A 72,089-nucleotide genomic window follows, 5' to 3' on the forward strand; every position below is an offset into this window, starting at 1 on the left:
TGCTTTTAAGTTATATTTCAAATTAGGAAGAATTTTTTATTTAAAACTTAAGTGGATAACTATCTTTAAGTTTAAATTTAATTAGATATTTTTCATTAATTTTTTTTTTAAAATCATTTATTTTCATTAGGATAAATAAATTATTTTTAAAAATAGTTTTAAATAAAATCTTGTAACTAAATATATACTTGGTATTAGATTACTTAGGTGTTTTACATACTTGCATGCAAATTTTTCAAAAAACAGAATTTCAGCGAAAGCATAGATTAAGCAATTTAATCTAATGCATCTTAGATCTAATCTAAAGCATAAAACATCTGGATATAGTTCTTATGCATGAAATAAAATCACATATATCAGATCTGAAAAGTAAAAATCAGAAGAAAAAATTGGTTATCTGAACCGCTATCCTTCTCCTTCCTCGGATCGGATCCTGCGGATGTCCGAAGTTTTTGACGTAGCCACGTAAGCATCCGATCATTGCTAGTATCCACATAGAGATGACTTGATTGAAGCATCGAGGTCACTAGAGTGCTATCACCTTACAGATTTCACTCCTTAACTTGAATCTGGATCTATCTCTTCTACATCTCAAAGAACAAAATCTGCAGCACGAACTCTTTATACTGATCTAATGGGATCTGAACTAGACCACCAAGAAAAGAAGAAAATCTTTTTTTCTTTTGTTCCTCTCTCTCTAATTTCTCTCTCTCAAATCCTATCTAGAGGAGAAAGTGGCATGGAGATGTGGAAGGAAAGGACAAACGGCGATGAGAAGAGGTCTTGCAGTAATGAAAAAACCCATGGAACTATTCCCCACCGCATGCCCCCTTTCTTAATATATTTGTCATACAAATATCAGGTCTCACGCCAAATCTAATGCCCTTTCATATAAGGATAATCCAATTTGAATTCAAATTCAAAAAGGAATTGAATTCAACATTTAAATTCAACTTAATGCCACATCACTTCTTCACGCGCACAAGAGAAGAGTCGCATGATTTCTCACACCCCCATTCTCCTCTTTTTGCATGAAAGATGGGAGAGAAGCCCAGGGAGCTTGGGCTCTGGTGGTCTTCTTCAATTGGATCCAATTTTGGTTCAAATCGAATCCAATTCGGATCCGATTCGAATCCAATTCAAAAATATTATCAAACTTAATCCAATCAGAAATGAAATCCAAGTCTAATTTGGATAATTAAACCTAATTAGTCTCAAATTAATTTCAGCCTAATTAAATCAAATCTGATTTAAATTAGTTAGGACTTGATCCATAATTTAATCAGACTCAATTAAATTATAATACTTGCAATTAAGTCCCATATACTAACAATTAGTAATTTTCAAATTTATAACTCTTTACAAATTGATCCAAATTATCAATCCAATTGATCATTCGATCATGATCTAAGCTATTAATCAGAACGAGCTCCTTTTAAGTGTGACCTCTCAAATTCTATTTTGTTTGGTAGTGAGACATACCGTGATTTCTATTACAGTATCATCGAACCTCCTTTCAATGGACTGAAATAATTCCAACTCACCCCAACAATGATTGTTGATCTGAAAACAATCATAGTATTCTCACAATCCACTTGTGATGCCTAGTAGTATGTAGTGACAATCCAGCAGAATAGAAAGATGAACTCCTAGGTATAGTTACCGTGTGATTAAGTTCTTCTATCGAGAATTTCGATAGGATGCAGGTCATGGAATCTCATCAAATTTTAAGCATCCATCATATACCAGACTTAATTAGCTTGAGTCCAATAATAAATCTCATAAATTTTTTTTTCATAATCATACTACTGTAGTCACAGATTTATGGACTCTGCTTCTTAGATCGCATAGGACTACGTCTCAACTACTAAGGATAATAGATCTCCTATAAGTATACTCCTACTCCTACAGCGAACCTATTACAGTCAATATATATTACAAGGATCCAAATGATTAGAAGATCATATTTATGTGCAGTCAAACTATAGCAATCTCACTCTGAGCAATCGAAGCACCGCAGGTCAAAGAACTACTCACCAACTATAGCATCAAAAAATCACTGATGAGTGAGTAGGCATCCATGTGACTTCTTATTTTTGATCACACTCAGTACCATTATTCTCTAACAACCACCTGCACTCTCACTCCATTATCTCCACATTGTAGACTCAAGATCCATCTATCCAAAGAGAAGCGATCCATATACCAGTCTAGTCAGATCAATCACCGTCCCTATGATGATCATTGATTGGGAGTAGTTTAAGAATTAATCTACAATGACATATATCTTAAATTCTTAATTCTGGAGAATATGTATTATTGACTATTAACTCCTTAGATGATTCTAGGACACATTACTCTAGAATAAAAATAATTATCTATAATTTCAATAAATCAAGTATAAACTTATGTCCTGAAAAAATTATAATGTGTCAGCCAATAATTGACTTTTCAGATCACACATCTAACACTTGAAGGGATGGAGACAAAAAGAAATATTTGTTTTTATATTTAGATATCTAAATTTACTTTTGTTGCATAAGATGGTGTACTTTAGAATTTGAATGTAGATATCATTTTATCAAATAAAAGAAAAGATACCTAAAAGACACAAAAAGCCTTCATATTTGCTTAATGATGCACCACCCTTTATTATCGATATGAGACAATATGATATCTTGTAAATAATTACATCATGCAGTACATAACTACACTTTGTCTTCATATTCGATTTATTCGGAACTTGAAAAAAATGAGATGCAATTATGAGTGCAATAATGATGGCATGCAAGTTATTGAGCATTAAAATATTTATTTTAATAAAATAATTCATAAGTTTATACTTTTGATTTTTTTGGATAAAAAAAGAAAGTCCATTATTTATTTAGATATATAGTTTGACATTATTATGCAAGAGATACATATAAATATATCTCCCTTACCTTTGCAACAATTGCTAGGTAGAAAATTTTCTAGTACCACATGTAAATATTGCTATATACAAGAAAAATTTCTTGACAAGACACTAGGAATATTTTTTTTTCTTAACAAATAGGAGGGGATACTAGGTTAATCGCCTACCTTGTGTCATGGAGGACTGACTTCAACTAGAATGAGCTTTCATTTTCTTATCCAAGTAGCAAGGAAGGATAAGCAAATGTTTACTTGAAACATCTAGGAGAGCATATTTAAGAGATATTTTCTATCTATTATGCTATAGAAAAATCATCTTCACCTTACATTAGAACAATGCAAGTTATTTTCAAGTTGAGCCTAATACTATTGAGAGCTCTCTTTTGTGATTCATCTCCAACCAACCACAATTAAGCTAGATCAAATACCCATTTACACACGCAATGGTCTTTCAAGGGTCCTCATATAGGTTAGTTCAATTTATTACCTGGTTGTTATGTGGTTTTTACTAAAATATAGATCTAAGTTAGGGGTGGCAATCGGGTTGAGTCGGTCATAAATGGTTAGGATCAGATGTGGATTGGATCAAAAAATATTAAAACTAAATCTGACTTATTTATTAAACAAGTTAAAATTTACAATTTGAATCAGCTATGTTTAATAAACAGATAATTCAACCCAACCAATTTAACTCATTTAATAAATTAATAGTCTGTTAACCCAATTCAAATTGACCCAACCCGATCTTTTGAGAGTCTTTGAATTACTGTATCTAAAAAATACAAAAGATTTTTTTTTTTTTCTATCGATAGTCTACTATGGCCTATAGGGTGGGGGAGGAAAAGAAGAACATGAAAAGATCTGGCGATCTCCACTTCCACTGATTCTCCTAATCCAAATCTGTCAATATCATTCAATGGCTCTCCTAAAGAAAAAAATTTTCCATCTGATTGGATCATCGGGGTGCATCTAAAAAATTTTTTATTCTAAGGCTTGCATAACATTTATCTTTATCTTGATTTGCAGTGAAATAGAGATCAAAATTTTCAAGAAAACTCGAATATGATATCTCGTGAGGTCTGAACGCATAGACCCTCCACATGCGCACTTCTTAGACAAAAAAAATAGCACCACAATTCCTTCCTATGGTCGGTCAATATGAGAGAGAGTCTCAGGGCTCTGAGACTTTTTGGTTCTAAACCAAATGGGCTCATATTTAACTCATTTTGGATTGATTTGAATCAGATTTGAAGAGCCTGTTAGTCCTAATCTAATTAAGATTCTGATCTAAGTTTAATTTAGATTTTTAACCCAAACAAGCCTTAATTAAATCAAATTTAATCTAAAATTAATTAGGATATAAATTCAATATCTCATAAATTTTTTGGATCACTGATCAGATCATCATCTCCGAAATTAAACTTAAACCTCATGTCTAGTGCTAGCAAGGCATAGTTAACTTATTTAATCATGTATGACCTTTAACTTAATTTTCAATTAAATTAATCTATTCATTTAATCAAGTCACATACTTTTAAATTGAACTCATAAACTTAGGTCAATTCTTTTCTACATTGCTCGACTTTGTGCGTGACTCTATAAGTTCAAACACTAAGTCGGTAGTACAAAAATTATTTTTTGTACTAATAGAAGTTATCATCTAGTAATAGTTTCTGATGTCTGGATAGGTTGAATATATGCAAGGCAATATTCAAGAACCTATGCATATGGTTATCGTATAACTCATCCCTTTGACCTCGAATTCTCGAGGATGACCTAGGGTTTAATTGTCAATCCTGAATGAGTCATCCACATTGTATTTTCAATCTTTCACATTCATCACATGGATTATTTGGGTCCAAATTTTACTAAATTAAAATACAGTAATGCATTAACTCCTGTAATCCGGAGGAGTCAATCCCATTTTGATCCACACACAGACTTCATAAGTACTTGACACCCAATAGTCTTTCGTGACTGCATTAGAAATGCAGGTAGTCTAGTACCAAAGCATAGTGAGTTGGTTGTAAGTTACTATGGTGATCTCAGATTTGAGGGATACTTATACCCATACACTTCACGAGCTACTTTTGACAGTAGAGTACTCCACAAGTGAGTCACTTATTCCGTGACAATGTACTCCTACATCACACCTGTATATCATACCAGTGTCTTCACATTTCTTGGTTAAGAAGACAACCAACCTATATGGTACACAATGACCTACACTCGAAGAATATTATCATCCTTTAATGACGTCTCATTTGATTACAAATATATTTAAGAACTATTCGATAAATCTTCTTTTATCAATTGTCATATATTTTTAAGGACTCATCACAACACAAGAGTTCTAATAAGGAAGATGTATACCTTGTGATGAAAAATATCAAATAATTTTTATTATTTCATAATTTATATACAAATTACAAAGAGCACAATCGTCCAAATGATTGATTTTAGGACATATATCCTAACAACTTTCACTTGGACTAAAGTTAATCGGTACAGTATCTAATACCCATCTTTCATCTGTGTTTATTGAATTTTTTGATTCTGAGGGCTTTAGTAAATGGATCAGTCAAGTTCTTCTTTCCATCAATCTTCTAAAAATCGACGTCATCTTGATCCACGATCTCTCGAAAAAGGTGAAAGCGATGCAGAATATGCTTGATTTTCTGGTGAGACTTCAGTTCTTTCACTTGAGCTATGGCTCTAGTCTGTCACAGTACAGTAGAACATGACCATCAATGAAGGATGTCACTCCAAGCTCGCTGATGAACTTTCACAACTAGATCGCTTTTTTGGCAGCATCGGATATCGTAATGTATTCCACCTAGCATCTAAATCGGTTATGGTATGCTATTTGAAATTTTTCAGCAGATCATTTTTTCATTCAGAATAAATACATAACCCGACACGCTTTTGTTGTCATCATGATCTGACTGAAAGTTGAAGTCAGTATATCCCATAAGTTTCAAGTCAGTACCTCCATAGATAAGCTATTAGTCTTTAGTATTTTTTAAATATCCAAGGATTGTTTTTACAACCTTTCAATAGTTCTCATCCGAATCAGATTGGTATCTACTCACTATCCCTAGTGAGTGTGCCATATTCGGTCTTATACATGTCATGACGTATATGATAGATCCCACTGCCAAAGCATATAACATTCTATTCATACGCTCTCTCTCTTGTAGAGTTGTCAGATAATCTTTCTTAGAGAAAGTAATTTCATGACCTATTGGAAGATAGTCTTTCTTAAAATTTTTCATGCTGAACCATTTCAGTACGATATCTATGTACATAAATTGAAATAATCTAAGCAGCCTCTTAGATCTATCTCTATAGATTTTCATCCATAGGACATAGAATACTTCTTCCAAATCTTTCATGGAGAACTATGAAGATAGCCAAAGCTTTACACTTTGTAAAGTAGAAACATCATTTCTCATTAATAGTATGTTATCCACATACAGTATAAAAAAGATGACTACAGAATCATTAGCTCATTTATAAATATATGATTCTTCTCTATTTCTAACGAAGTCATACATTCGATTACCTTATCAAAATGCATGTTCTAATTTCAAGATGTCTGCTTCAATCCATAAATAGATCTCTAAAGCTTGCACACCTTTGATTCATTTGTGGATATGAACCTTTCAGATTATATTATATACACTTCTTCTTCCAGCTCTTCATTAAGAAAAATAGTTTTGACATCCATTTATTAGATCTCATAATCAAAATGTGCTGCTATTGCAAGCATAATCTGGATGGACTTATATTGCTATAGGAGAAAATATCTTGTCATAATCAATGCCATAACGTTGACGATATCCCTTGACAATCAAATGGGCTTTATAGATCTCCATCTTTTCGTATGCACTCCTTTTCTTTTTGAATATCCATTTATACCCTATAGGTTTAATCTCTTCGGGTGGATCAATAACTGTCCATACACTATTAATCTCCATGGACTCTATCTTGAATTTTATAGCCTCAAGCCATTTCTCAGAGTCGGACCTTTGTATGGCATCTATATGGGTGATCAAATCCTCATCGTTTTCATCGATTCAACAGAATCACCATCTCAGATCAAGAAACCATAGTATATGTTTGGCTGATGCGGTACTCTATCAGATATCCTTAAAGGTGCCTCAACAATGGGCTCTAGATTTGATCTACAAATTCAGTTCTGTAGGTTTATTTGTCTGTATCGATTCTTTTATCTATCGAACTTCATCAAGCTCAACCTTAGTGGTATCAGTTCTTTAACTAAGGAACTCTTTTTTCAAAAAGTATGCCTTCAGACCTATAAACATCTTTTGTTCATTAGGAAGGTAAAAATAATATTTTTTAGTTTTCTTGGGGTATCCTGTAAAATAACACTTATCAGACTAAGGTCTAAGTTTATCAATCTGCAAATGCCTGATATAAGTCAGACAACCCCAATCCTAAGATAAGAGAGTATTGGCCTATGTCCAGTCCATATCTTATATAGAGTCTTTGCAATTGATTTGCTCGAAATTTTGTTCAGAACATAACAAGCATTCTCCAGAGCATAACCCCAAAAAGAGATCGACAAGCTTGCAAACCCCATCATGAATCGAATCATATCTAACAGAGTTTGATTCTTCCTCTCAGACACCTTGTTATGTTATGGTGTTCCAAGAAAAATCTATTATGAGATAATCCCATTCTCTCATAGATATATCAAAAACTCATTGAAAAGGTATTCACTTTCTCGATCAGATCAAAAAATTTTAATACTCTTTTCAGTTTATTTTTCTATCTCATTATGGAATCGTTTGAACATTTTAAATGATTCAGACTTGTACTTCATAAGGTAGATATATCCATATCTCGATAGATCATCAGTAAATATAATAAAGTAGTAATACCCTCCTCTGATACTTATATTCATAGGTCCACATACATCACTATGTACTAGATCTAGAACATCATTGACTCATTCATCCTTTTCAGTAAAGGATGACTTGATCATCTTTTCAAGAAGACAGGACTCACAGATCGATAATGATTCACAATCATTGATATCGAAGATTTTCTCTTTAGTTAACATGTTTATCCTACTCTTATTAATATGACCGAACCTATAATGCCAAAGATAGAAATCTGTGATATTATCTATTCTAGGATGTTTGTTCGATGTGTATATTACACTAATAGGCTATGATAAAATATAAATATCATATTTCAATTATTCACACATAACTGTGACATCATTCATAATGATATCATATAAATGTTCTTTTATTGAGAAACTATAATCCTCTTTAACCAGTAGGTCTAACAGAGATTACATTCATAAGAAAAAATAGATAATAATGATAATCATCTAAAACAATAACATTTGAATTGAGAGCAAGCTAAACTTTTTCTATAATTAGAACTGAAACAGCTCTTCCATCTTCAATATTCAAGAATCATTCGTTCTTCTCAAATTCTCTACTAATCTGAAGTCCCTACAACGAATTACAGATATTAATCGGACTTTCGATATCCAATATCGAGGTAGTAGTACACAGATAGAGAAATTACAAGATGTTATTATATAAGTATTTTATCTAGCAATTCTTTACTGATTTTTTTTTCTAGATCTGTCTATTTCTATCTGACTCTGATCTGCCTTAGACTGCTTAAGATTAGGATGATTTTTCTGCACCTTGCATTTTCTTCCTCTCTTAGAGGATCGATGTCCAGTTGAGGATAAATTCTCAAATATGCCAAAAGACTTGTTCAATATTTGAAGTATCTTCTTTGGCTGAGCATCATCGAATTTACAACTAAATTCGTCACTCAAAGTAGCCCTCATTATGCAATGTACTATCATACAATCATTGAGCTACTTTTGATAAGTATCTCTAATTATTACATCAGCATTGGAAGCTGGTACTTTAGGTGCAGGATCTGTGATCACATATAGGATCCTCTCGTGCTCAAAAACTATTCACAGCTTTCGATATTAATTATCAAAATTTAGTCCTATACGCTTGTCACTGTCCAACGGTGAGCAGAGCAATAAACTACTAGCTATCACTGAAAGAAAAAATAAAAATTAATTAATATATAAATTAATTAATCTTAAAGATTTGGATTTTAGTCTAAAAATTTTCTCATTATTTTATACAAATTGATAGTTCTACCTTCAATTCGAGAAATTACCTTAATTCTTTAGCGGATATTAAAAGTCACATGGACTGCATACGGGTCTGAGGAAAGCTCAGCTAATCTATATGCACCTATAGGTAGGTTCTCAATCAATTATTTCTCTAAATAATTTTTAGTAATTGATTTTACCCCAAGTGCCTTTTCAGTTGGCGAAGGCCTCCATTGAAAGTTCCGATTAGATCCAACCATTAATATGAACATACTTAGTGAATCTAGCTAATGAATGATCAGGTCCAAGAAAATTAAACTCAACCAACTCAATCATTCATCAGATAGTACAGCTGAGTCATCATATAATGAATGATAATTTTAATATCTAAATAAACACCAGATGGAAGGTGACTTCAATATTTACCTAGATTATTGGACCCATTACCATCCACCTTAATGGAAGGCTATAACTTTATTATCTCCATAACATTATCATTTGAAGGACCTAATAATTTGAAGAATTTGATTTTAATGATTTGACAAGCAATTGATCGGCAAATCCTCCCACTGACTTCACCAAATCATAAAGAGGACTACACACAAGTTAGTCCAAGGGCATCCAGTTTAATCAAACTAATTTAATGATTTGAGAATAAGAGAAGAGATTAATCGATAAGTCATAAATCTTCTTACCAACTTCACCAAGTCATAAAGAGGACTATAAATAAGTCAAATCTAGAGACACTTAAATTGATCACATTGATTTATCTTAATGGCATAGGTCAGTTCGAATTAATTTGTGACCTAATCAAAATATAATCTATAGAATTGATTAAATAAGTGAGATCAGTGAGAGGATCTACCTCGGCTTGCCTTAGATACTATCGAAATAGTCAAGTAAGCAAACTGTCAATTAAAAATCATCAGTCATATTGTCAGACAATATTGTCAAACTTATCTCAAACATCAATTGATCGATTAGTTTTGATTCGATCAATCAAAGGACTCGGGCTAAACTATTGAGCCATAATCAGCTTTATTTGGTATGGTCAAAAATATGGACTTGATCAAACATAACTATTGAGATTGATCTTAAAAAAATTCTGATTCAATCTAACTCAACTTTTGATTAGATTTAATTAATTTTTTTAATTTATCCATATTTATTTCTAACCTTAGGTCTAACCTAATTAAAAGATCCGATTCATCCTAACTCATTGCCCATCGATTTATGAAGTATCTTAATATTTTCAATTCTCAAATCTAGTTCACTTAATTCTAAATTAAGTATGTGAAACGTATGTTTCAGTTTGTATAACTATTATACTAGGATTTTAAGTGAAGCATACCATATATTTTAAAAATTTAGATCTTAAAATTTAATTTTTAGATCTTTGTTTAATAATTAAATATGCATAAATCTGATCTAAATATTATATATACATCATATGTATCATGACCACTTTTAAATCATTATCAATTACATCATATATAAAATATAATTTAGATCTTAAAATAATTTTTATATCTAAATTTATTTTATTAAAATTATAATTAATCATAAATCATTTTAAATCTAATCTAAATATATTTATTATCAATATAATTTTAAATTTTTTTTCACTATTCTTTTTTATGAGACTTGATCACATGGCATCCCTACTCATCATAAGAGAATCCATTGAATGGACAAGAGAGGAACTCAATTTCTGCTTCCTCTTATAATTGGACGGCTTGGTGATCATCTCAATTCGAGTATTGAGCTACTAAGATTAAAAATTAAATTTTTAAAATTTAATTACATCTACCCATACAATAAATGAAAGAGGTATGCATTTATATGAACATGATCATATCATTCATATTATGTATATAATCTAATTAGATCAATGCATCAAATTAATTTCAGATAAATTTTAGATCTAAATTTAGTTTTATACAGCATATAAACACTTAAATCAGATTTGAAATCACATAAAAAAATATTCAAATACACACATGAATGCATAGAAAATAAAATTTTGATTAGACATGATTTTATGTTGTGCAGATTTTTGTTTGAAATCAGAACTGAAAATCTATCAAAATAGATTCAATTCAGATCTTGATTATGTCTAACATCTAATCCAAAATATTTCATAAAAAAATTTATTAAAACTAATTTAAATTAGATATGTAATCAGATTGTTAATCCAACAAAAATCTGCATAAAAAAAATTCTGTTATAACAGATTTATAATAAACTTCAATCAACTATTGATTTGATTTCTGAAATCTAGGTCAAAACCAAATTATAAATTTTATATTAATATATCTAAATCAGATTTATTATCTATTATAAGAATTTGATCATATATCTTATATAATTATATCAAAAAAATTAACTATACATTGCATATATCATTCCTGCTCGATACCAGTTAAAGAAAAAAATTTTCGATTTGATTGGATCGTAAGGGTGTATCTGAAAAATTATCTATTCTAAGGCTTGCATAATATTTATCTTTACCTTGATTTGTAGCGGAGTAGAGATCAAAATCTCTAAGAAAACTTAAATCCAATGCCTCGCAAGATCTGAATGCACAGACCCTCCACGCACGCACTTCTTGGGCCAAAAAAATAGCACCATAATTTTTTCCTATGGTCGGCCAATATGAGAGAGAATCTCAGGACTCTGAGACTCTTTGGTTCTAAACCAATGGGCTCAGATTTGAATCATTTTGGATTCGATTCGAATTTGATTTGAATCAGATTTGAAGAGCTTGTCAATCCTAATCTAATTAGGATTCTGATCCAAGTTGTACTTAAATTTTTAACCCAAGCAAATCAATTAAATCAGATCTAATCTAAAATTAATTAAGATATAAATTTAATCTCTCATAAATTTTTTAAATCATTGATCAGATCATCATCATCTCTAAAATTAAATTTGAACCTCATATTTAGTGCTAGCTAGACATAGTCAACTTATTTAATCTCATATGATCTTTAACTTAATTCTCAATTAAGCTAATCTATTCGTTCAATCAAGTCACATACTTTCAACTTGAACTTATAGACTTAGGTCAATTCTTTTCTATGTTGCTCGACTTTATGTGTGACTCCATAGGTTCGAACACTAAATCAGTAGTACAGAAATCATTTTCTGTACTAATCAAAGTTACCATCAAGTAATGATTTTTTATATTCAGATAGATCGAATAAGTACAAAGCAATATTCAAGAATCTATGCATATGGTTATCGTATAATTCATCCCTTTGACTTCGAATGCCCGAAGATGATCTAGAGTTTAACTATCAACCATGGATGAGTCATTCACATTATATTTCAATCTTTCACATCCATCACATGGAATACGTAGACTCAAATTTTACTTAATTGAAATACAATGATGTATTAACTTCTGTAATCTGGAGGGATCAATCTCATCTTGATCCATACATAGACTTCATAAGTACTTGACTGTACTCAGTAGTCTTCCGTGACTGTATTAGAAATATAGGTAGTTCGATACTAAAGTATAGTGAGTTGCTTGTAAGTCACTATAGTGATCTCAGATCTGAGGGACACTTATGTCTATACGCTTCGCGAGCTGTTCTTAACAATAGAGCACTCCGCAGATGAGTCACTTGTTTGGTGACGATATACCCCTACATCTCATATGTATGCCATATCAGTGTCTCCACACTCTTTGGTTAAGAGGACAACTAATCTATATGGAATACAACGACCTACACTTGATGAATGTCATCATCTCTTAATGACGTATCATTTGATCGCGAATATGCTTAAGAACTATTCGATAAATTTTTCTTTATCGAGTGTCATATAGTTCTAAGGACTTCATCATAATACAAGAGTTCTAAAAAGAAAGATGTATACTTTGTGCTGAAAAATATCAAATAATTTTTATTATTTCATAATTCATATACAAATTACAAAGAGCACAATCGTCCAAACGATTGATTTTAGGACATATTTTCTAATAATCCTCTTTCTCCGCCTTCAATCTCTTCATCGCGATTGTCATCCATGACACGAATACTACCTCCTCCAATCAAGATCCACTTTCTCACTATGGATGTTGCAAATCTTAACAATCGGTCCTCCCACTTTGATATCTTCTCCTTTCGTGCCTCATAAAGCCTTCACAAGCACCTTGTTGTCACTGCCGCCACCACCCTTGCCAGCTCCTTCCACCTCCTCTTCATCAACCCCATCAATGGGTCCATCGACTTTAGCCCCTCTTTAGAACAAATCAATGGCAAAAAAATGACAGAGGAAGAAGACTAATAAAGAAAATGATAGAGGATGAAAAAAGATTGGCATGGCGGGCCTTCTATTGGATGAATTGCCGAATGAAATCTTCCACCAGAGTCAGACCACAAGGTTCGATAGATGGTGGTGGCGCTAGAGCAAGAGGAGAGGAAGAAAATCTTGATTTTTTTCTCTCTAAAAAAAGTTCTCATCGCAATGGGGGTGGGATCATGGGATTGGAGGAATTGAGAAATAGGGTGAACAGACAATTTTAATTGTGAATTCATGATGGAGTGAGTGCCTAGAGCATGATCGATCCCGATTTCTGAATAGAAATAGCCCAAGCCCAAGCCCAAGTTGTGTTCAAGTCATTTATCATTTAAATGATATATAGGTGAATCCATTTATTTAAACAGGTTAAATAGGCCGGACTCCTAAAATATGAATCCAAACCAAATGTTAAATAGGTTAAATGAGTCAATCTATTTATAATCTAAATATATTTAATCCAAATCCAAATCTATTTATGCTGGATCGAACATAAACTGAATTGGAGGATCAGGTCATATTTTATCGGCCCTAATCTAAACCCATTTCTGCATATTATCACTGTTAAGTTATTTTTTTCTATCATGCGAATAAATCATATCAAGAACTCAATCCTTTCCTTTCTAGTCACCTCATGTTTAAAAAGTATAGTGCTTTAGAATAATTTTGTACTCGAGATCATGAAGCATCCCTTATATATATATATATATGTGTAATCTTAAATCTACCTCCAAAGTAAGGAGAGCAAGAAGTATTTTTATCAATTATTTTTAAATGTCATGCATTGATTTTTTTTTATTTGGCTGAGAATTAGGAAGGAGGAATTTAGGCTAAAAATAAGATGGGGAAGGATTTAAAAATTCACATTATTAATATGAAGATAGAGCAGCTTTACTGGGAAGGAACCACAGCAAATGGATACTTGATTAATAAATCTTGTGGCCCTTTCGAGACTTATGAAATGTTTTTACCACTAGAAAGCACATTCATGCATGGAATGGGAGACCATATATTTCATATAAATCCACTAAGGATTATTCATTGATCACTTTGAAATTTACGTAAATAGATACATAATAGAATTTAGAGTATTTTGAGATTTATATGTTGGGTTACGGTAGATTTATGCAAATAAAGATGAATCCTTCTATTGAAATATTTATAACCCCATCCTCATAAGTACGGAAACCATTTGATAGGAGACCTACACTAAAGTCAATTTTTTTCAAAAAAATCCACACCTAAGACTAAGGCCCTACTTGATGTTTTTTTAAAAAAAATAAAATTATGAAATTAGATGCAAAAAAATCCAATTATCCTAATTTTATTTTATTAAATGACTTTTATTATTTCTATAAAAAATAAAAATAAAAAAAACTTTCACTCCCATTTTTGTCTAAAAGTGGCTTTATTTCTCTCTGCCCAACCTCCTCATGATCTCTGCATCTTCATGTTGGTGTTCAGCACGTCGGTCGACCTCTTCCAGGTAGTCAGCGGCTGGATTGCGTCCGCCACCCGGACCCACCTCCTCTCCCTCGTTTTGCCGAGAAATTATTGCGTGGACCACGGCTGGGTAGACTACTCAAATCTCACGGTGGATAACACGCCACATTAATTAACCCTTATATGTCTCGAATTTCCAATTGCGCGTTATGCACCGTCCACGTACTCCAAGATTTGCGGAGGCCTACCTGGGCGTGGTCCTGGCAATAATTTCCCCGTTTTGCCGCCTTAGATGCCTTTGACGAGCTCTCAGTGATGTCGCCTATTGACGTTGCAGCCATTCGAGGGATCATGGCTGGACTCACCGCCCGCACGTGCCAGAACATTTCAAAAAATTAATAAAGATAAAAACGAAAACGGTAAATAAGTGGCGACGAGGAGCCAAAAGTGCGGCAGCCCAACGCTCCTCCAAGATCGAAATTTGTGGCCCGACGGAGAGCGACAAAGAAGTAAAAAAACATAAGAAGAAGAAAAGCGAACGCTTGCAGCGGCGGTGGCGAGGGCGAAGGAGTGGAGGAGATCATCCCTTTACCCAATCTCCATGCCCTAACCCTCCACGAGAATTCTCATTCCCTAGAGAGAGCGGAGAGGGGAGGGGGGCGAGGGGTGGAGAGGGAGAGAGAAAGAGAGAGAGAGAGAGGGGGGGGGGATAGGATGAAGGAGGTGGTGGTGCACATCTACGACGTGACGAACAGCGGCTCGGAGAAGACCAACAACACCATCGTCCAGATCAATCGAATCTTCAAGGACGGCATTGGCCTCGGTGGTATCTTCCACAGCGCCGTCCAGGTCTTTCCCCCTTCTTTTTGCGTTTCTTTCCTTAACTTTACCCTCCTTTCATCAGGAGATCATCAATGGGTTGAACTAAGATCTTGCATTTCAGTTTCGATCTTATGCGAAGCAGACAAACGGAAATTTGGGTTTCTTTGCTTGGGAATTTCTTTAATTTTGTATAAAAATCGAATCTTGAATCATTTTACTGCTAGTTGTATTTTACTTATTTGGTTGTTCTGGGAAAAACAATTGGATTTTAGAGGAGGGTTGGAGAGGTGGATGTCAAGTTTGGGAGGTGAAGAGAATTTCGGAAAAAAAAAAATAGTGCATGTATGGACCACATCGCATGCCATTTCAATGCCATGATTTTCTGTTGGCAGAGCAGAACTTGTGCGTGGTTGCATGATTGCTCAACATGAGTTGAGAGAGCTATGGTGGAAATAGAAAACAAGGTAACAGTGCCATTTCTTGGCTCATGGTAGTGTGTGTGATTTAGGTTTTGGTATTGATTGTGTTTCAAACAGGAGTTGAGCCTCTTTGCCACAGTGAGAAACTATTGTTTCGATAGAAAGGAGAAAAGTGTATGCGCCCTAAATTTTGGAGCAACCCATAATCTGAGGAAGTTGAGGAGCCTGATTCTTAGAAGCCCTCAACAGGAGCAAGAATGGTGGCATGGGTAAGTTCTGAAGGGAGGAACAGTAGGTTTTATGATGCTCACAGCCAAAAAAGATGTCACAGGGAATGGAGAAAGGGATGGAATGAGTAATCAGATATTGAGTGGGTTCCATTGCATTGTTTAGTCATCTATTTTTCTAAGGTGCTAATTATTATTTTTTTCACTTCTAGCCTTTGTCAAATTGGACAAGGATTTTGTTAATGTTGTACTGTCGAGGCTACTGAAAGCCCAAGAAACTTTATTCCATGTATTCTTTCTAGGATTTTCATATTGTTGGGAGACAAAATGTTTTTGGAGTTTTGTGGCCATTTCAGGACTCTTGCTAAAAGGATCCTGCCCAAAAGGGAATCAACATTGATTTATGGTCTCGGGGTCTGGTGAACGTTCATGTATTTAACTGCAGTCTATCTTTGCCCCGCTTATGTTTTCTGCTTGTTATTGAACAGTTTTGAACTTTGTTGGCTAGCCCATTATTTTGAGAAAAGAAGTCAAAAAAAATTTCAACCTCTTTTTACATATACTCTGGTCAAATAAATGGAAAAAGAGAAACATAATAGTTTTTTAATGCAGAAGTAGATACAAGAGGTGAATGGGGAATTAGGTCAAATAATTGCCAAAGAGGCTACTCGTTTGTTCAGGGATTGGTATTTTTAAGTGATTTCCTACTTTTCTTTGTATGGATTATCAGTTTTGCTATTTCCTTATTAGCAATTTGGAAGGGACTTGATTCCTTTATCTATACTGTTTGATTTCAATTGAATATTTTTGGTTGCCATTTTTTTAATATTTAGACTTTCATCTGTTATGGCTCAGATGTCTCTCTGATCTTTTGGGGCTGTCGTAAATGAATATATACCCCTTTTCTAATTCTCTCTATCTTCTATATGGTCTACTAAATTATCACTGATTTTTTCATTAATTTGTCACCTATTATTCTAGCAGCTTATTGGTTTCTTTTAATTTTTGATACCAGTCAAGTTGCTTCATTTATGTTACTCTGCACTCTTTACTGTCCAACATATCAACCTGTTCACCACAGTCAGTGTAATTATCAAACTGCTTATCTTTTTGGTAAATTTGTGGTTATTTCTGCATTGGCAGGTTTATGGAGATGAGGAATGGTCATTTGGGTTTTGTGAATACGGCAGTGGAGTTTTTAGCTGTCCACCACGTAGAAATCCTATGTATACCTACCGTGAATCGATTGTCCTTGGAATGACAAACAGTTCTATTTTCACGGTAAATCAGATATTGAGGGAGCTTAGCAGAGCATGGCCTGGAAGATCATATGACCTGCTATCAAGAAACTGCAACCACTTTTGTGATGCTTTCTGTGAATTGCTAGGTGTACCAAAACTTCCAGGTGACTTTGGCATTGCATAAACATCTGAATCTTTTCTAAGTGATTTCCAAAAGTTATATGCTTCTGCATACTTGTTAAAGATGTTTTACCGTTCATGCATTTGTGCAAAATTTCATGTTTTGAAACATTTGCTGAGACCTAATGCATATACATACATATTCCTCTAGTAACGAGATTCTACCACAGTTTGTGGCCTGATTTAGGCCATGAGCTGTTTTATGTATGCACTTCTCCTGTAAAATGTGCGGTTTGGATCAGCAGTTTTGTTCATCTCTCCCTTTCTCTCAAGTAGTTTGCTCACCTTAACAAAATAGGGAGCCATTGTATCTTTTAGTACCTCTGCTTTTCCTTTTTGTTTCAGATAATATATTATTGATCCTTGTGCTACTGTATTGGTGTTTCCCTTCCCTTTGTTACCCCTTACTATGTGGTAGTTGTCAGCTCTACTGTCTATTGGAGCTTCAACTTTCTTCATCTCTCTCTTTATCTCTCTACTAGTTGGCTCACTTTAACTTCGTAAGGAGCAATGATAGCATTCAATGCTTCTGCTTTTCCTTGTTGTTTCAGATAATATATTATTGACCATTGTGCTGCTGGATTATTGTTTTTATTCCCATACCATGTGATAATCATCAATTCCACTGTCTATTGGAGCTTCATCTTTCCCTCCCCTCTCTCTCTCTCTCTCTCTCTCGATTTGCCTTGCAAATATATTCTCACACGGCTCATGCATTTTTTGTAAAAATAGTTTAGAAATAGCTGATAACTGTTTGTTCATCAATATTCGAAATTTTAAAAATTGAAACTAAGTGTCCTTTTATTTTTTTTTTAAAGACATCGCAACTCTGTCTTTCTTGATTTAAGACAATTCTTGCTTCAGAGAGCATATATAGATTTGAAAGTTGGATTGGTAAGTGGCAGTTGCTCCCATCTCCTTGTTGCCTTGCTGCTGGCTTATTTACCTTTAAAGAAGATCTTCTTGCAAAAAGGAAAAAATGAAAGTGGATGACTGAAGTGATGCCTTTTGTGAGTGGGTCATATTTGATTATCCATACAATATGGGAATGTGTATGTCCTTTGCCCACTTCTTCAGCTGTTATTCACAGCACATGTCGCTTTAAGAGGTAAATTCTATGATGGAACAATTGAAAGCCGTGCTTTAATTCAGGGTGTTGATTCACAAACATTATATGATTAGGAACTGATAAGCTGATTGACTTGTTAGATAAATAATTGGAGGTTTAATTTAAAGTTATTTTTTTTCATGGCATCTCAAGCTGTATTGTACTGTAGAATACAATACTTGATGCTTCTAGGACTTATGAGCATCGTTTAGTCCTATTATACTCGGGTTCACTGGTCATATTTTCTGACTTAGGGGCTGTTTGCATGCTGGAAGACATTATCCTGGTGATAAGATAGCATTGGCTGGACTTTCAGTCTAAAAAGATGAAGCAAGTAAGGAGTTTAGGAGGAGCAATCAGCTGGATTAGTCTTCTTCAACCTGATTTTTGAGGGTTAACATATTCCTTTCTTAAGGTGATCTACCTCAGCTCCAAAAAATAGGAATAAGTGTTGAGAGGCTTCCCTGATGACTGAGAAACTCTCCTCCTCCATATTTGCAATCCAAAAATGCTGCTGAGAAGATCTTGCACTGGGTAGCATTAGTTAATAATTACTTGTGCCTCTTCTCTTTCAAAAACCTCTGAAACGAACATATCTACATATTTATCCGGTGAAACAGAACCTGTTATATCTATTTCTTTTTGATTGGGTTATGATAAATTTCATGCACTTATCCCTGGTCGCAGTGACAGAAGCATAATAAAAACCAGAGTGTAGACAGACCTCATTAACGCATCTGTAAGATATTGGAGCTTCAAGTTAACCATCATACTTGCTTGCAATCAGATGTTCACAACTTCTGCATATAAGTAAGCAGCCAAGTTGCTGATTTAGTCTTGCAGAGCCATGGTTAATTCGTGTCAATGACTGAGAGAAGTTCATGGAAGTTAAAATGGGATAAATTTGGAAAGATCCATTTTTCATATTGACGTGTCTCATTCTTTCCATACTTAAGTTGGGCAGGGGGACAAGGTTGTGTTTGATTATAAATAGTTGGCTCAGCATGAACTTCATATCTTGAGAGGTGATTAATGAGTAGGTATTGTCTATTGAGATACATTCATGTCCTGCAACATTAAATAGTAGTGTGACATGATAATCCCCATCATAAGGAAATATTGCTACAAACTGACTGATCCTTGTTAAGATTCCAGCATATTTGATTGATTGTGGCTTTATAAACATGAGCTGAAATACAATAGGGTGGTCTAAACTTCTTAGATCATTATACTATTCACAAGCCTATGTAGGTTGATAGCATTTACAAGAATAATGTACGCTCAAATGTTCTTGCTATACATTCAGTTAAAACTAAGACAAATAAGATAATAATGCAGGTATTTGCCATTTCATCATGAGTTCTGAAGGGTGACTAGTTGTCAGCTTCTATAGCAGGAACAGATATTGGACATACCTATCTAGAAGAAGTAAAGACTTGTATTAGAGGATTAAAATTGGTTAATTGGATAAATAAAATTCAGCTGGAGGTGGATTCTTAACTTTGGGTTATTAGAAATATTTAGAAATTGTTTACTTGTCTGAGTAATGGATCAAAGGGAATTATTTATGTGCTGAGAAAAGGGAATTATTTAGAAATAACTTATATATCCAATTAAATTGGTCCTATGAGATAGTTTTGGCTGAAAATGTGAAACCAATCCGAATTCAGATCATGTTTGGGCTGAGACTGAAACTTTTAACTTTGGTTTATTAGTTTTCTGATGAGTTCTTTGAACATTATCCATTAGTTGGTCTATTTGAAAGTTATAATTGAAAATCTAATGAGAGATCTAAGATACATATTTGCTGGACTTTTATTGGTCATGACTCATGATCTTATACTCTGTAATTTTACAGGTTGGGTCAACCGGTTCGCCAATGCTGGTGATGCTGCAATGGAAGTTGCAGGAAATACAGCAATAAAGGTGGATCTCTTATTTCTCTAGTTGATTTTTGCACTTATATGCACATGCCCTTGTTTGTTTATTTTTACTTTCTTCTGTTGTACTAGTATCATATACTCTTGTCATAACTCACAAGTATGCCTAAATTATCTCAAACCAGTGTTTGCACTTAAAATATTGTTAATGGATGAATTATTGAATATTTTCTTTAAAATGTTCATTACTTTTCCATAGAATAATAAGTGATTTTTTTTCTTTAGTTCTTGGTCGATATCGATGGTATTTATACATGTACCCACTACACAAGTACTTGCAAAATGTTGATATTTGTGCTGGTAAATCTAATATATCTATATCTATATCTATATCTATATATATATATATATATATATATATATATATATATATATATATATATATATATATATATATATAAACAGAGGCTTTCCCATGGAGAAGCCTCCATTTGACAAGTGGGGTATTGAGAAAGGGAGAGAGAGCCACATGATGCATGCCATGCAGGCAATAATTTTTCCTAACCTACGTATGGAAACAAAAGTAAAAAAATCGCGATAGTCCATCCCTATCTCTCCTCACCATCTGAATAAAAAAAATCTTCAAGATCAGAACAAGCTATTGAGGAGCACGTCGTCGGAGGGACGTCGGCAGCAACCGACGAGCATGATGCCTGAGCGTTCATCGGCCTCTTCCTCTGCCAAAAGGCCACTCATGTGGATGGGGTGGTCGGACTGGTGGACGTGCCTTTTCCTTCGCCATGGAAGCCACCCATGCGGATGGGTGGTTGGGCCGGTGAATGTTCTTCCTACAGACGATCTCCAAGAGGGGGATGGGGGAAGGGGAGGCAGTGGAGGGGTCGAGCAAGTTGGTGTTCTCCACCGTCGGAGATTCGCTCAACGGCATCTCGATGTGTCGGCCGTTGTGCGTCATAGGTGGCAGCTGTTGCATGTCATCATCAGCGGCCTCTTCCTCTTTGTCGTCGTAAGTACTCATGAAAGTGGATCGAAAGGAATTGAGCCGTCATGCATCTCCCGGAGCTCCATCCTTTTCTATCATCTGATCGATGGATCTCAAGTTGATGATGGACGGCCCCGATGGTCCCTGGATGGAGGAGAGCCACTCATCCTTCCTTAACTGGATGGGGGGATCCTTCGTCCGTCGAATGCTCGCCGGTGCAGACCTCCAAGCATCGTGCTTTGCCCCCGATAATTGTCGCCACCTCCTGCTCGAATGCTACCTCCCCGACAGTGCCATCGAGTCCACCCGCGACTTCAACGGCCCATGGCGGAGCTCCGACAGTGTTGAGGTTGTAGACAGAGGTGGGTGGTAGAGCGTCCTTCGACGGGAATCGGAGCTTTTTCCTCTGGCGATGTTGGGGAATGTAGTACATCGGATGCTGTTGGAGTAGCTACTCCTCTCCTCCTCCAACGATGGATCGCTCCGGCGATGGAGATGGGTTTTCGAGGTTTCTTTCTCTTTGGGGGCCGTGTGGAAAGGCTGGTACATGTGGGGCTGACGACGTGATTGGGTTTGATTTTTTCTGGCAAAGAGGGCTGCGGGTCTATGTGGGTGTTCGTTGGGGTTGTTTCATGTGGGACCCGATGGAGACAAAAATACAAAAAGGGCGGTACCCAGCTTGGAGCATAGGGGTGTGTAGGGATAGGTTGGGATCGGTCTATTGGCAATATTAATACTAAAAAAGTACAGAAAACTATATTTTTAAAAACCTTTTTATTTATATAAGAAAATTATGTTCTTGAAATCTTGAATTTAGACTTAAAGGCTCAAATGCTACATAATTTGTGTCCTATTTAAATACAAAAGCAGGGATGATTAAAACATGGCACATAGAATACCGCTGTATATATGTGTTTGAACACTTCCAGAGATGCTTATTTTTCGTGTGATTTCCAAATCTCCGAGCTTCGTTTCATCTAACCCAATGCATGTTTATGATGGTCCGCAATCCTCGTTAAAGTAGACAGCAAAGTAGGAACTGATGGAGGAGAATGGCCACAAGTGTAAATCTTTAAAAGATGGACTAGAGGTCAGCGAGGCATGGTATTAGAGATGTTTAGCAGGTGAAAGGAACCATAAGCATCCAAAAAATTCACATGACGCTGACTCCTGTGAAGACGAAAATGGAGAAAGATAAACCTTTGTTGATATGAATATGATATGCAAAATTATTTAAAAAAATATATCTCTTAATATGTAAGATTGATGAGATATTTTTAAAATATATATGGAATAGATATAATAAAATAGATACATAAAATTAAATATTATTTTAAAAAAATGGCAATCGATGCATCGCATGGGGTTTTAAACTAGTTATAAATTGAATTGTAATTGACATCAGCATTGCAAATTTATTAGTTTGCCATCTATATCAGGAGACTGATTGTAGTCCGAGCCTAAGGAAAGATTGATCATTACACTCATACAGTAATGCTATTAACAAAGTTCTTTTATGTCACATAAATTTAGAAGATTTTCTAGCATATGCCATATTTATTTTAAGACGTTAACTAAATTGTTATATTCTGCGTAAGTGAGGCTCTGAGGGTATTAAGAGTATTGTTGGGTATAAAATACCCGCAGCCGAAATCGACAGCAGAACGGCTCCGCCCGGACTCCTACGGGAGCCGGGCTCCTCCATCGACAGCAGAACGGCTCCGCTCGGACTCCTACGGGAGTCGGGCTCCTCCATCGACAGCAGAACGGCTCCGCCCGGACTCCGACGGGAGCCGGGCTCCTCCATCGACAGCAGAACGGCTCCGTCCGGACTCCTACGGGAGCCGGGCTCCTCCATCGACGGCAGAATGGCTCCGCCCGGACTCCTATGGGAGCCGGGCTCCTCCATCGACGGCAGAACGGCTCCGCCCGGACTCCGACGGGAGCCGGGCTCCTCCATCGACGGCAGAACGGCTCCGCCCGGACTCCTACGGGAGCCGGGCTCCTCCATCGACGGCAGAACGGCTCCGCCCGGACTCCTACGGGAGCCGGGCTCCTCCATCGACGGCAGGGCGGCTCCGCCCGGACTCCTACGGGAGCCGGGCTCCGCCATCAGCAGCAGGGCGGCTCCGTCCGGACTCTTACGGGAGCCAAGCTCCGACCTCAGTATCAGCTACTGAAGCCGAACTCCGACCACTGCCGAGCCTCGATCAACAGATTCACGTCCCTTGGCAGATAACAATAACAGCCATGATCCTGTTCCGCTTCCTGTAGCGGATCCCGCGCGGCTCCACCCCCCTGCGGTGGACCCACTACTCTCTGACAGGCTGTACCAACGGCCACGATTCTGCTCCGCTCCCTGCGGCGGGTGCTGCACGATCCCACTATTCGCTGACAACTAGCGGCGACGGACGCCGCCCCGCTACCTGCAACAGGCCCTACGTGGCAGGCTATGGCGATAGCCACGGGTCTACCCCACTATCTTTCGCAATCAATTTCTCTGACCATGGGCGGCCCACTACCAGGCGGTTACAAACGTCGCCATCAATCCCTTGCCTCCTCCGCCTATAAAAAGGAGACCCAGATATGTTATCCTTTAAGCTCCTTTTCCTTATCTCAAAACTCTGCTAAATTCTCCATTCGAGCACTCCATTCTTGTTGAGGCAGAGAACTGACTTGAGCGTCGGAGGGTCTTGCCGGAGCAACCCCACCTCCGGTTTAGACTTCTCTTGCAGGTCCCGGCGGCGACCGCGGCTTCCCCGACTCCAGCTTCTCCGGCGCAAGCGGATTTTTGCACCAACAGGATTGGCGCTAGAGGAAGGGCCTGTGTCTTCGCAGCACCCTTGTTTTTGAAGGAGCGCTCAACGGACCCGCTCCCAGCCGTCTTTTCCGGCATCCAATCCTCTTTTCCCCATCCGATGCCCTCTCACGAGGTTTCTGCACAACTACCTCCGGCTATGGTTGCTGATAAAGGGTGGCCGGACGACCAGTCTTCGTCGGATTCCGTCAACGTCATCTCGGGGGAATCCCGGCCGGAGGCAATCAGCACATCAGCTGCACCCCTCAAGCGGCAAAAAGTTGAAGAGCCCATAGCCTTCACTGAAGAAGACGCCCAGGGAGTCCAATTCCCTCATAACGACGCGGTCGTAGTTTCCTTGAACATAGCAAATTATGACGTCCGTCGCATTCTCGTCGACAACGGAAGTTCGGCCGACATCTTATTCTACAGTGCCTTTTCGAGAATGGCCACTCTTGGCGGTCATCTAAGGCCGATGTACTCCCCCTTGATAGGGTTTACTGGTGACGCCGTTCCGACGGAAGGGATGATAGCTCTAACTGTGACCGCGGGTCAGCATCCAAAACAGTCCAGAGCCCAGGTGAATTTCCTGGTGGTAAAGGCACCATCTGCCTACAATGCAATTCTTGGCCGACCCGGCCTCAATGCCCTCAGAGCCGTTGTTTCAACCTACCATTTGAAATTGAAGTTCCCCACCGACAAGGGGATCGGAGAAGTCCGGGGAGACCAAGCGCTGGTCAGGCACTGCTACAATATTGCCTTGCAAAGAAGCGATCAAGCGGACCTCTGTCCAGTCGACGGGTTGGATGCGCGCGATGACCTCACGGAAGAGAGGGGCGGTCCGATCGAGGACCTAATAGCAATTCCTTTGAACGACGGAAACGCGGAGCATGTGGTGTTAATCAGCTCCAGCCTGGAGGAGGAGGTGCGGACGCATCTCGTGGATTTCCTCCGAAGGAATGCGGACGTTTTCGCATGGGTCCCGGCGGATATGCCGGGGATTGAGACAGAAGTCATGGAACATCATCTGGCGGTCGACCCTAAACATCGGCCAACAAAAGAAAAGATCCGGAGTCATGCCCCGGAGAGGCAGAAGGCGATAGCCGAGGAAGTGGATAAACTTCTCAAGGCCGGATTCATCAAGGAGGTCAATTATTCTGAGTGGATCTCCAATGTAGTCTTGGTCAAGAAAGCAAACGGCAAGTGGAGGATGTGTATCGACTTCAAAAAGCTGAATAAAGCTTGCCCAAAGGACAGCTACCCCCTTCTCAGGATCGACCAACTGGTGGACGCTACCTCGGGCCATGAGCTTCTCACTTTCATGGACGCATTCTCCGGCTATAACCAGATTAGGATGGCATCGGAAGATGAAGAGAAGACTGCTTTTATCACTAATCGCGGCCTTTACTGCTACAGGGTTATGCCGTTCGGCCTCAAGAACGCGGGTGCAACCTATCAACGACTGGTGAACAAGATCTTCAAGGAGCAGATCGGCCGAAACATGGAGGTTTATGTGGACGATATGCTCGTGAAAAGCAGGTCTTCCGGAAATCATGTCGCCGACCTCGAGGAAACCTTTGGCGCTCTTCGGAAGTATAGAATGAAGCTGAATCCGACCAAATACGCCTTTGGGGTAACCTCAGGAAAGTTCCTGGGCTTCATGGTATCGGGGCGCGGGATCGAGGCCAATCCAGAGAAAATTCGCGCCATCCAAAATATGACTGCCCCAAGATCGATCAAGGAAGTTCAGTGCCTCACGGGAAGAGTTGCAGCTCTTAATCGCTTTGTCGCTAGGTCGGCCGAACGATGTCTGCCCTTCTTTCAAACCCTCAAGCAGCCGAAGAACTTCTGTTGGACCTCTGAATGCCAACAGGCATTCGAAGAATTAAAAAGCTACCTTAGCTCGCCCCCGCTGCTGGCGAAGCCCGAGCCCAAGGAGGAATTATTTTTGTACCTGGCAGTCTCTCCCACAGCCCTTGCAGCTGTCCTTGTTAAAGAGGAAACGAAAGTCCAGCGACCGGTCTACTACATTAGTCGCGTATTGAGGGACGCCGAGATCAGGTATACTAAATTAGAAAAACTGACCTACGCCTTGTTGATTGCAGCTCGGAGACTCCGGCCTTACTTTCAAGGGCACACGGTGACGTTACTCACCGACCAACCGATCAAGGCGGTTTTGCACCGAGCTGATATCTCCGGGAGAATGGCGAAATGGGCCATCGAGCTCACAGAATTCGACATCAACTACAAACCTAGACCGGCGATAAAAGCCCAAGTGTTGGCGGATTTCATAGTAGAATGCACCATTCCCGAGGAGGCCGAACCTGAGCAAAACAAAATTGACGACCTGAGGACTCAACCGAACTCCCCCGACGAAGAAGCCAGTTCCTCCGATAGCTTTTGGACCCTCCATGTGGACGGATCGTCCAACATGGCAGGCGCGGGTGCAGGCCTGATCTTGACCAGCCCGGAGGGAGTCGTTGCGGAGTACGCTCTGCGTTTCGAATTCCCCGCAACAAACAATGGAGCGGAGTATGAAGCTCTGATCGCAGGATTGAGGATCGCCAGGGAGCTCGGAATAGGTCAACTCCGGGTGCACAGCGATTCCCAACTTGTGGTGGGGCAAGTCAGCGGGAGCTTTGAAGCGCGGGAGGACAGTATGGCCAAATATCTTGAGAAGATGAAGGAGTTCATCCCTGCCTTTGGCAATTTCGACATCAGGCAAATTCCAAGGTCGGAGAACACCAGAGCCGATCTTCTCTCCAAACTGGCAACATCGGCTCCGGCCGAATTGCCAAAAGGCGTCCTCTTTGAAGTTTTAAAACATCCGAGTACGGAAGAACCGCAACTCGTATTGGAGATCGACCACGAGCCCAGCTGGGTCGACCCGCTAATAACCTATCTTAGAGACGGGATTCTCCCCCAGGACGCGAAAGAAGCCCGGAAACTCCGAAATCAAGCCTCCCGGTACATCCTCTATGAGGGCAAATTGTACAAAAGATCGTACTCCTTGCCTCTCTTGAGATGCCTCCGACCCTCAGAAGCTGACTACGCTTTAGGGGAGGTACACGAGGGAGCTTGCGGAAGCCATTTAGGTGCCAGGTCTCTATCCCACAAGCTACTCCGCCAAGGGTATTACTGGCCAACAATGCATCGTGATTCAATCGAATATGTCAAAAAGTGTGATAGATGCCAGAGATACGCCAACGTCCAGAGACAACCTGCTACCAAGCTTACACCCTTGAGTGCCCCATGGCCTTTTGCGCAGTGGGGGATGGATATTCTTGGCCCCTTTCCCATGGCTTCTGGTCAAAGAAAATTCCTCCTCGTAGCAATCGACTACTTCACCAAATGGGTCGAAGCCGAGCCGCTAGCCAAAATCACAGAAGCGAAAGTGCAGGATTTCGTCTGGAAATCGATCGTGTGCAGGTTCGGTTTGCCTAGAACCCTCATCACTGATAATGGACGGCAATTCGCGGGAGCCAGATTTGCTGAATTCTGTGAAGACCTAAACATCTCCCACAAATTCACATCAGTGGCCCATCCCCAGGCGAACGGCGAAGCCGAGGTAACAAACAGAACCCTTTTGCAGGGGATTAAGACCAGGCTCGAAAAAGCAAAAGGAACTTGGGCGGACGAACTTTATCATGTGCTATGGGCTTATCGGACCACCCAGAGGTTGCCTACAGGAGAGACTCCCTTTGCTTTAGCCTTTGGTACGGAAGCCGTCATCCCGATCGAGCTTAAACTCCCGTCGGCACGAGTCGTGGCATTCGACGAACCCCAAAACGCGCAAAGTCTCAGAGCCAACCTCGACCTACTGGAAGAAAGGCGGGAGATTGCTCAGGTTCGAATGGCAGCCTACAGACAGAAAGTTGCCCGATATTACAACGCCCGAGTCAAGAACAAGGCATTTAAAGCAGGGGATCTAGTGCTCCGGCGAGCTGCTGTCTCACAACCACAGGGCCAGGGGAAGCTCGCCCCAAACTGGGAGGGACCTTATGAGGTCAAAGAAGTAGTCCGACCTGGAACTTATTATCTTAAGGAGCTCGGAGGAGCCGACCTCCCGCGACCTTGGAGCTCAGAAAACTTACGGATGTACTACCAGTAATTTCGTCCTAATCGAAAAATGCGTGCCCATTTGTCTTGGGACAATTCAAGCAGACGGTATCAAAAACGAGAGGGCAACCTTATAAAAGTCGAAGGCCCGGTTCTTTTAGACCGGATGGGGGGAGAGGCCTTGCAACGCCCATATGTGCCCCCACAGCCCTGTTAGGGACAGGAGGAGAACCTCGCCCTAACTTGAGCAAAGTCGAAGGCTCGGTTCTTTTAGACCGGATGGGGGGAGAGGCCTTGCAACGCCCATATGTGCCCCCACAGCCCTGTTAGGGACAGGAGGAGAACCTCGTCCTAACTTGAGCAAAGTCGAAGGCTCGGTTCTTTTAGACCGGATGGGGGGAGAGGCCTTGCAACGCCCATATGTGCCCCCACAGCCCTGTTAGGGACAGGAGGAGAACCTCACCCTAACTTGAGCAAAGTCGAAGGCCCGGTTCTTTTAGACCGGATGGGGGGAGAGGCCTTGCACTGCCCATATGTGCCCCCACAGCCCTGTTAGGGACAGGAGGAGAACCTCGCCTTAACTCGAGCAAAGTCGAAGGCCCGGTTCTTTTAGACTGGATGGGGGGAGAGGCCTCGCAATGCCCTAATGTGCCCCCGTAGCCCTGTCAGGAACAGGAGGAGAACCTCGTCCTGACATGAGCAAGGTGGAAGACCTGGACTCCCACGGGAGCCGGGTCCCTACGCCAAAAAGACTTCGCCCGGACTCCCACGGGAGCCGGGTCCCTACGCCAAAAAGACTTCGCCCGGACTCCCACGGGAGCCGGGTCCCTACGCCAAAAAGACTTCGCCCGGACTCCTACGGGAGCCGGGTCCCTACGCCAAGAAGACTTCGCCCGGACTCCTACGGGAGCCGGGTCCCTACGCCAAGAAGACTTCGCCCGGACTCCTACGGGAGCCGGGTTCCGCCGCAAAAAAGACTTCGCCCGGACTCCTACGGGAGCCGGGCCCCTACGCCAAAGAAGACTTCATCCGGACTCCTACGGGAGCCGGGGTCCGCCGCCAACATCAGCTACAGGACCACTCCGCCCGGACTTCTACGGAAGCCGGACTTTACTTATGACTTTTATTGCAGAAAAATTTTGTCCTGACTCTTACGAGAACCGAGCTACTCCAACTTCCGGAGGGCTTCTCCGTTCGGACTATCAAGGGAGCCGAACTTAGCTCCGACTTCAGCGGAGAAAAATCCAAGTAAACCTGACAAGTGGGTATCTCCGAACGACAGGAAAGCCGAAAAGAAGCTCGACGAATGACGACCCCACATGAACTGAAAAGGTCGCCGACGACCTGGGAACGACGTAACACAGACAAAGAGAAGGAAAGGAAAATGAAGAAGTTCGGCAGACAACTATTTAACACAAGATGCAAACAAGGTACTGAAATCACTTTTTCGTTTAACAGAAGTACACGTTACAGGACCCGGTGGGTCAGGGAAAAAGAAGATGCACGTCATCCCAAATATCGCGAGCACAGTTCGGGCAGGACGAACCGGAGACCGCTCCGAGCTACGAACTCCGTCTCTATCCTTCCCAGTCACATTCTCCAGTGCGTGTAACAGCTCTCGCCCCATCTTGCCTCGTTCTGTCCCCGAAGTCCCAACCTTAGCGGGAAAGGGGTGGGATAGATCTCCGGAGGCGGTGGGGGTAACGGCGGCAGTAGCGAAGACCTGTTTCAAGAAGAACCGTAGCCACTTCAGGAGCGGTTGGGACACCAGAGATATGCCTCATCTTCGAATGCACCACGACGGCCGCCACCCGAGATGCTCCGGCAAGGTCGGCATGCGTTACTTCCACCGTCCCCGCAACAAGTTCTACTGCCCCACCGTCGACGCCGACCGCCTCTGGTCTCTCAGCCCCGACGGCGTCAAGGATCCCGTCATGGCTTATGACGTCTATTCTGCCCTCTTGACCGGTATCACCCCGCCTTTCTGCCCCGAGATTCGCGGGCAGAATAGCTTCACCGACAGCCCCCGTTATTAAACCCCTGTTGTTGAAGGAATTCTTCCTTGAGCTCTCTTTGGCACGACGGAGATTCTCACCGGCCGCCATTCTCCTCCTCACCTTTCTCCAAACCCTAGAGGTTCCCTCAAGAACAGCCCCACGAGTAGAGAACATGGTGAGGGAAGAAGACAGGGACTGGGGCGAGAGAAGCAAGACTCTCAGATGAAAGAACAGCAACAGGATTAAAATCGCGAAGGGACCGAGGGGTTCAAATAGCCGATGGATCCTGGTGCAGTTATGACGGCGGGTATTCCTGGGCCAACTGGTGTGTGCCACGTGGCGCACTTATCCCCTTCACCGCCATCGAGGGTTGACCGCTCACAAATTCCCGCAAAGCGACGCTTGGGATCGCGTTTCAACGGGGGTTCCGAAAAGACTTTTCAAGTCACCTTCACCGAAAAACGGACTCTGACGTGCGCGCATTAAATGGGGGCGGCGGTGCGCAAGGTTCGAAGGGGCAATTCCGGCTGCGCACATCTCTCTGTGTGTACTTCCTTCGCTTGAAATTCAAACTCGGAAGTAGGGGGACTGGTGTTGGGTATAAAATACCCGCAGCCGAAATCGACAGCAGAACGGCTCCGCCCGGACTCCTACGGGAGCCGGGCTCCTCCATCGACAGCAGAACGGCTCCGCCCGGACTCCGACGGGAGCCGGGCTCCTCCATCGACAGCAGAACGGCTCCGCCCGGACTCCTACGGGAGCCGGGCTCCTCCATCGACAGCAGAACGGCTCCGCCCGGACTCCGACGGGAGCCGGGCTCCTCCATCGACGGCAGAACGGCTCCGCCCGGACTCCTACGGGAGCCGGGCTCCTCCATCGACGGCAGAACGGCTCCGCCCGGACTCCTACGGGAGCCGGGCTCCTCCATCGACAGCAGAACGGCTCCGCCCGGACTCCTACGGGAGCCGGGCTCCGCCATCAGCAGCAGGGCGGCTCCGTCCGGACTCTTACGGGAGCCAAGCTCCGACCTCAGTATCAGCTACTGAAGCCGAACTCCGACCACTGTCGAGCCTCGATCAACAGATTCACGTCCCTTGGCAGATAACAATAACAGCCATGATCCTGTTCCGCTTCCTGTAGCGGATCCCGCGCGGCTCCACCCCCCCTGCGGCGGACCCACTACTCTCTGACAGGCTGTACCAATGGCCACGATTCTGCTCCGCTCCCTGCGGCGGGTGCTGCACGATCCCACTATTCGCTGACAACTAGCGGCGACGGACGCCGCCCCGCTACCTGCAACAGGCCCTACGTGGCAGGCTATGGCGATAGCCACGGGTCTACCCCACTATCTTTCGCAATCAATTCCTCTGACCATGGGCGGCCCACTACCAGGCGGTTACAAACGTCGCCATCAATCCCTTGCCTCCTCCGCCTATAAAAAGGAGACCCAGATATGTTATCCTTTAAGCTCCTTTTCCTTATCTCAAAACTCTGCTAAATTCTCCGTTCGAGCACTCCATTCTTGTTGAGGCAGAGAACTGACTTGAGCGTCGGAGGGTCTTGCCGGAGCAACCCCACCTCCGGTTTAGACTTCCCTTGCAGGTCCCGGCGGCGACCGCGGCTTCCCCGACTCCAGCTTCTCCGGCGCAAGCGGATTTTTGCACCAACAAGTATAATAAGACATGATTGAAGATTCATCTTGGGTGGACATTTTGTCAGAAATCATGCTTTTCTTTGGCCCCCTGTTTTACTTCTCTGAAACTAAGATGGTAAGACGTACATGGTACTTTCATTCAAATTCTTCTTGGTTGCCAAGCTAAACTGGTTTTCTTTTTATTGTTATCAAGCATAAGCTTAGAATCATGGCTCTAGAGCCAATTGAATACTACCTTGGTTTGTTAAAGAAGTTTGAGCCAAGCTAGGATGGGGTCTGGTTTGGTTCGTGACAGGAAATATAAAGGTATCAAAATCCAGAGCTATCGTTGTTTTTTATTTATGATATTTAGATATCAGTTTCGGGAATGTAGGTTACAAATCTTTTGGCTTAAGTTAGCCACTGGTGTGCATGTTTGCTTTGGGAACTGAGTCAAGCCAGGATACGGTAGGTTCGGTTCATGTGGCTTGAATAAAACTGTAAATAGTCATTAATTAGTAGTAAACCCTAGATATGGCTTAGCTATAGGGGCATGGCATTTTAAATGTTGTTACACATCATTGGGCTTAACAGAAGCTTAATTTGTTTGAACCTAGCCTATAAAGAGCTCAAGAGACACTGATAGATTTGAGCCAGGCTGAATCATGAAATGTTCAAGCCTGTTCTAATGTACTTATTGATCTGCTATCTTACTTCTGTTTGGTATGCATCTGCCCTTTTGCATGGGAGTTATCATATGCCCTAGTGGCCTTCTACAGGACTTGAACATACTGTTTTGTGACATCAAGGTTAAGGCAAAGCCCAGTATACAAGCTCATTTTGAACAGACTTGGAAAAGGAAAGGAGCTCCTGTTTTTCCTCACCCTGGGGAATTCCAAAGCTTGATTGAGGTGGGTTGCAAATGAGACCGTTACCGTTACTTGTAAACATCTCTTGTGTACAAGAGGGTCTTACATCCAGTGGACATGATGCTTACTTGCAAGTCTCCTTTCTTCGTAGACGTACTATAAAAGCATCTAGAATAAACATCTAGCATGTTGTTGTGTACTGGAGAACTAGATATAATCTCCAAAGGAGTTGTACTCCCATTTGTAATAACTTTTCATTTAAGAGTCCTAATATTTTAGTAAATGCTTTGCTCATAGTAAGATTTGGTGGGAGAAATCATTTGGTGTATGCCTTCTTTACTGAACTTGGCAATCTTGTCCTTGAATAGCCGTAAAGTGTTTCTTCACTCTTATAGCTATGCTTTCTGGAAATTGAGTCCTTTAGATAAAAATATTATGTGTAGGTTGGACTCATCTTCAGCAGGCAAGGTGGTGCATGAGAATCTCCATCAAGGGATTTGCCACCTTTGTCATGGAAAGGCTTTAAGTATCTAGAACACAGCTGTAAGTCACCTTGCATATCTTTTTCTTGGATGTGGTATGTACTTCATACTCGTTTGTCAATCCCTGTGGAGCCTTTCGAACACCATGAACTGTCGGGGCCAAAAATTGAGCATAACCATATCCACCTGCTTGATCTCAAGTGGCATTCACTTATCATTGGCACATTGTTCTTCATCCTTTTTGCAGATCTGTCCAAATATGCCTTGGTATTGGTTGTTTTCCTTTTTCAATCATCTGCAAAGCTGTTGGCTGCGTGGCTCACTAATTCTTTAATCTTTGTGCATTTTGTGGGGTGAGTGGTTGACATTCCATGACAAAGGTGCTAGAATGATAGAACACATTGTTCAAAAAGTTGTAGCAAATTTGGGCACCTCGAGTAAACGTTGCCAAATCCTTTTTGTTGGCACTTACATAGTGCCTCAAGAATTGCTTCCGGAGTGCATTGTGTGTTGTTCTTTTCTTTTATCAGATGATGCTTGCAAAGAGCAGAAGCTAAAACTCTCCAACTAGAACCATGATTCTGCCTGTGGGTTTCACTTATCTTCAAATATTCAATTACTACTCAGATCCAAGCCATTGGTTGCTGATATAAAGAAACTAAAAATCCTGAACCAAGAAACCTTGTTCATCTACATGGGATTGGTTTATGGATTTAATGTATGATCCTTTAAAAGTTGATAGTTGTGATGAGTAGGGAAATCTACATTATGTGGTTACTCAATGTAAGTCCATGCAACCAGGGATTAGATAATCATTAAATTTACATCTCATATTATTTGTTGAAAGTCTATTATCTAATTCAAAATTTCAAAAGGGTTTTTGCATTCAGGTTCTCATTTGTAGAGGTTTTATCTTAGCCTTTTAACCAAGGTTCGCCGTTTTGGTACCGGACCCCGTACTAATGAAATCCCACTATAATATCTGTATGTGGTATGGTATGGTACACCTATATTGGTATGGGCCGGTTTGGCATACCAGTACGGTACCGATACGGTATGGTATGCTTCATATCGGATGGTATAGGGTGGTATAGCAAACACTGCTTCTGGCGATTGGAGCCCATCTGATGGGTTCGACTTAACAATTCCACTACTGACTTTTACTAATGACTAATGAGTAACCTTTTGGATGTACGTGTCCGTTTATGCATCTGCAAGAGTTTTTTGCTCCTCACCTTTTAACATATTTTGACATGTGCAATGTACATGAAAAGAAGGATAAACAATTATGATTTCATTGATGATTCTGTCTGTGCCCTTAAATAGGGAGATATGAAGGGTGATTGGTATGGGAAAACTGAAAGGCCCACCCTCTGTATAAGATCATGTGAGAGCTAGACATCTCTTGTGACTTTGCTTTTGAAATCAGTAATCTTCTGGGACCTCAAGGTTCTGCTTGCCTTTCTCATATGGTGATCAGATGAATAACCATTGAATGGCCAATCAACTTCTTGAAGGGTTTGCTTTTTATGTAGTATAATATATTAATGCATAATGCTCATTGTTGGAGAGGATCCCTAAATGGGTGTTTTTGTGGAAACTCTACAAACGCTAATATCCCTAGGAAACATCACTGCCATTTGATAGTCTTTTCTCGAGGGTGATGAGCCCAATGATTGTTTTATTCTCTTCCCTTCTTTGTCTTGATATTCTATCTGAGATGGAGACAAGAACAAAGACCTTTTGTTCTTTTCTCATCTTCAAAAGCTTTCATGGGTGACTAGTGGCCTCCAGTTCAGTGTTGACCATAATTTGCTTGCGTGTGCATGGCTGGTATGTGGCTGGTGATTGTTGTATCTCTTGAATATGCAAGTCAAGTGACCTTGTGCACCACAAGATGCTTGAACTACTCAAGGGACATGTCAGAGTTATGCCTCCAGTACCCTGGCACATTTAAGTTCTCTTTTAAGCCACCTCAGCTATTTATTTATTTGTTCATTGCTTCATTTGCTGTCCTAGCTCATTTCTGAATAAAACCTACATGATCCCTGAATATATCAGTATACATTATTTGCATAAACATTCTTGTCACATTTTCCATCTCTAGCATTGGTAAATGCCAAAACTTTTTCTAAACTAACCATGGGGTATGTTAATCTCACCATGAATAGAGTGATGATACCTACATTCCTTCATTCTTAGCTTATTCCTCACCGTCAATATATCAGTATACATCATATGCTCTTCTAGCTTATTTCTGAATAAAACCTCCATGATCCCTGAATAAATCAGTATACATTATTTACATGCATTCTTGTCATATTTTCTGTTTCTAGCATTGGTGAATGGCGAAACTTCTCTTTAACTAACCATGAGATGTGTGGAGCTTGCTATGAATAGAGTGCTGATACCATGTTTGAAACTTACCTGATCTAGTAATATATATGAGTAAAGCATAAAATGTTTTTTTTCTTTTTTTTTTGCTCATTCCCTTTTTCCTGGTAGATTGAATTGGATGCTCAACCTTTTCTTCTTTCCCTCTCTTCTTGGATGCAGCTGAGACAAGTGAAAACAGAAATTGTGAATGCTAGCAAATTGGCATGCAGATTCATTTCTGGTGTTGCCTCAAATACACCAGCCACACCTGAGACCCCAAGCAATTCAAGCAATGCAAATCCCCATGTCCAGAGCACATGGTTCACTAATCTGATGAACAATATTGGTGCCAAACCATCTAGTAGTACTTTAGAGTACCCTGAGGACTCCTCGTCCTCTGAATATGAAGAGTCAGAAGAGTCAGAAGATGAACATCCACACCAGCGGGAAGATGAACAAATACAACTCAGCCTGAAGCATGCCATGTGAGAAGAGGGTTTCACTGTGATGTGTATCAGCTATGAAAATTCTTTAGAAGCAAGACATATCTCTTGTTTATCAAGATGAAAACCGTTTTGCCTTTAAATTCATTTACATGACAACTGCAAGCAAAAATACAGTTGTTCCAACAAACTACCTTAACAAAGCAAGTTACATTCAGATACATCATTTCTGATGAGAATGTGACAGCTGTGGCAAGGCCTTCAGAAGCATGGAGGTGATGGAGTGCACTGCTGTGGCAGCTATTCTGGATTTGATCTGCCCCCGCTTTGGTATTGGCCTTTTACTCACTGTCCTCCCATTGCTGAATGCAGTGGCAAGAACAGCAGCAACCTTGGTGCTCATTGTGCTAAATGGAGGTAAGCTGCATCGAGTCTTGCTGTCTTTGGTGGTTTCTTCTACTTGTCTTTGCTGTTGTCTTTGTTATTGGTCTATATATAGAGGTCTTGGAAGCAGGGATGCAAGTTGTAGAAACAGGGGCTTGTTTGTATGAGAAAGGAGTGCTCTGGTAGGTGTTTTCTGGTGGGGAGGCATGCCAGCAAATTTTGTCAGGTTGTCAAGGATAGATTCCATTTTGCTCTGATTAGGATGAATAAAAGAGTGAACCACCCTGATGATTCTACATCCCTCATAAACAATCAAAGGACATGGATGGGTTTAAAATTCAGCTGTGTCTGGTAGGTACAATAGGTGTAATAAATGAACATGTTTTGCTTCTGAATTTTCATAGATTTCACAGTTGGGGTATGGTTCTTGATTACGGAGGATTTTTTTTTTTTTTTTGAATTTTTTATTAGTACAATGGTTTCTGTCTTACTAGGTTCAATTGGGGAAGAAGGTTACATCATTGTCAATTGCTTTTCGTGAACAGCAACCTTCGTTGCTTTGAGAAGCTAGAGGTAGATCTCTAACTTTATTTGCCAGTGAACAAAATTAAGTGTACTCTTTGGATCAAGGTTCTTTTATGATTATAACTCTTTTGCTCTCAAAAAGTTACCCACATCCAAACCACCTTGTAATTTCTAATGGGTAAAAACGGATGGTTGGGATTCAATAAATGGAACAGTTGGTGGATTCAGGTTTAATGTCTCCTGCAAAAAGCATTCCACTTGACATTGAAGTCTTTTTGGGGGAGGGTGGTGCCTTTTTGGATGATGATCTTGGATGCAAGCTTTGCGCACTTACCGTTAGATTTATGTCTAATGGAGCTTGAAGCCGGTACTCCATTGGAGTTTGGTTTTTGAATCACGGTGCTATGATATGTCTTAGTTTGTGCTAAGTAGTGGCAGGTTTAGTGTTGAGGGTGCAATTTTGACATGAAGAGGCTAGTGGTATAATGTGTGGATGCAGCAGAGGTTGATGGTTAGCTTTATTACAGGGAAGATAATTGTGATTTTTGGGGTGATCTTGGCTTACCTCCACATCTATACTTGTTGATTTGTTGAACTGCTACTGTTTCAAGTTGGTTGTACCATATGCAAAGAAATGAGACTTATCTCTTTGCAGAGGAGGATACAGGTGGCTAATTTGGTGAATTTTAAGCAAATTAAATCTTTGATGGGAAACCTTGTTGGTGCTGATTTTCAAATACCTACTTGCAATGTATTTAATTCCAAGAGGTGATTTAGTTAAGAAGGGTGTAGTTTGGGTACTCAGGTGATTTAGTTAAGAAGGGTGTAGTTTGGGTATTGATTGAATCATTTAATTGGTCAATGTGCTGAATCTTAGAATGTCTGGATGCATGGCAAAGTAGGTCTTGCACATAAATTCTACACAGGTTGCTTATCTCTAGCACATGCAATTGGTCTACAAGGAATTAGACAACCAAATGGTCCAACAAGCATCAGACCTGGAAGATCCTAATTATTCTCCCTGATCAAAAACTTGATCAAAATGTTCTTGATGCAATGAACCAAAACAATATCTAAATGACAAAAGATCCAGAAGGACAAGGAAAAAATGGACTTGGTGGGGAGGAAGGTACATACCTTCACGGCTGCTTCCCCACATGTACTGAGAATCTTAAAACCCTGGAGATCTGAAACCCAATGGATCAGATGGAAATATACAAGCAAAAAAAAAAAAAAAATCATTAGGGATTTAATTAGGTTTGGACCCAAACATCTGGAGCCAGAGTCAATGTTTTCATGTGCAAATGGAGACAAAAGCCAACCTGTCATGTCTGCCCAACTGGAACCCACATGCCTTTTGTTCTCAGTTCTGTCCAAACCTCTTCCAACATAAATTTCTAATTTAATTTGCCGAAAAAAAACACAAATCTCTAATTTAAGCTTTCGAGTCTCTACCATATCTCAAACTAAATCTCTCCATTGTTTCATCTAATCCTATAGTATAAGTCTAATTAGGAACCAACCTTGAACTTTCTCTCATCCATCATGCCATGTATACAACAACCACACTTGTACATTATTTCCACATAACTCTCTCTCTCTCTCTCTCTCTCTCTAATGGGAAATTCAAATCCTGACTCAAGTGGGCACTCTCTTTTGAGCAAGGGAGGGAGAAAGGGGACCAATGAGGGGAGGAATCAATACAAGAAATGGAGCTTCTTGGGACCATCATTGATCCGAAGGATGATAGGGATCCTTCCAAGCAGATCAGAAGTTGCAAAGGAGGGAAGGCATGCCCCATCTTTTCATAGACTGGCTTGTTGCTGATACTTTAAGAAAATAGTCTGCTTCCATTGCTTCCAACTGTTTGGTTTTTTGACTTGCTTCACAATAAGGGTGTTCAATATACATTAAGCATCAACTTTATGTCTGTGGATGTAGCTACCAATATTTTTATAACTTAAGAAATGCTTGAAGATCTTTGATTGGTGTCACTATAATTATATCAACAATTTTTCAAATTTTCAAACTGGATGCGCGCACCCATACACACACAAAATGCCTACCCTATTTAGTTTATAATGTAAATTTTTGTTCATAATCTCCACGAACAATGACCGCTGCCACTATTCATAACTATCAATAACTACGGCCACCCATTGTTGCCATGGATCATCATACTACTGTCATGATCTTCATTACCATCTGCTATTATTAACGATTTTCATTGTCGCTCATCGTTATAGACGGTCTCCATCCTAGCTTGCAATTATTGGTGACGGTGGTGGACATTGTTGGCAGATGTTTTAAAAAGATGGTGTATAATTAGGTAGCGACTGATGCACATATTTTAAATTGATGATCAACTCATTTTGAGTAGTGATGCACAGGAATCTGGTGCGCAAATTTTAAAACAATAATGCAAATATTACAAATTACCATTGTATGCATTTGAAATAGGTGATCCACACATGTTTAAAATTGTGCTAAAACTGATGATCCACATAATCTATTTCGCTTGAGCTTTAAACATAAATATTAAAATCAAGTCAATAAACTGATGCCAGCGATGACTGAGTCTTCTCTAGTTCTCCGTCAAGACCGTAACATCTGAAAGAGTTCTCTGAAAGCTCAGTGGAAGATAGCAGGACTACCAATTGTTCCACACTGGAGATCAGCTCAGCTCAGCTCCACAAGTTGCATCCTTAGGTCATTTTATTTTCTTTGGATTTGAAAACACTTCGCGCAGGTCCCCACCGCTTCATAAGCCGTGGAATAAAATGGTCTGCCTCCCTTTCCTTGAGTTATGAACCGGAGAAAAGTAGTAGCGTATCGGTGGACGGATCCATCTGGCAACATTTATGAAAGGAGCCGAGATTCTGACGGCTCTTGCTTTGGTTGATTATTACTTGGACCCCGCCAAATCACACGGTGGGCAACACGCCACGTTGCCCTTTGTTTTTCATCAATTCCTGATTGCGCGTTGTCCACCGTGCATATACTCCGAGATTTGCCCAGTCACTTGGACCCGGTCCATGCAATAATTTTTCTTCTTGACGCTCGCGATGAGCCACCGGTTGATAATCTAGAATTCCATGCAAAAATAATTAGCTCAAATTATTATATAAATATCCATGCCCCTCTCAATGATTAACTGATATAAAATTAAATATATATTAATATTGATCTTCATATATTTTTTTCATATAAATTTTAATATTTTTATTAAATTAAAAAATTTAAATTTATATAAATTTATTTATAAATATTATGATCTTTTTATGATTGGTTATTGAATTCATATAATCGTATCCTTCAGTATGCATGGGCTATAGAGTAGGCTGATATTATAATATCTATAATAATAAAAAATTTCATACAAAAAAATTAATCAAAAATTATTATTTATTTTTTTATTTTTATATAAATATTTATTTTTTTAATAAATAATCGATATGAACTTAAATACGTGTGTATATAGTTATGTCTTGGTTCTGCCTGTTATTCACAGTTCTCTGTTCTCCTAATAATGCAAACTTTGTTCCTGTAGTTTATGAAAAAAATTTTTGTAAATCATTTATTTATTAAAAAAATGCTTAAAAAATTCATCTTATGCGCCTCAAGAGTGGTTTTTCTGTGTACATCACGTATTACCGCTCTTCCTCCCGCAACTTATGTAATTAAGAGGATATTTTGATTTAAGACAAATCATTATATAATAGAGAAAAAATTTAATCGATAAATTTAGCTAAATGACAACTATCTAAATACATTAAACAAATAGAAAAAAAGACACTTATCATAACCTATGCAGAATCAGGAGTGCCAACTAGTTCACTGGGTTTGGCTATTAATCTGGACATTGAATTTTATATGATTTCGATTTCGACTAAATCTCAGTTCTTAAAAAAAAAATATATAATCTCCTCAAATTATATATAATTAATTTTACAAAAAATTATAATTCATAAAATTTTTATATTAACAGATTCGTTTAACAACCAGCATACTTCTCATAACACATGCAAGAACTATCTTGTTTTTTATCAAAAAAAAAAAAAAAACTTTCTTGTTCCACCCACCTGCCTCTCTCCCTTTTCTCTTTCTATCTCTAAATCAAAAATTATTTAATTATTAACACAAAAATTCATGCTTTAAACGCCAATAAAGCTCCCAACTGCCAAGTTATTGGAACATACTTTTGCTCCAAAAAATTTAAGCAGCCTCCACTAGATTCTCGTGTGCACAAAAAGGAATGAAGCAAGCTTTTTGGCCATCACGTTAAAAAAAAAAAAAAAAAAAAAAAATGGATCCAACTTCTCCTCCACCCTCCTCTTCCTCCACTCTCCCTCCTAAACCCCCTCCAAATCCCTTCCTCCTCCTCCTCCTCCTCCTCCTCCCTTTCTTTCCTCTACCCTCCCTCGCCGCCTTCACCCCCGCCGACAATTACCTTTTCGTCTGCGGCGCCGCCGCTTCCGTCGCTTCCGCCGACGGCCGCATCTTCCGCCCCGACTCCTCCGCCACCCTCTCCACCCGCCGCTCCTCCTCCCTCTCATCCCCCTCCCCCTCCTCCCCTCTCCTCCGCTCCGCCCGCCTCTTCCCCCGCCCATCCGCCTACTCCTTCCCCCTCTCCCCCTCCTCCACCGCCAATGGCCTTCTCCTCCGCCTCCACTTCCTCCCCTTCCCCCACCCCTCCTTCAATCTCTCCGCCGCCCTCTTCTCCGTCTTCGCCGCCGGCTCCCCCCTCCTCAGCCGCTTCTCCGCCCCGCCTTCCCCCCTCCTCAAAGAATTCTTCATCAAACCCCCTTCCTCCTCCCTTTCCCTCCTCCTCTCCTTCACCCCCTCCTTCCCCTCCTCCTTCGCCTTTGTCAACGCCATCGAGCTCTTCTCCGCCCCCAACAACCTCTTTTCCGACACCGCCACACCCATCCCCCTCTCTTCCCCCTCCCCTTCTCCTCCTCTCTCACGCCACGCCCTCGAAACCCTCCACCGCATCAATGTCGGCGGGCCCCTCGTCACCCCGACGAATGATACCCTCTGGAGAACCTGGAACCCCGACCCCCAGTTCCTTGACACGCCGTTCCTCGCCAAAGTTGTCGACTTTACTGGCCAAATCAACTATCCTGTTGGCGGCGCCACCCGGGAGGTCGCCCCTGAGACCGTCTACGGCACCGCCCGGGAGATGGACAAGGGTAACTCATCCAATTCCTCGTTACCTTCAAATAGTTTTAACATCACTTGGACATTTCCTGTTTCGAGTTCGATTCATGGCTACCTTGTCCGGCTGCATTTCTGCGACATAGTTAGTAAAGCACTGAATGAGCTCTACTTTGATGTGTATATCAATAGCTACTCCGCTTGCAAGGATTTAGACCTCTCTGCGCTGGCCGGCTTTACGTTGGCTTCGCCTTACTACATGGACTTTGTAGTTATGCATTCGAATAATTCAGGGAGAATTCAGGTGAGTGTCGGGCCATCAGAGCGCAGCCTCGCATGGAAGTCCAATGCCATACTGAATGGGGTGGAGATTCTGAATATAAGAGGGGTTGTTTCATTCCCGAGGGAGGAGAAGAGGAAGAAGTATCCTGCAGTTGTGCTAATGTCAGTTCTTGGTAGCTTACTTTTAGTCTGTGTTTTGATTGTGTTGATTGTGGTTATGTTGAGATGTAGGAGGCAAAAGAAAGAGAGACCTGAATTGCAGGAGTCTGTGACTTGGTCCCCATTGCCTGTGTTCCGGGGGAGCTCGTATAGTAGACTGACAGAACTATCCAGTGCTTCACCTGCAACAAATCTTAATCTCCGGCTGAAGATACCTTTCTTTGAGATTCTTTTGGCTACGAACAATTTCAATGAGAATGCTCAAATTGGGTCAGGTGGATTTGGGAAGGTCTATAAAGGGGTGCTCAGAGATGGCACCAAGGTTGCTGTGAAAAGGGGTGTGCGTGGGTCTCAGCAGGGACTTGGGGAGTTTCAAACTGAGATTGTGGTTCTCTCCAAGATCAGGCATCGGCACCTTGTTTCGCTGATTGGTTATTGCGAGGAGCAGTCAGAGATGATATTGGTCTATGAGTTTATGGAGAAGGGTCCCCTGAGAGAGCATCTTTACGGCTCAAGCCATCCATGTTTGTCATGGAAGCAACGGCTTGAGATTTGTATCGGTTCTGCAAGGGGTCTCCATTACCTCCATACTGGTTGTGCTCAGGGAATCATTCATCGTGATGTCAAGTCTTCGAATATTTTGCTTGATGAAAACTATACTGCAAAGGTTGCTGATTTTGGTCTTTCGAAGTTAGGTTCTCAACTCAATCAGACTCATGTGAGCACTGGGGTTAAGGGAAGCTTTGGATATCTTGATCCTGAATATTTCAAGACGCAGCAGCTTACGGATAAGTCTGATGTGTATTCTTTTGGTGTTGTTCTTCTTGAAGTCCTGTGCGCGAGGCCAGTGATTGATCAATCCCTTCCATGGGAGCAGGTAAACTTAGCTGAGTGGGCTATGCTGTGGCAAAAGAAGGGGCAAATTGAGCGAGTCATTGATCCCTCACTGAAGGGAAAGATTGATCGTAGGTCACTGAGGAAATTTGGAGAGACTGTGGAGAAGTGTTTGGCTCAATATGGAATAGATAGGCCTGCGATGGGTGATGTACTCTGGAACTTGGAGTATGTTTTACAACTCCATGAGAAAGCAATGCAGCGAGAACAATCGGGGGACAGTACAAATAGTTCTTCTCATGTTGCATCACCAAGAGTGATACATGATCCCTCAAGTAGTATGACTGCTGGGAGAAATGATAGCATGGCAGAAGCAAGCTAAGGAAATTCAGAGGTGACAACAGGCAAGGTGTTCTCCTTTCTGTTTATTGATGATTGCAGATAATCTCAAGGCTGTTATGCTAATTATCTTTCACCCTGAAAGGAGATTTTGCAACTGAAAGTTTTTGCAATGGTGGGTGGAGTTATCAAACTGGAATTCTATCAACCATTTTTCTACTTTTGTACCAAGACTTTATCTGTTGTTCTGTATTACACTAGTCTATCAATAGGGAAAGTTTCAATTCTCAATTTTTATTTATTATACATATCATTATTCTGTTGTGTTGCATGTATAAACAGAAACAAATCTGTAGTTTATGTTTAAGATGTACTCATTTAGTTGCCAATATTGTATTTGGCCGAACAATGGAATGTGTATTGGTGTGTTTCAGCATTTTGTTGCCAGCAAAGTTCATTGATTCTTTTTGTCATTAGTTTTATAAACCCTTTCCAGTTATATATTTTGTTCTTATTGGCACACAGTAAATGCTGCTTATGTAGAAACTTCTCGGATTTTATAGGAAATACTTCTTCAAGAAGAAATGTTGATATACATAGCATTTTTAAACTTAATAATAAATCCCAAGGGCATTAGTCTCTGAGTCAGGTTTAAAATATCTCTAAACAATGAAACAAAGATAATGAAGGATAAGGTAATTCCGTGTAAATGTAGAGTTTTAAGCAAGTTGATCATATGTTGGTTATCATTAATATGGTTTTAAATCCTGGTGGGATGTCTCGCGGGATGCCAAGATGGGTTGCTATCCGAAATGTTGGGATGATACTGTCCAGATTGATGTGTCCTGGGACATCCCTGTCCCAATTGTTGGGAAGGGGCGGGATGGCAGCATGTCACATTTCACAGGATTTAGAATTTTGGTAACTAATCCACTATGCACAAGGGTGATCTTAGTAACCACGCCCCTATAGGTTGAAAACTTTCTCATTGGCCCTCAAAACTATAATTTTTATTTGTAGTAGGCAAAGCAGTACTTTTCCTTGACGTCATTGTTCAACTAAATAGACTTAAGATGGTTTGTCAAGAAATATGTGAACTCAGTGATGAGATATAACTACTAAAATCTACGTGAGTTTGTCCTGGAGCGAGGTAAGACCGACCTTGGAGAAGCTAAATTATGAAACAAGTGAAGGTCTAAAGGAGCATCCAACACCGGCTGTATATGGAACTACTTTTGACCAAAGAAGGTTGTCCAAATTATAAAATGATTCAAAAAATGAAAAATTTAAGACATGTTGGCTATTGCTTCTGTCTGCTTTTTTTTTTTTTTTTAATTTTAATTTTTATTAAATTTAGAAGCAACAACATGTATGGTGAAATCCTTTTAACTTTTGAAATATTTGTTAAGTTACAGTGATTTTGGTAGCACAAATTTATTGCTTTTATAGAAGAAGAGTGTAAATAAAAGCAAGGAACAGCAGAAGTTTTGGAAAATGTCATCTTCAACATAAAGAGAAATAGAAAAACAGATAACAATGGCAAACAGGCTTTTAAGTGCTTTCAAGAAAGTGATTGTGGATGGAAGTTAGGTGAAATATTTGACAAATATGATTCCTAATGAATGTATGGTCTTAAATCGAGTGGAATAAAGGAAAAAGACTCACGTTGCCGACTCCAACAAGTTTTGGGATAAGGCTTAGCTGAGTTGACTTATGTTTGAGTTGGCTGCTAATGAGTATGAGTTGGCAAAGAAAAGGAGATTTATTATTTATTTTGTTGGCCCAATGTGGCTTAAGCAAATTATTAAGACTATGAAAAGATGATTAGGCTGATGTTGCCATTCTATTATGTCTCTCTGTTTTCAGTTGCATTGGATAAGATGGTTCTTGACTCCTTGGTACCATTTAAAAACAGAACAAACTATTATTAGTGCTATTCTTTTAAACATATATGTCCAGACTATAGGATTTGGTTTCAGATTACTGATGGCAAAGTTTTTAACAGTTTGTAATGGGAAACTTCTAACCAGAGTGGTGCATCCATTTTAAAGACTTGTCCCAAATCTGCTGCATGAGAATGTCCCTATTCTTTTTTTTTTTTTGATAAATTAAATTTTCCATTTCTGCATTTAAATTCACTCCCTCACCTGTTCCTATCAACAACTAAATTTTAATGGATAACCATCTCAAACTAAAATAGTTCCAGGCACCGGCAGGAATAAATAGATTAACCATCCAGTCCCTTGCACGCTATCTCCCTCTCCCTTCCCTTTTCTGAAAGTTTGTATGCACTTTCATTTGCACATGCCACAGCTGCAATAAGGTGTAAACTCTTCCACTCCAGCTTGTCATCCTCCAGTATACTCTTATTATCACTGTGATGAATAATAAATCAAATCCACCCATTCCACTTTGGAACTCATCTCTTTTTGTTATATACTTTTTGACAATATTTACACCAGTGTTTTTCTGTTCAAACTTGCCTGTGCTTCAATCATATGTTGCCGACTTAGGTTTGGCAACAACAACAAGGCCGAATGTGACTCTTATTCTGTCATTATACTACCAAACAACAAAAAGTGGCCCAAGAACAAGAGATATAACATGTGGAGATAATAAGGCTCTATTCTATTAAAATGATGGAATAGAGTAATACTATGGAATAAGAAAACTTATCCCCTCTAGTTACCTTTTTGTCCTTATCTACGTTTTCATCTAACTAAAATGTTTAAGAGCAATTTCTTCTTTTTAATAAAATCCAAATCTGACATGCAATTTAATGTGCTTTATTCTCTCACTTATCCTCTGCACTTGGTCCTCCAATCAACTACCAAAAGAACCCTTATTCTGCAGGTCTTATCTTTCCACAGTACAAGGTATAAATCTTTAAAATTTATTCCACTTACCAAGCACCACCTTAGTCTTTCCAGTATCAGCGCAATCATCCCATCTATCTGCTTTCTTAGGCCTTGTAAAATAATTAAAGCCTAATGAATCTAACTTTAGTATGTTTTACTGAAAACTTATCCATTCAGAGAGATGATTCTATAATTGTTTTCATACTTTATCTTGTAGTTACTGTTAATACTTTATTATACTTCACTTGAAAATGTTAAGCGATTCGTATCAGAAACAGCAAAGCATTTTTAATAGAAAAATGCTAAAGATCACCAAACCAGTTCACTATTTTAATGTAGAATTGGTGATTGGTTGAACAGTAGAAAGGACCGATTAACACCAACAATTTGTTCATGTACTGCACCGATTCCCAACTGCCATATCAGCCTAGTGAATTGAGCAGTGATTAGATGAATGATTGGTGGCAGTACTTTTTTTTAATAGGATTTGATCTTATTTTGCTTACAAGAAATCCAACGTCTGGATTAACAAATAGAATCATGCATGTTTTCCTGCCGACTATACTCAACTAGTCATTACACATGGCACATTCTTTATAAAAATTGATTGATTTTGACAATTTAAAACAGAAGCAAAGGAGAGAGGTGATGGTGCAACTAATGCCACCTGTTATGCATTATTGTCAAAAAGCCACCACTTCCGTGGGCGTGCCTCCCCATAGCCTTTTCCTACCACTGAACTTACCTTTTGCTTGCAAGGTTATGATGCCCCCCAAATTCCAGGTCTGAAGTCAGATCTTCACTTCATTCTTTGCTACCTTGGAAGATGTCAACTTCATATAAGGGGTGATGAGATCTGAAATAAGTGCAATCAAAGGTGTTTTAGCTACTTTATTAAACTAAGAAAGCCACCGAAAAGGCCAAAATACAGTGAATGACTGTAATGAAACAAGGATGAAGCACAGGTATGAATGGGTCAGGCGCCAATGGTTCTTTTGACTTGCATTGAGAAGAAGAGTCATAAAGCCAATCCAATGGAGCATGTGGCTTCCTTCCTTCATCTCAGCTTATGAGGACTTCAGGACAACATGCACTAAGATACCCTGTATGCAATTAGAGCCTGGCTTGCAGAACAATCCTGCTTGCACTCAGTTATGTACTGAAGCATGAGAAGGTGGGTCATTATGTTCTTTGAAGGTGCAAAGAGATTCTGGCAATGAAAAAAGTGTTATCTTAGGTGCTGAGATCATGCCAACAACTTGTACTTTCTTTAAGTGATACTCATAGTTTCATCCAGCTTTTTTTGACAAATTCTTGTAGTTTCTTACAGTTGTTTGACAAATTCCTGTAGGAAGAAACAAGGGGCTGAAGGATTAACATGAGTTCATGGTTATTCCCTCACTAATTTTGCTTTTAGGATTGAAAACAATAGAGTAGCGAATGATTAACATCAGCAACTTTGTCATGTTCTCAGGTCGAATTAGCCTCAGGTCATTCTTTATTTTGGTTGGAAGCCTTCTCAATGTCAGCTGACATAAAGCACTCTCAAAAAGGTAATCTCATCGGTCCACGCTAAGGGCGGCAATTTTATCGGATCGGATTGGATCAATACAAATCGGATCAAAAAATCATCTATCTAAATCTAATCTATTTTTACATAGATTAAAAATTTGAATCTGAATTAGACTTGTTTATTAAATAGATAATTCAATTCAACTTATTTAATTCATTTATTAAATAGATCAAATTAAGTTAAATAGATTAAAATAGTTAAACAGATCTGATTAAATAGATCAGAAATAAATTAAGTAAATTTTTAATGAATTAAAAAGATTATCTGATTCAATTTGATTTAAATATTAAATAGATTAAATGGGTTAGACATGTGAAATTTAAATCCCTGTCAATTTTATCTTAACACATATCTCACTCGATTTTTAAGGTCATTGGTGACCTTGTCCTAACAGCCATGCTGTGCACACCCTGTCAGCTTCACCATGTTGCCAAGTTACTCTTTGGACGCTCATCAAGGACTTCTATTGCTCCGCTTAAGCTTCCATATTTACAGTTGATATCAATCATAGAATTCTGGACAAAACTATATCTATCAATGCCCAATTTCAGAGCGGGAGAGTGCATCATCTTTCTTTGATCTATGATGTTGGGGACAACAAGCTTAAGGACAACACTACATGCAATTACACATACCTACCTATATGAATACTATATTATCATACTATAACATATTATAATATTATCATTATATTAGATTATATTGTACTATAATAATTTTTTATTATAATAATACTATTGTTGTAATATTATTCTTGTAATATTATATTCTTACGATAAATTACAATGGAGGAGGCTTTGTTAAAATTAAATTAGTTTTTTTTTTTTTTTGTAGAGCCACGAAGCTATTTCAAAACTCTTACTGGATATGGAAAATGCATTCACCACTTCAATAACAATATCAAACAAGACTTAAGAGCTCCAATCAAAAAAAAAAAAAAAAATTCTCTATCATCGTGTTTTTATACACAACAGACCTCCCTATCCATCGAAAATTTTTTATTTCCTTTTCAATTAAAACTTTATAAATCCAAAATGTTAATTAAAACTGATTTTTTTATAATTAAAAAGATCTGTGAGTATAAAAGAACATAATGAATAAAATTATATTCTTGTATTTTTCTACAAAATTATAGTCATTAGTATATAATGTAGTGCTGGACCCTATCGTAATATAATGGGAGGTCTCATGTGACCATGATAACAGCCGTTATAAATGTTATAGACCTTGGTTGGGACTTGTTGGATATAAAATAACCCCAGTCGAAGTTAGTAAGAGGCCAACCCTCTCAGAACTTTTCCAGCTTTCGACCTTGTGCGGCGTCTTTTGAAACTCCCCCAATCGTCCGACCTTCTACAGTACCATCCGAACTCCTCCAGCAGTCGACCTTCTATAGTGTCCTCCAGATTCCTCCAACGGACGAACTCCTATCGTACCCTCCGGATTTCTCCAATAATGAGCTCCTTCAGTCGTCTATCAAACTGCTCCAGATGCTCTCTGGGCTTCACTATCAGCTGATTTTCTACAGTGATTGATTACTCTTCGAATCTCTTCCAGACTTCCTCCTGTCACAATCGACTTTACTCCGAGCTTCTTTCGGGCTTCGTCAATGTCCGGACTTCTTCAGCAGCAGGACTTCTACAGTAACCAGACTTCATCCAAGTTTCTACAGTGGTCGACCGCCTTCCGAATTTCATTCGAGCTTCTACAATAAGCGGTCTCCATCCGGACTTCCACGGTAACCGGTCTCCATCCGAGCTTCTACAGTAAGCGGCCTCCTTCCGGACTCCTACAAGAACCGGACTCCGTCCGAACTTCTACAACAGAATTGGATTCCAGACGAACTTTTATAATGGACGGGCTCCATCTCAGTTACAACTGAGTAGTGCTGGATGCCAAGAAAGGAGCTTGAATCTTCTATAGTCTCCACTATTATGACCTCCCAGTGATCAGCCTAGGTGGTGGTGGTCATGGACCACAAGACAGGAAAGAAGCCATTGCGTGGTCCTTGTTGGGATATACTGACTGACCCCCGTATGCCGACTTATCCTCGGACCGGTCCGACCGATGCCCGACTCTACCCACCGGACAGACAGATGACTCCGACAATGACTGCCGACAATATCCGATCGGGTATGCCGGCCAAACAGACCAATACTGTTTCCAACCGACCGAACGGTCGAACCCATATCACCGACTCACTGTTGGGGGTGGCAACCGACGTCCAACTTCCACAAGGCACCAGATCAGCCGACGGTGTTTTCGAGTCATCACCCGACGTCTCGCCAGCCGAATACCGACATACAGTCGGTCAGTCCGTCCAAACACCGTACAACCGCTATGGGCTGTTGTCCTGTCAAGGACATGCTGTGCGGCCATTCTGGGGCATTGTTCTGTCAAGGACATAGGTTAATTCTGATGACTTGACAACCCACGCTGATTTGATAGCCCCCGGTGATTTGACAACTCTCCAGTTGTCTGCACCATTAATGGCAAGACTATACCGTATTCTACTATAAAATGGGATAAGGCAACAGTTTCGGTAAATTTTCTCAAGCTTTCTCAAGCTCTCGAAAAGCTCTTAAGCTCTAAGCACTATCTCTAAACTCTACTAAAATCTCATTCGAGTGCTCTATTTCTGTTGAAGCAGAGTACTGACTTGAGCATCGGAGGGTCTTACCGGAGCACCCCCAACTCCGGTTTAGACTTTTCTTGCAGGTCCCGACGGTGGCCGTAATCCCCTCGACTCCAGCTTCTCTAGCATCGGCAAAATTCTGTACCAACAGAATTGGCGCTAGAGGAAGGGGGACGGCATGGCTGTGTCTTTGCAGGACCCTTGTTCTTAAAAGAGTACTCAACGGGACTATCTCCAGTCATCTTCTTCAACATCTTCTTCTTCTTCTCCGACCAAATCCCAACCTAATGCCTCCCCGAAAGGCATCCACCAGGCGATCTACGGCCTCCATGGTCAGATCTCAGCAAGATCCGTCGGCTTCGGCCTCGTCTCCAATTTTTCAGGCTCCTCCTCCTCCGACGGTGGTAGTCGGCATGGAGTAGTTCGACCTGCTGGTTCAGCAGGTCAGGGGCCTCACCGAAGCGGTGCAGGCCATGCAGCAGCAGCAGCAACAGCTGCAGGCATCTGTGCGGCTGGAAAGAGCATCATCAGAGTTTCAGAAGCCAACGATCGGGCGGCCCACTTGGGCCAGTCGCTCTGTATCCCCCGAAAAGGGGAAGCAGAGGGCGGAGAGCCCTCTGTCTGATCACGATTCCACCCCCGGAGGGTTCCTACATCCGTTCTGCCAGAAGACCCTCGAGATTCGCGATCGAGAGGATCTCCTGGATCAAAGGTTCCATGAGATGAACCAGCGGATCGAAGAGCTCCACCATGCTCCCTCTGCTTACGGTGAGGATATCTGTACTGGCCCTCTTTTTTCTCAAAAGATTATGCAGGAACCGATCCCGTCGAACTTCAAGCTCCCCCAATTTGAGAGCTACGATGGGACCTCGGATCCGGTTGACCATCTGGAGGCCTTTTGGACAATGATGCTACTCCATGGCGTGCCAGACGCCATCCTGTGCCTAGCTTTCCTATCTACTTTGAAGGGAGCAGTAAGAAATTGGTACTCGACATTGAAGCCGGATACTATCTTTTTCTTTGATCAAATGAGCCACCAGTTTGCGGCTTATTTCGTCAGCAGCCGATGTCTCCGGAGAGGTTCGGAGTCCCTCATCAACATCAAGCAAAAAGAGGGAGAATCCATCCGAACTTATGTCGATCGTTTTAACGCCGCCGCATTGGAGGTCCGGAACTTGGACCAATCGGTTGCAATGGCCGCCCTGAAGAGCGATCTTCAAAAGAATGACCTTCTGTTTTTTCTGGAAAAGAAGTATCCCAGGGACTTCGCTGATTTACTAGCTCGGACCGAAAGATATGCCCGAGCAGAGGAAGCCTTCAAGCTGAAGGACGAGGAGGCCGCGAAGGAACGACAGACGGGTGACTCCGACAAGTCTGCAGTTGAAAAAGGGCTGAGTGAAGCTCGGCCGCTTTCTCGAACTCCCCCCAGACACAAGCGTGTCCGAACTCCCCCCCGAGCTTGTAGGTAGAAAAGCCCAGACCGCAGAGTTCGACGGAGCTCTCCCCCAAGAAGATTTCACAGCTACGCCCCTCTCAATGCTTCAAAAACTCAAGTGCTGATGGAGATCAGGGAGCAGCTGTCAAGACCGGAAAGGATGCGCACACACCTCGGGAAGTGCAATCCTAACAAGTTCTGCCTCTATTATCGCGACCACGGCCACGACACAGAGGAGTGTATTCAGCTCCGAGACGAGATCGAAGAGCTCATCAGATGAGGTTGGCTCAATAGATTCATCTGACGCTGGCCTGAAGATAGGGAAGATCGACCGAGGGCCCTACCACCACCAAAGCCACCAAGAAGGGAAGAACAGCCTGAAGATCGGCCTCCAATCGGGATCATCAACATCATCTCTGGAGGACCCTGATGGGGAGCAGCCAGTGGATCGGCCAGACCGCCCAAGCGGCAGAGAACTGAAGAATCTAAACCTTTATTGAAGAAGATGCCCAGAAGATTCAATTCTCACATAATGATGCGGTTGTAGTTTCTTTAAATATTGTTGACTATGATGTACGCCGCATCTTTGTTGATAATGGAAGCTCAGCCGATATTTTGTTTTACGATGCATTATCAAAAATATCCATTCTGGATGATCGATTAGGACTGAGAAGCTTCCCATTGGTAGGGTTCACTGGCGATGCTGTGCCAGTGGAAGGAGTAATAACTTTGACCGTAGTTGCAGGTCGGTGCCCGAAACAATCTAGAGTGCAAGTGGATTTTCTGATAGTAAGGGCGCTGTCTGCCTACAATGCAATACTCGGCCGACCTGACCTTAATGCCCTCCGAGTTGTGGTATCGACCTACCATTTGAAGTTGAAATTTCCTACAAGCCAAGGGGTTGGAGAGGTCAGAGGAGATCAAGTCTTGGCAAGACACTGCTATAACATAGCCTTACAAAGAAATGGTCAGTTTAACCCCTGTCCGGTTGATGGATTAGACACCCACGATGACCTTGCTGAAGAACGGGGTGAGCCAATTGAAGATCTTATCTCAATTCCTTTGAACGATGGGAATGAAGAGCACGTGGTAAAGATCGGCTCCAACCTGAGAGAAGAGGTACGGACACAGCTCATCAATTTTCTATAAAAGAATGCGGATGTTTTCGTTTGGGTTCCGACGGACATGCCAGGGATTGATGCGGAAGTCATGGAACACCGTCTAGCTGTTGATCCCAAATATCGATCGATGAAGGAAAAAATTCGAGATCATGCACCGGAAAGGCAGAAGGCAATAGCTGAGGAAGTTGATAAACTCCTAAAAGCTGGATTCATCAGAGAAGTCAACTATCCGAATTGGGTCTCCAATGTAGTTCTCGTCAAGAAGGTGAACGGCAAGTAGAGGATGTGTATAGACTTCAAAAAGCTGAACAAAGCCTGCTCGAAGGACAGTTACCCTCTGCCCAGAATTGACCAATTGGTGGATGCAACCTCGGGCCACGAGTTTCTCACTTTCGTAGATGCATTCTTCGGCTACAATCAAATTAGGATGGCACCAGAGGATGAAGAAAAGACTGCTTTTATCACTGACCGTGGTCTTTACTGTTACAGGGTCATGCCTTTTGGCCTAAAAAATGTAGGGGCGACCTATCAATGGCTGGTGAATAAGATCTTCAAAGAGCAGATCGACCGCAACATGGAGGTCTACGTGGACGACATGCTTGTAAAAAGTAAATCCTTAATGAACCACGTCGCTGACCTTGAGGAGACCTTCATCGCCCTCCGAAAATATAAGATGAAACTGAACCCAACCAAGTACGCTTTTGGAGTAACCTCAGAAAAATTCTTGGGCTTTATGGTGTTGGGGCACGGGATCGAAGCAAATCCGAAAAAGATTCGTGCCATCCAGGAAATGACTACTCCGAAGTCAATAAAGGAAGTTCAGCGCCTTACTGGGAGAGTAGCAGCTCTGAATCGCTTCGTCTCAAGGTCGGCCAAATGGTGCCTACCTTTCTTTCAGACTCTCAAACAGCCGAAGAATTTCTGTTGGACCACTGAATGTCAGCAAGCATTCAAAGAATTGAAGAACTACCTCAGCTCACCTCCGCTATTGGCAAAGCCCGAACCTGAAAAGAAGTTGTTCCTGTACCTGACGATCTCCTCTGTGGCTCTCGCAGTAGTTCTGGTTAAGAAAGAAGCAAAAATTCAATGGCCGATCTACTACATAAGTCGAGTATTGATAGACGCCGAAACCAGATACACTAAGTTAGAGAAACTAACTTACATCCTGTTGATTGCAGCTCGAAGGCTCCGACCTTACTTTCAAGGGCACACTATAACACTGCTCACCGACCAGCCGATTAAGGCGGTTCTACATTGAGCGGATGCTTTCGAGAGGATAGCAAAATGGGCGGTCGAGCTCACAAAATTCGATAACAACTATCGACCTCGACCGACGATAAAAACCCAAATATTAGCAGACTTCATAGTGGAATGCACTATCCCGAAAGAAGCCAAACTTGAACGAGGTGAAGCTGACAACCCAGGGCTCCAACCAAACTCCCCTGAGGAAAGAACAGATCTTCCTGATGGTTTTTGGGCCCTCTATGTGGACGGTTCCTCCAACATGTCAGGCGCAGGTGCGGGCCTGATCTTGATCAATCCGGAAGGAATTATCACAGAGTACGTGCTGCGTTTCGAATTTTCTGCGATAAATAACGGAGCAGAATATAAAGCTCTGATTGCAAGACTGAAGATCGCCAAAGAATTAGAAGTAGATCGACTCCAAATCTACAGTGACTCCCAATTGGTGGTGGGATAAGTCAGCAAAAACTATGAAGCTCGGGAGGACAGTATGGCCAAGTATCTCGAAAAGATAAAAGAGATCATCCCTACCTTTGGCAGCTTTGACATCAAGCAGATTTCAAGAGCAGAAAATATCGGGGCCAATCTTCTCTCCAAATTGGCTATGCTGGCTCCGGCTGAACTACCTAAGGAAGTCCTCTTCGAAGTTCTAAAATATCCAAGTACGGAAGAACCACAGCTTGTAATGGAGATTAGCCATGAACCCAGCTGGATTGACCCACTGGTTGCATACCTCAAAAACGAGATTCTTCCTTATGATGCAAAAGAAGCTCGGAAGCTTAGAAACCAGGCCTCCCGATATATCCTTTATGAGGGCAAGCTGTACAAGAGGTCGTACTTTTTGCCCCTCCTGAAATATCTTCGACCTTCTGAAGCCAACTTTGCTTTGTGGGAGGTACATGAAGGAGTCTGCGGAAGTCACCTGGGGGCCAGATCTTTATCCCACAAACTGCTCTGACAAAGTTATTACTGGCCTACAATGCACCACGACTCCATTGAATATGTCAGAAAGTGTGATCGGTGTCAGAGATATGCGAATATCCAAAGACAGCCCGCCTCCGAACTTACACTTTTGAGTACCCCATGGCCGTTTGCACAATGGGGGATGGATATCCTTGGACTTTTTTCCATAGCATTCGGACAGCGAAAGTTCCTCCTGGTGGCAATTGACTACTTCACCAAGTGGGTCGAAGTCGAACCTTTGACGAAAATCACAGAAGTTAAAATGCAGGACTTTGTCTGGAAGTCAGTTATTTGTAGGTTAGACTTGTCCAGAACTCTTATTACTGATAATGGGTTACAATTTGCTGGAGCAAGATTTGCTGAATTTTGTGAGGACTTAAACATCTCCCATAACTTCATGTCAGTAGCCCATCCGCGGGCAAACGGTGAAGCCGAGGTGACCAACAGGACTCTGTTGCAAGGAATCAAGGTGAGACTTGAAAAAGCAAAGGGAACTTGGGCAGACAAGCTTTATCATGTGTTATGGGCATACCGAACTATCCAAAGACTGCTTACGGAGGAGACCCCCTTTGCCTTAGCCTTCAGAACAGAAGCCGTTATCCCGATTGAACTCAAGCTTCCGTCGGTGCGAGTCGTGGCATTCGACGAGCAGCGCAACTCACAGGATCTCAAGGCCAACCTCGACTTGCTAGAAGAAAAGTGGGAGACAGGTCAAGTTCGGATGGCAGCCTACAAGCAGAAAGTAGTCCGCTACTACAACTCCCGGGTCAAGAGCAAAGCCTTCAGAGCGGGGGACTTAGTACTTTGGCGAGCCGCTATTTCACAACCTCAGAACCAAGAGAAACTTGCCCCAAACTGAGAAGGCCCGTATGAAGTCAGGGAGGTAGTTCGGCGTGAAACATTCTATCTAAAAGAGCTCGAAGGAACAGACCTTCCACGATCATGAAATTCGAAAAATCTATGAATGTATTATCGATAACTTTGTCTTAAATAAAAGTTTCATATTCGCATATATTTTTTTTTGGCATGAGCTTATAACGATAGGGAATAGCTCATTCAGACAATCGAAACTAAGCGTGTTAGGAACAGGAGGAGGACCTCATCCTAACATGAGCAAAGCTGAAGACCCGATTATTAAGAGATCAGATGGGGGGAGAGGCCCTCGCAACGGCCTTTATGCGCCCCCACAGCCATGTTAGGAATAGGAGAAGGACCTTGTCCTAACATGAGCAAAGTCGAAGATCCAGTTATTAAGAGACCAGATGGGGGGAGAGACCCTCGCAACGGCCCTTATGCACCCCCACAGTCATGTTAGGAACAGGAGGAGGATCTCGTCCTAACATGAGCAAAATCGAAGATCCGATTATTAAGAGACCGGATGAGGAGAGAGGCCCTCACAACGGTCCTTATGCGTCCCCACAGTCATGATAGGAACAGGAGGAGAACCTCGTCCTAACATGAGCAAAGTCGAAGACCCAGTTATTAAGAGACCGGATGGGGGGAGAGGCCCTCGCAACGTCCCTTATGCACCCCCACAGCCATGATAGGAACAGGAGGAGAACCTCGTTCTAACATGAGCAAAGTCGAAGACCCGATTATTAAGAGATCGGATGGGGAGAGAGGCCCTCGCAACAGCCCTTATGTGCCCCCACAATCCTGTTAGGAACAGAAGGAAGATCTCGTCCTAACATGAGCTGAAATTGACTGTGTCAGGAATAGGAGGAGAATCTCATCCTAACACAAATGAAGATCTGGTTGTTTAAGACCGGATGAGAGGAAAAACCTCCTTAACGGCTCCTCTACACCCCTACAACCCCGTTAGGAGCAGAGAAAAAATCCTCGTCCAAACATAAAAAAATAGAATTAGAGAAAAAAGAAAAGCGATGAGCTACGTCAGAGATGAGGGAAAAAATAAACTACATCTAAGACACAAGGGATCTTGTCTCAACAAGGAAGAAAACTCTTGTCAAAAATCCTCAGTCTCTAAGGGAGAACCCAACACTAGCAGGAGAAAATAGACTTCCTCAAAGTAACGAGAAGTTTGGACTCCAAGCTCGAATATCGAGCGAAAATGTCAAATTCGAATGGCCTTGAAAAGACCTTCGGTCATAAACAAAAAGGGCGAATCAACGCGGTGATGACCAAAAACCTTCAAACAACGTCGACATCGAATAAGACAAAAGACAAGAGAAGCTCGATAAACGACAACTCAGAGCAAGAATGGACAAGGTAATGAGAAAATTTCTTTTCATTTTATTAGTAAAGAGTGCATTACAAAAGCCTTTGAAGGCAAAAAAAAATGATAACAAGAAAAGAAAAGAATACATTAAATAAAAGGTAAAAGAAGCTCTAAGAAAACTCGGCTTCTTCTGACTTCGAACTCTCGGTTTCAGCCATTATCAGAGATTGCTTTAAGTTCTCAACTTCTTCTTTCAGTTCCTTCTTTCTTTGCAGCATCTCCCGATACATTTGATGAAACCGTCAGCTTTCATCCTCTGATTCCCAAAGCCTCTTCCTCAGAATTTCAGACTCTGGTTCTGCATCCTTGATCGCCTGCTGCTCATAGGTCAGCTGAATTTTCAGCCGCTGCAGTTCGACCTTCTCCTTTCTAAGGGCTATGGACAGTTCTTCCGTGATCCCCGTCAAGGATTGGAGCTCGTCAGAGCCCTGAACCGAAATGGCCTAGGCTCTTTCGGACAACTGCTTCTGAAGGCAAGCAACCTCATCGGTTGCCGTCTTGAGCCTCCTTCTGTAGTTGTTTATTTGTCTGCACCAGCCGACTCGACAAGTATTGTAATTCATCTCGGCATCCTGTAGCTGCTTCTGGAGGTCGAAAAATTTCTTCGACCAGTCCCGACCATGATCAGCCTGAGTTGGAAGTCGGGATGAGCTCCCTTCTAATTGGTCGATCTTCTCCCATGCGGCCGCCAACTCGACTTTGAGGGAGCTGATCTTGGAGGCCTGACTCCAAGATCGGTCGCTGGCGCATTTTTGGAGTTCCTCAAGCTCCTTCTCGAAGTTGGCCTTCTTCCGGCTGTAGTCCATGAAGTCCTTTCTGTGGAGGTTCCGAAGGCGAGTAACCTCCACGGTGGCTTCCGAATGGCTCTTCCTCAGCCTGTGAAGTTCGTCGTCCATCTTCTTTGATTTCTTCGTTAGGTGACGAACTTTTCTTCTCAGATCCTGGATCATAGGCTTCAAAGGAATCTCCTGTGGTAGGAGAAGAGCTTCGGCAGGGTACTGTTGTCGGGAAACAAGAGCATCACAATATAAATCATTACGAAAAAAAAAGAAAAAGAAAAAGAAAGTAGAAGAAGAAAAAAGAGCTCTTTGTAAAGAGGAATCCGATTTAATCGATTGAATAATTCTTAAGTACAAGAGAAAAAAAAAGAAATTATAACAATGAAAAAGTACAAAATTAGAGGTCTCGGACCTCTAGAGCAGAAGTGGAGGAGCTCGGCGCCCCCGGAAGGTCGGTCATGGTAGCTGCGGCAGTTGAAGAGGTCCCGACTGGAGGAAAACCGGCAGCAGCTTCGGAAGGTCCGACTTCATCGTCGGATACTTCATCCAGAAAGCTGAGGTCGAGTTCGAAAAACTTTTCGACCACCTTCTTCTGGCAAAGCTCGAAGCCCTTGATAAAGGCGGTCTGGCCGAACTTGATGTTCAGATCCCTCATCTTGGAGGAGATCTTGAACTCCTCCATTGCCTGAGCCCTTGCCTTCGAGACTAGGGTCGGGATCTGCTCCTTCAGCTTGGAGACTTCGGCCTCTGCCTTCCTTCTTTCCTCCTCCAAAGCAGCCTTTAGATCTGCCGAAGTTTGTTCCTCCTTCTGGAGTGCCTCTTGGAGACTCGCGACTTCGGCGACCTTCTCCTTAAGACGGGCAGCCTCGACCTGGCGACCTTCCTCTGCCTGGGCTGCTTCCTTCTTGACATTGTTCATCGCCTCGATGTTGGCAATGAGCTGGTGTCCAATCTGCAAGAGCGGCCAGGAAGTCAATATGAAAGCTAAGGAATGCACTAAGTGAAGAAGTGAAAGAAAGAAAAAAATAAATCGACCTACCTCAAGAAAGGACCCCAGAGAGTCCCAAATCCGTTGTTCAGGATCGGCATGGACGATCCTGTGGACGATCTCGGACAAAACGCATCCGTCGACCAACCTTTTTATTAAATCTCTATTGTTGAAGGGATTCTCCTCCGGATCCTCTTCGGAGCCGTTGGACCTTTCGATGGCAGCCTTGCTGCTGCTGATTTTGTGAACCACCGTCTTTTTCCTTCTCTTCCTTTCGGCCCCCGACGCCTCCTCGGGATGAGACTCAGGAGCAGAAACTTTGACTGGAGGGCTTCTTGAAGAAGCTCGGGGGACTACGGGCTCATCGTCGGAGGGGGCATCACTGACAATGGCCACATAGGCAAGCACGATCGAGCTTGTCTCCTCTACCCTCGCATTCTTCGCCGACCCAGAAGTTGCGACGTCTTTTCTCTTGTGGACCTTGAGACCCTTGGATAGTATCCGAGTTGCGTCTGCATCCATGTCTACAATGAAAAAAAATCGACACAGCTTAGAAACAGAATAAGAGAAAGAGAAAGCAGCGAATGATTTGAGAAAGAAAAAATACCGGCAGGGTTGAGAGGGCTCAGGCCGACATTGAATAAAAGTTGCTCCTTTAGAAGGTCGGAGAAGAGAGGAGTTGGATAAGTCTTAAGTTTATTAGAGGCTTCTAGGTCATCCTTTCCCAAGCTAAAAGCCCGACGGACGGAGTCTTTCAAGGAGCCCCAGGGGGGCAACCCCAGCCTCAGGGTCGGACATCGGACGTAGAAGTACCTCTCCTTCCAGTTGTGGATAGAAGATGGGGCACCTTTCAGCAACCCCTTCCTACCGAACTGGGGGGAGAAGTACCACCAGTCTTTTGCCGAAGGGTGACGCTTAAAAGTATAAAAGTTTCTAAACAAGGAAAGAGTTGGCTGGACTTCAGCTAAATGACAGAGGAAAAGAAATCCTATCAGAAACCTAAAGGAGTTCGGTGCTACAGAAACTAGAGAAATGTTTAAAAAGCGAAAAAGAGCAACAACAAAAGGTGGGAGTGGAAGTCGAAGTCCGGCGCGGAAAGCTTCCTGGTATAAACAAAAGCGACCAGGGGGAGGGGCGCTAGCCCGGTCAGTTGGCCCGAGAAGCTCAAGCTCATACTCTGGAGGAATCCCGTACTGTATCCTAATCAGCGAGAGTTCGTCCGAGGTCAAAGAGCTGGAAATGGTGTCTGGTACAAAGATCGGACGAGGTCCGACCCTAAGTACGGGTTCATCTATAGTACTAGGATTTTGGGGGGCTGAAGCTGACGAACTTCTAGAACCGCTAGAGGAGGAAGTGTTGGAGGACATTTTGAATCAAATGAAAAACCCAAAAAAAAATCCTGAAAAAATTGAAAAAAATAGAAAACAAGGCACTCGCAGAGAAACAGAACGGGCGGAATGCAGAGGAGGAAAAACGGAAGAACAACAAGAAAAAGAAAGGTTCCGAAACTAACCTAGGCTGGTCTGAGAGGTGCAGGAAGGCAGCGAAGGCAATGGAGGTTGACCTGAAGGGCGCCTAAGACCGAGAGGGACACTGGAGGAGGACGAAGCTCTAGGGGAAGAAGAGGGGACCGAAGAAAAATCTCAGGCAAGGTGAAACCTCAGAAGGAGGGGGACGGGTTTAAATAGACCTTAAGGTCCAGCGCAATAATGATTGCAAATCTTCTTTGGTCGATCTATAACCGCCGCGTGTCCCACTCATCGTGACAGACAACTGACGACTGACAGAATCATCATCGTACTGTACCTGAGGCGATGCTCCAGCAAAAATTTTGAAAAAATCTTTTCGAATCATCTCGATTTGAAAAGACTCCAGCACCGGTGTGCCAAACGTCAAAATATCTGGAAACAATCGAGTACGAAAATCAAGGGGGACAACTTCGGCTATGAAAATTTTTCTGTACTTTCTTCATTCGAAATCCGAACTCGGAAGTAGGGGGGCTAGTGTTGGGTATAAAATAACCCCAGCCGAAGTTCGTAAGAGGTCAACCCTCCCAGGACTTTTCCAGCTTCCGACCTTGTGCGGCGTCTTTTTGAACTCCCTCGACCGTTTGAGCTTCCACAGTACCATCCGGACTCCTCCAGCAGTCGACCTTCCGCAGTGTCCTCCAGATTCTTTCAACGGACAAACTCCTATCGTACCCTCCAGATTTCTCCAATAATGAGCTCCTTCAGTCATCTATCGGACTGCTCCAGATACTCTCTGGGCTTCACTATCAGTCGATTTTCTACAGTGATCGACTACTCTCCAAATCTCTTTCAGACTTCCTTCTGTCACGATCGACTTTACTCCGAGCTTCTTTCGGACTTCGTCAATGTCCGGACTTCTTCAGCAGCAGGACTTCTACAGTAACCAGACTCCATCCAAGTTTCTACAGTGATCGACCGCCTTCTGAATTTCATTCGAGCTTCTACAATAAGCGGTCTCCATCCGGGCTTCCACGGCAATCGATCTCCATCTGAGCTTCTACAGTAAGCGGCCTCCTTCTAGACTCCTACAAGAACCGCACTCCGTCCGAACTTCTACAACAGAATTGGATTCCAAACGAACTTCTACAACGGACGAGCTCCATCTCAGTTACAATTGAGTAGTGCTGGATGCTAAGGAAGGAGTTTGAATCTTCTATGGTCTCTACTATTATGACCTCCCAGTGATCAGCCCATGTGGTGGTGATCATGGATCACAAGACAGGAAAAAAGCCATTGCGTTGTCCTTGTTGGGATATACCGACTGACCCCCGTACATCGACTTATCCTCGGATCGATCCGACCGACGTCCGACTCTACCCACCGGATAGATAGACAACTCCGACAATGACTGCCGACAATATCCAGCCGAAGGTATGCCGGCCAAACAAACCAATAATATTTTCAACCGACCGAACGATCGAACCCATAGCACCGACTCACTGTCGGGGGTGGCAGCCGATGTCTGACTTCCACAAGGCACCAGATCAGCCGACGGTATTTTTGAGTCATCACCCGACGTTCCGACAGCCGAATACCGACATATGGTCAGCCAGCCCGTCCAAACGTCGTACAACCGCTATGGACTATTTTTCTGTCAAGGATATGCTGTGCGGCCGCCCTGGGGCATTGTCTTGCCAAGGACATGGATTAATTCTGATGACCTGACAACCCACGCCGATTTGATAGCCTCCGACGATTTGACAACTTTCCAGTTGTCTGCACCATTAATGACGGGACCATGCCATATTCTACTATAAAATGGAGTAAGGCAACGGTTTCGATAAGTTTTCTCAAGCTTTCTCAAGCTCTCGAAAAGCTTTTAAGCTTTAAGTACTATCTCTAAACTCTGCTAAAATCTCATTCGAGTGCTCCATTTCTGTTGAAGCAGAATACTGATTTGAGCGTCGGAGGGTCTTGTCGGAGCGCTTTCAATTCCGATTTAGACTTTTCTTGCAGGTTCCGATGGTGGCCGTGATCTTCTCGATTCCAGCTTCTCCGACATCGATGAAATTCTGTACCAATAAAACTCAATATGGTCGGACCCAATTTTGGCTTGGGTCAGTCTCACTCGTGTCTTCACGCCTATGAAATGCCTAACAAGACCCAATCCACGATCCATGGCTTGATACCAATTATAACAAGACAGAGTAGAATGTGATGAAAAAAAAAAAGACCAAATTAGATCTCAGATCAGAGAAATGGGTGCGCAAAACCAAAAAGAGGACTCCATTAGCGGTTACGTCAAAATATTTTTTATTTCTCTCGCCCTCGAGCATCGATAGGCGGCCGGCGCTTCCGCCTCCTCTCGTCCTCTTCCTGTACCGGTTCGATCTTTTTTCGGTTCTCTTCTCGTGATCTCGGGGGCGATGGTGGGGGCGGCTGAGGAGGCGCAGCTGAACCTCCTCGAGAGCCAAGTCGACAATGGCGGCGGCGGGGCGTGGGAATACCTCTGCCTCGTCCGCAAGCTCAAGGCCCGCCGATCCGAGAAAGTCCTCAAACACGGACTCTCCATCTTGAACGACCCCAAAGCTCGATCCGAGCTTGGAGGAGAAGGTCAGTACGATATCTGATCCGAATGGGGTTCTACGAGATATGTGTTTTTGCATTGATTGTTTGGAAATTTCGGGATATGGAGAAATTTCTGCCTGTAGGTTTGTGGATTAGACGTGCCGGTATATTTTATTTGTTTTAATTTGCTTTGTCGTTGTATAGATTAGAAAAAGTTTTTTTTTTTCGGGTCTGTTTAAGTGGAAAGGAAAGTCTAGATTTTTTTTTTTTAAAGTTTCTGGCATGTTGTGATTTTTTTTGTATCGGTATGAAGTTGTATATTTGATATGTATATTTGGGTTATTACATTGGATTTTGGGTTGTTTCTGTTATTGGTTATGATTCTTCGGATTGGATTACTAGTTTCCTTTGTAACTAATGGGAGCCCCCAAATCCTTTACTTTTTCTTTGGGTGTTGGTATTAGGTTCTAAATTAATTAATGATGATAAAAATTGCTTTGTTATTCGTAATTTGGGCGTCTTCTACGGTATCTGGATTTTGTTGATTAGTAATCTTGCTCTGTTATTTGAATTACGAAATATTTATGATTGGGGAAACCTCTGATGTTTGATAAGTGAATATAAATTTTTGAAACAAAAGAGAGTAGACAAATTGGTAGGGATGATGAAGTCCCAGTAGTGTTTTAGAGGGAAACTTTAAATCATGTGTTATGTTCTATTATTGCAAACATCCAAGCCCCTTTATCCTCACCTAGTGTTCCCTTGTAACTCTTTTAGTTAAATGCCCTCAAATTTATATACCCATAACTTAAATTGTATAGCTGTCCATTGTTTAGCGGTCTTTGTCACGATGTCAATGATGAGTCCAATGTCAAGTTCATAAGCTCTAATAACCATCCATTGTGTGATGCTTCCTACTTCCTAGACCTCTTTATGATTATAATAGACTTTCTTTAAATATCCTTTGTTTTTCATTTTTTTCAACTTCTGATTAATTCTAAAGATTTTGATGTGTGGTAGATTAGTCGTGAAGGAGAAAATAAGAAGACGACAAATACATTTTAGGAACAAGCTTTGAAGTGGACATATAAAGAGATTTTGATAGAAGGGAAGCCCTGCATAGGCGATAACTGAAGTACTACACGCCGCACCCTTGCTGGCCCCAGTTTGGCATTGGACAATATGATACATACCATGTTTTACTAGTTATGTGCCCAACCATGTGACATGTCTCATAACAATGAATTTGAGTTTCTGCAGGTAACTGTAGAATAACACAGAAAATGGGAAAGACCTATATTGAACAACACAAATCTATAGGCACAACACAAGAGTTAGCATGGTATGGTTCCCTGTGACACTAACCGGCATGGGATGATACCTTAATTGATGCCTACAAGAAGAGCAAGTAGTTTGATGGCAATGGGATCTTGGACCGACTCTTTGACAAGGGAATTCTTAATGAGATCTAGTGCTTGTCTTTTAAGAAGTCTTCATGAGGACATAGGCACCCTACTGACTCCTTTTCAAACCATTTTATAAGGGTGAATAGAGGAAATAAAAAATAAGAATGGCACATAGCGTCTCCATAGAGATGTTTAGCCATTCATATCATTTAAATCCTCTAGTTGACTCCTTCTGTGTGTCATTACCTTAAATGGATTCAAAAATTGGTTTTATAGTCCATATGACTTGTGCTAAGCAAGTTCCTATGGTTTTAAAGAATTACCCACTAGTTGATTGTTAACTAGGTGGGGCATTGTGGCTTGAGCCTGAGTTGCAGTTATCTCTTGTTCTTTGGAACGTAAATTCACCTTTTTATGAGGGAAAGGGACCACAAATTATACTAGTGACTTCATTTTGCTATATGCAAACAGCGAGATGCTTACATTGCACTATGAGACAACAACAAGTACTAGAAGTATCAGCTCTGTTGAAGAAGCATGATGCATTTTACTAATTAGGAAAGAAACCACCTTCACGAGGAGACTGACAAATATGAAGAAGGTGGCTATTGTGTGCTGGAGGTGACAATTGATTATTTTAACTCATGTGAGGATATCCATGGCAAACATGGAGAAGACTGTGTGGGGCAATTGGAACATTAAGGTGAAGTCATTGGATTGCTTGGATGCTATTTAAGTTAAATGGAAGCACATGAAGGAGCTATTAAACTGAATTTCAGTGAGGTGGTTGAATATTCTATTAGCAAACTTGGAAGAAGGAAATATTATCAGAAACATTGTGAGAAGAGGTTTGCTGCTAGTTGCATTGTCATCTGGACTTTCCAAGTGGAAATTGGAGCACTTTGGAAAAGCCTTAGGGCAACTGAGACCTCTGATATAGGTGTCAAAATCTAGGTAAAAAGAAATTGTAGACTAGGTTAGCCAAATAAAGAAGTGGATAAGATATCTTTGCTCAAATTGGTGTTGGATTATAGCAAATGGTTAAGGAGTTTGTACAAGATGTATATCTCTGATGCATAAATGGAGGGAATCAACTCAGTGACATTAAAGGTTTGGAGAATATAGCATATGAGGTTCTAGTGTTCTTAAATATTTTCAAGATCTTGTCCTCTTGATCCTATTGTTATTTCCTTAGAGATTTTCAGCAAACTCAGAGAATCAGGTCTTATGTAACCCAAAGATCGATTTGATGTATAACCTCCAGGTTTAATAGTTATCTTAGTGAAGTTTTAGCCCTAGAGTAGTGCAGATATGGCCATGCTTGGATGTATGTTGCATGAATATATGTAGATCGAAGAAAATTTTGGCATAGTTCTGGCAGCAATGAAGAATTTATTAGGATTGTTTAAAAGGGCATCCCAATATAAGAGTTTATTAGGATTGTATAAAAGTGCAGCCCAATATAAGAGGCTCCGACCACTGTGAGATATGGGGAGAGTCAGATACACACACCTTATCCTGCATGCAGAAAGGTTGATTCTGTGAATTAATTATGATTGTATCTGCATGTATAATTTGTGGGAGATAACTTTGTTAAGGTGTATAGAAGATTGGATAATGGTTGAGTAGGAGCCATTAAAAAAAATCTGGATGAATGTTGCAAAAGGGATTGTACTTGCTAAAACTGCTTGATAGATTTGAATGGGTAAACATAATTATTTTTCTATTAAGTAGATATCTTGTTGTTGTGGTTGTGGTCACAGGAGTTGTTTTAACTTTATTTTATTTGACATATCTTTGATAGGCCTATGACTACCTCTATTATGCAGATAAATCATGCTTAACTCCCTAATGATATTAATCCTACAATTTTATGAACAAAATAATTGTCATGGAGCAATTTAATATGCAACTTCTTTTTTTTACTTGAAATATGGTTGCCAAATTTGTTACTGATTTTTAGTTCGGAAACAAATGTGCAAGCTACATATTTATTTCATTTTGAAAAGATGAGCCTTGTTATAGTTCAGCCATTACTGGAAGTATTTCATTTTCATTCTTGTTTTTTTATGCATATTAAGTATACAAACATATGCATGTACTTCCATATGTACATGCAGATAAGATGTATGATTTGGTTATTTCCAAATGATTATGACCCTTAAATTTTTAGTCGCTTTTCCAGCAGAGATGGTTAGAAACTCAGAATAGTCTGTCTATTAATGCAGAATGGACTCTTTATGAGCAGGTGGCTATTACTGCTATAGATTGCCAGCGACTAGATGTTGCAAAGGTGGTGCCTTTATCCTAAATTCTACTTTGTTCTTTTCAAGTTTTCCTTTGAAGTTCTTCTATGCAAACATCGCAAGTGAGAACATTTTTATATGGTCTGTTCTGTAATTTTTCCCCTTTTCCTGCATGAACTGTGATAATATCTGTTTATATGGTGCTTTAGTTATCTTATTGAATTAATGCTCCCAACTCTGCTAATTATAAATACTCAGGTTCTTATCTTCTCAAAATTGGAGAATCTCAACCAAAAATTACTTGGAAGTGCTGTTATATTAAAGTTTTTGTCTTTTAAAGTTTAATTGTAATTCTTCATACCAAAAAAAAAAAAAATAATTGTAATTGAATCTATAGGGGGATTTGTTGTCGACAAGGCTCCTTTGTCTTTCCTGGGTTTTTTCATCAGCAAAATTAAGTCATTCACCTTGTTTTGATTTTAATATGTAATAGCCAAGACATATTATACTTGGTTTGATCCGTCTAGATGATCTCGGTGATTTCCTCTTGTCTCTATATAGATAAATAATGGATATAAATATAAAAAACTAAACTATATGGCTGTGTCAGTACATGGTATTATGATTCTTTGTGACGGAATGTTTAGGCTAGTCAACTGGCTGAATGTAAGAACATGGAAGATCAGGTGATAGATGTGTAGGATGTCGTGGCAATGAATATCAATATGCCTAGCAGTCTAACTAATGCCTTGACTTTAACAATATGTGCTAGTTTCTGACAGACATGTTAGTGAAACTGAGGCCAGAAAACCTTTGTTTCACTCTGGGCCGTGGTGAAGTTCTTAATGTTAATGATGAGCAGGCTTGCCAAGACTAGCTCGTTGTAGAATTCTGATCATCAGGATTCCTGTCTTGATTAGCATTGGTGGGGCCCTAAATGCGAGAGGCAAAAGCAGGGAAAGGAGTAATTAATGTCACACAGATATCACAGAATGTTTCAATGGAGTGAAATAGTGATTGGAGTGAGGTATATTGTCAAACTAACTCACCATTAGCATAGGCACATTATTTTCATCTGGAATATGGTCAAATAAAAGAGACCATGGTTAATCTGGTGATACTATAAACAGCTCACTGTTAATTGACTAAAGCTTAAGATGATTAAAATTCAGTAATGTATTAGCAACGTGAATATCATTCTAGCATGCAGAACTTACTAGATTGGAGATGTACCTTTATTGGATGACAACTAGAGTAGACCTTGTACCCCTTTGGGAAAAAAGGCAGCTTGAGCTCCAAATATAATGAAGAGAGCCAGAACCCTTTGTTGCGTATTTGTTGGAGGGTTGCTTTAGATAGAGAAAGGAGGAAGTACCGCCACCAACAAGAATTATATCTACAACACTGTGTGGTGAAACCATGTTGATAGCAGTGAGGCGTCATGTGAATACAATACTCATGATAGCTGTTACATAAACCAGCATCCAGAATGAGTTGACTAAAACACTGAAATTATGCTTTTGGAACATGTTTGAGCCCATAATAACTTTACTGACGTGGTAGCTAATGTCGCTATGGAGAAACCATGTGTTGGTTTTGTAAAGCACATATATAATATGTAATTATCACCAGATTAGTTCAGAAATATACTTATGCATCATATTTTTCTACTTTTTTTACAAATTCATTTTATATAATCGGTCTTATCACCATCATCTAAGCCCTTTCTCACAGGGAAACATGTCTAAGAAGGTATATAGAAGAATGAGCAGGATGTTAACGATCAGTCAGCTTTCTCTTTTTTCTACTCTTTTGATGCCTTGCTATGAAAGATCTTCCACAGTTCATTGGTACTGTTTTTGTAGGGACTCGACAGAAACATGTGTTCCTCCAATAAATTTGGCATCTTTATTATTGAAGTTTCAACTATACTGTCTGTCAGATTTTCTATGGTCCAATTATCAGCCAGTTTTTAAGTTATTCTTCTAATTTAGTATACATGATGTACTTGTAATTATTGTTTTGCAGGATTGTATTGCTACCCTCTCAAAGAAATTTACGGGCAGTTTGAGGGTTGGTAAGTACTGTTGCATAACCATATGCGAAATGCTAGTTTTACCCAGAGCATTCAACTTAAGTTATATACAATCATAAAATAGACATCCTTGATAGAGTAAAGCCACTAGATAAGCATTGCTGAATGGAACTTGCATGTTTGGTTTTTCTTTTTATAGATCCTGTCTGGGGGGTTGAGCTGATAGACCTTGGCAGACCCCACATTGTTGTGTATGTGATTTACAAAATATAGCTAAATATGTATCTCATCATGTCCATATACGTGGTGAAGACCAATGGGCCTATATATCTTGTAAGGTAATAAATATTTAAAAATCATATTAATATATCCATACTCTAACCTACCTAGTTCGTTTTAACTTCTACGATGACCTAACTGTTCCAATTAGGTATAGGCCTTACTTTTGATTTATGGATACAGGCAAAATTATGGTAGTTTTGGATCTTAAATTATTTTAAAGATAGGATGAATTGATGGAGTTTAGAAAGCTTTTAATCTCTTCTACAATGTGCTAGATATTGTAGGGATAAGTGAGGTTAAATGGACTAGAGTCCCCTCTTGTTCTTTTTGTGGTTCCATGATGATTGAACTGCTGGCTAACATTTATCAAATTTCCTAAACAACTTTGGATCTTGATGAGGCTTTTTCTAGCTTGCTCTTTTTTTATGATGTTATTTGCTCAAGGTTCAAAATCTCAATACCAAACCTTGTACCAGTACCATGCTGGTACAATGTTGATACATCTGGTATGTGGTTAGTTTGGCATACATAGACTTGGTACACCCCTTGTATCGAGTTTTGGTTGGGTACTGGTATGGGGCGGTATGCATAGGTATGGTGAACCTTCGCTTATACTGTTAGATTATTGCTGTACATAGTACCAAACCCTTTTGTACTGGGTTTCATGGGTTAATGTTTGTATACTTTGCCAGCACAAACTGGGTATTGCACTCTCGATTGGTTAATCTTTATGGCTATTATGTACTCTCTTTAAGATAGTTTTGAAAGATAAGAGCAATCTGTTGGTTACAACTTACAAACTTCATGTCAATATTGTGAAGATTGTCACCAAATTTTAAGAGAGCCCTGCGGCAATGTATGGAAACATAGCAAGAAGATATGTCAACTATTAGAAATACTTTGTTGGAGCATAAAGTTCCAGAAATAGTCAATCTTTTACTTCTTTGCAGTTGAATGTTCAGATAAATGTTATTAGATCATAAAGAATGTCCTATAAAGCAGTAACATTTATACTGTTTCTCTGCTATATATGCGTGAATATGTGTATATACGTACATAAAATGTAAGAGCAATAAAGTTGCAGAGTCTTTAAATAAAATGTTTACTTGCTGTCTAGTTGGTATTGCAGCTCATAAAGAAAACATTAGATTGCTTTATACTACCTCGAACCGGAATGAAGGTAATCAAATACTGCACCATACATGGTATACTTATTTATGTGTAGGATACATACGTATACATTTAAATAAAATGCAAGGTCTCAATGAAGTTAAAGAATCTTTAAATGGAACATTTACCGATTGTAAATTTCAACGTCTAGTATTTTGCTACTGCAGCTTATACAAAGAACATTGGATTGCTTTATCCTGTGTGCAACTGGCTTGAATATAATGACATACTGCACCATACATGATAGACCTATTTATGTGTAGAGTTATATTTGTTTCATGCTAAACTGTTTCTGGCCTTTCTTTGCAATAATTTTCAGGCAGATTAGAAGCAATGCTGCTTGAAGCGAAGGGAGCATGGGCTGATGCAGAAAAAGCATATGCATGTCTTCTAGAGGATAATCCACTTGATCAGGTAAGCTAATTTTCTTATTGTTTTGTTATTATTTTATCCAGGCATCAGAGTTGATGCTTGTCCTAAGCCCAAATAAACAGCTGGAATGTTAACATTATGTAAAAAATGCAACTATGAATTATATTTTGATTTGCATGTAGAAAATCGAAAGTGCTTGCTTTAATGAAGAGCCCTTTGTGGAGATAATGTGTAAGCACAACTAAGAAAAGCAAACTCAACTTGTTGGATTGTGGTTTTCTGTTTTCCAATATTTCCTCATCTCCTGTTACATATGCTTTACTTTGATCTTTTTAATATTAAAATGATAATGTATGAAAGCTCTAAATCTTGCTCATGTAGGTAATCCATAAGAGGAAGGTTGCTATGGCAAAGGCACAAGGAAATCTCTCAGCGGCTGTTGATTTTCTAAATAAGTACCTTGAAGTGTAAGGATCAGTTTATGTCTATTCTACAACTATTCTTAATCTTGTTGTTAATTCAAGGTGAAACCATCTGCACTATGCTTAGGTTACTGAAGTCTTTGAATCATTTCTCAGATTTATGGCAGATCATGATGCCTGGAGAGAACTTGCTGAAATTTATGTATCCCTACAAATGTGAGGCATTTTGATGGTTTTTGCAATGTGTTACTTGTTCTACATTTTACTAAACTCTCTCTCCCT

The 72,089-nt window shown here is 40.8% G+C and overlaps 3 protein-coding genes across 5 annotated transcripts in view; all 3 read left to right on the plus strand.

Annotated features, from left to right (window-relative positions):
- Positions 1 to 15,230: 15,230 nt before the first annotated feature.
- LOC105059531 (uncharacterized) lies at positions 15,231 to 37,103 on the plus strand. Of its 3 annotated transcripts, none has more exons than XM_073249916.1 (5): positions 15,231 to 15,640; positions 17,403 to 17,664; positions 20,647 to 20,714; positions 32,934 to 33,065; positions 36,062 to 37,103. In XM_073249916.1, exons 1-5 carry the CDS (start codon positions 15,506 to 15,508, stop codon positions 36,368 to 36,370), a joined length of 906 nt encoding a protein of 301 aa, XP_073106017.1. In that variant the 5' UTR covers positions 15,231 to 15,505; the 3' UTR covers positions 36,371 to 37,103. The 3 variants fall into 3 exon arrangements, with proteins under 3 accessions (XP_073106017.1, XP_073106018.1, XP_073106019.1); XM_073249917.1 differs by having other exon boundaries at positions 15,232 to 15,640; positions 32,964 to 33,065; XM_073249918.1 differs by lacking the exon at positions 32,934 to 33,065 and having other exon boundaries at positions 15,234 to 15,640; positions 36,062 to 36,366; positions 36,543 to 37,103.
- A 4,370-nt stretch (positions 37,104 to 41,473) lies between these two features.
- LOC105059721 (probable receptor-like protein kinase At5g24010) lies at positions 41,474 to 44,477 on the plus strand. Its single transcript, XM_073249915.1, has one exon. The coding sequence runs from the start codon at positions 41,540 to 41,542 to the stop codon at positions 44,045 to 44,047; it is 2,508 nt and encodes an 835-aa protein (XP_073106016.1). The 5' UTR covers positions 41,474 to 41,539; the 3' UTR covers positions 44,048 to 44,477.
- A 19,130-nt stretch (positions 44,478 to 63,607) lies between these two features.
- Positions 63,608 to 72,089, plus strand: part of LOC105059532 (uncharacterized) — an 11,743-nt gene continuing 3,261 nt past the window's right edge. Inside the window, exons 1-6 of the mRNA XM_010942858.3 lie at positions 63,608 to 63,919; positions 67,509 to 67,573; positions 69,555 to 69,603; positions 71,333 to 71,427; positions 71,767 to 71,852; positions 71,964 to 72,023. Of these exons, the coding sequence (XP_010941160.1) occupies positions 63,733 to 63,919; positions 67,509 to 67,573; positions 69,555 to 69,603; positions 71,333 to 71,427; positions 71,767 to 71,852; positions 71,964 to 72,023 (542 nt within the window). The 5' untranslated portion in view covers positions 63,608 to 63,732. The remainder of the gene's footprint in view (positions 63,920 to 67,508; positions 67,574 to 69,554; positions 69,604 to 71,332; positions 71,428 to 71,766; positions 71,853 to 71,963; positions 72,024 to 72,089) is intronic.

Source organism: Elaeis guineensis, chromosome 16, assembly GCF_000442705.2.
Source record: "Elaeis guineensis isolate ETL-2024a chromosome 16, EG11, whole genome shotgun sequence".
In the NCBI taxonomy this organism is placed as follows: domain Eukaryota; kingdom Viridiplantae; phylum Streptophyta; class Magnoliopsida; order Arecales; family Arecaceae; genus Elaeis; species Elaeis guineensis.

Excerpts from the sequence above, each read along its gene's own strand:
- LOC105059531 (XM_073249916.1), top strand. The coding sequence starts at position 15,506 with ATGAAGGAGGTGGTGGTGCACATCTACGACGTGACGAACAGCGGCTCG. Across the intron at positions 20,715-32,933 it reads CAGGAAATACAGCAATAAAG|GACTTGAACATACTGTTTTG; the intron begins GTGGATCTCTTA and ends GGCCTTCTACAG. Across the intron at positions 33,066-36,061 it reads AATTCCAAAGCTTGATTGAG|CTGAGACAAGTGAAAACAGA; the intron begins GTGGGTTGCAAA and ends TCTTGGATGCAG.
- LOC105059721 (XM_073249915.1), top strand. The coding sequence starts at position 41,540 with ATGGATCCAACTTCTCCTCCACCCTCCTCTTCCTCCACTCTCCCTCCT.